We start from the raw sequence: 59,746 nt of genomic DNA on the forward strand, positions 1-59,746 counted from the left end.
TGAGAAACTATCTCTTGGTGATTAGTAGTCATAACTTCAGATCTTTCTTTACACATGTGTAGATACACTTTACACTCTTATCACATGTCTTATTTGTTATCAGTGCTAGGATTGTGCCTTCGATAGCTAGATTGACATCTCCATTTTGCTGTGAGCTTAACTGTTTTGCACATGTCACATTTGATGGAATCTGAGCTTATTTTGTCCTTAGGTTTTGTAGGCACACCTCTGGTAAACCTTCACGAGACTTCAACTCGTCCACTAGGGACACTTAGTGGTTTAAAAGGCTTAGTGCATACGCTAAATGCATTCGAGAGACCAGCGACAGTGGTATAGTAGGATTTCCTTAGTTTTTTTTACTTGAGGACAAGTAAAATTCAGGTTTGGGGGTATTTGATGAGTGCCAAATATTGATATTTATATCCCTTTTTGTTGGCATTTAACTCATCTTTTGTGCATTAATTCTACATTTTATCCCATATTCTGTATTTTCATTGTTTTCAAGAATAAATAAAATTTTAATAATTATTTTTCTTACTTAACTTTGCATTTTTAGGTAACAAATAAAATCTGGATGAAGTGCGGAGCAAAAAGAGCAGAAAAGTAGTGAAAAGCCGGGAGGAATTACGCAAGGAAGCCGCGAAGAATGTTGCGCACAAGACCAAAAAGCTAGGAATGGGCTCAAGAAGGAAGAATTGTTCTTAAAGAAGATATGGGCTTGGCATACCCAAGGCCCAAAACCCTTACCCAAATCCATTTCCTTTATCCATACCCATTTCCATGAGAGCCGTCAGATTGGATCCATCTTGTCATCCAACGGTCACCTCATCATTGTGCATCAAATCCCGATGATTCCGCCCAACACTACAGCACCTAACCTAATCTAGCACCGTTGACTTCGTTGTGTTCCACATCCAACGGTCGCTACAAACTGCTTCTCTCTTAGCCGTCCGATCTACCTACCATCTCCATATCCAGCGGCTCAGCTCGCCAAACATCGAACCAGATGCTCCCGCTTCACACCCTAGCACCGCATCCTATTATCCACCCAAACAACCCATCGCCCCAAAACTTCATCTCCTTCACCCGACAGTTGCAGAGCTCTGCAACTCCACCACCTCCCCTCTCTGCCGCTGTCACTTCCGTCACCACCACCAGTTCCATCACTGCCACTACTATCTCTTCACCGACAACACCCCCATATCCCTAGCCTAGTTATTTTCTTCATCTCACAACCTCTGAAACCCTAGGTTTTGGGGTGAGTAAAATAACTCGAAATTAGGGGACAATAGGAGCAGAGGAAGAGCATCAAGGACTAGAGGAGGCATGGGTCGAGCAGATTTTGGGAGTTTGTAAGTTAAATTTTGTTTAATTTAAGAAAACCCTAATTTGTAATTTGGGGGAAACCCTAATTTTATTGTCTGGGTATAAATTGAGGGTTGGGTATCACTGTTAAAACTTGTTCTTGGACTAGCCAAGTTTCCACCCAATTTGGGTTAGGTTAATTCCAATGTTAAATTGCACTGTTAGTTTTTGATGCTCCTGTTAACTTTCATTGCCCCTGTTAGTTGCATTTTCACTCTTAATTGCATTTGTTGTTATGTTAGTTTGCAATGTTATGTTAGTTTACTCACTGTTAATCACTGTTATGCTCAATGTTAGTTTGCCTTGTTACTCACTGTTACTCACTGTTATGCTGTTTGTCATGTTCTAAACTATCATGCTAGGGACTTGATGAATCTCTAATGTCTTATTGTGTAGTATATTGATCACACTGCTCTAGAAGGCTAAACAAGTTTAGGAAAAACTTGAACTTAGCTCATCATCACCTCACTTTCACAATGTATGCCAAGTATGCTTTGTAGTTAGGTTCATGAGCTGCTGATAAGCTGCAACTCAAGCTGAATTCATAATCCCTTGACTAGTTGTGCTGTAGAAAGACAATTAGTGCTTTGGAAATAATACCATAGTTGTGTTTAACTTTCTATAGGAGAATACACAGTAAAAATTAGAGTGAATTCAACCCCTAGTTCCCTGTCATCCACAATTCCATCATCAACTGTTAGCTTTGTTCTTGCTTTGTTTTGCTTTTGCCTTGATTGTTTCTTCCATGCCCTGCAACTCTGTTGCTTTTCTGCATTTTCTATTGCTGCATTTCTGCTTCCCCTGCTGCCAAGCTGCAGCTTCTACTGCATTCCTGCTTCCCCTGCTGCCACTTCTGCTGCACTGTTGCTGTAGCTGCTGAACTGCTTGTGCAGTCTTGCTGTTGCTGCTTGTTTTGTGTGCTGCAGACTTCTTTCTTTGCACTGCTTGTGCAGCTGCCCTGCCAAGCTGCTGCCACTCCTTGCCCTGTAGCTGCTGTTGGTGCCTGCTGCTCTGCCAAGTTGCTGCTGCTGCCCCTTCTTCTCCTGCAGCCAAGCCAATTCTCCTGCATCTGAGCCTCTGCAGCTGCTGCTGCCAATTCACTTCTGTGGCTCTCGCACTCCTGCTGCTTGCTTTGCTCTCCATTTACTAAGCCCAACCATCTGAGCCCAACTCACAGTTCACTTCCAAAAGCCCAGAGCACAATTTGAGCCCAACTGTAAGACCAAGGCCAAAGCCTAGTGAAATGTTAAGCCCAATTCATAGTGAACTGTTGAGCCCAAAGCTCAAATCAGTTTACTGAAACCAAAGCCCATATTCCACATTTCTGAGCCCAAGCTCAGTTCATTTTATTGTGAACAAACCCAATAGTACATTAAGCCCAACAATTCCAAAAGGCTTCTAAGCCCAAAGCAAAAAACTAGAAACCCAATTAGCTAAAACACTTCCGAAACACACCCGATCTCTGTGGATCGACCCGTACTTGCACGAGCTACAACTGACGACCGTGCACTTGCGGTATTACTGTAGGCCCGTTTCCATCGCATCAAATTTATATACACATTTCCGGGTCCACCAGTCGGCGGCGCCAAAAAATTGATGTGATTTGTAGATAGTGGTAAAAGTGGTTCGATTCTCAGACTTGTGAAGGATATTAATTAGACTTAAATTCTAATATTATAATAGAAAACTCACTAAAAATTACAGCAAACTCAATCAAAGATGATATCAATACTAAAAGAAACACTGAGGCTAAGATTCCACTATTTTCCAAGTTCAAAGTGATTAAACCAATACTTATATTTATGCAATTTTCTCGTTTAATTTGATTCTAAAATATTGCAACAAGTAGATTTTCAAAAGTAGTAATTGTAAATACCAAGTATGAAGCATCAAAAGTCTTAAAACTAAGCATACTCCATCAAAATAGATCACAATCACTCAAATAAAAATCATATTTAACAATAGTTCAAAGCAAATAATCATATAATTATTGCAAATAAAAAGATAAAATAGAATTTACCACTTTTTGTTGGAAAAATACCTTCCTCTATCGCCTCAGCAATGGGGTTTAGCTCCTCATATTAATCATGATCTCAAAATATGTGTTTGTTGCTCAAAAGATGATTAAAAGAGTGAAAAGTAATAACACAGACTGTTTGCAACAGTGTATTGGTGTTGCAAAACAGCTGTTACAATGGAACTGTTACAGAAAACTGTTGTAATTACTGTTGCTTTGTCGCTGATTTTAAGACCCTAGAATACGACTGCCCTGCCCAACTTAATGTTCTTCAGCTGTTAAACAATGACACTGTTCTGCGACTGTTTCCCGTGCGTCAATGTTCTTCGCGTTCTTCCTCTTCAGCAGCAGCAGCAGCAGAAACAGAGTTTGGTAAAGCTCTTATTTATTCTTCTCTGGCTCTCCTTAGGTTCCCAAACTCTCGACACCTCTTCTATATAACCCAAGACATCTACTTATATCAAAAACACCGATTAAATCTCTCCCAAATCTTCCAAAATCTCTTTCCTTCTCTTCACGGCCAAGTTGCGGCAATTTCTTGTTTTAGAATTTCTACGTGTTTCTGAGCTTTCCTTTTTATTCTAAACCCTTCCTTAGATAGATACAAATCTTTGGGAAAGTTTACAGCACTTTAATCTCTCAAAAATTCCCTAAAACAGGTCACACACGTGACTTTCCATATTTTCTGTTGTGAGAAAAATCTGTCGATTGAGCCCAGTCTAATCGATTTAAACACCCATATCAGATTCCTAGACCCATAAGGAGTCTATCCTATGAAAATCAGAGGTTTAATCGACCTCAAACTCCTCCAAATCACGATTGCCAAAACTGTTCTTCAGTGCACCTATTTTCCCGCCAAAACCTGGTTTTTGAAATGTTGAAGATGGTTGCCCCTTATCCAGGGTAGGGGTGCGATTAGCAACTACCTGGAAATGGGATTCCCCTTAGTAATTAGGTTACCCCTTATCCAAAGTGAGAGTCCGAATAGCAAATGTCCTCCGGGTGCTTTCCGACAACTTTTCGAGCCAACTTTTTCCAAAAATGTTTATTAGCCAAAAATACCTACAAATAAATAAAACACCATAATAAGTACAAAAATGAGCCCTAACAATATATAGAATCGGGACAAATCGGACACAAAAATGTGTCTATCAGCTGCGTGTAAAACCAATGACCATAGGGTTGTGATTGAGTTCTTGAGAAATAATATACTCCGCGAGCTATAATTAGTGATGGTGGGTCGCACTTTTGTAATGGACCTTTTAGGATTTTGATGAAGAAATATGGTATTACACATAAGGTAGCTACCCCGTATCATCCACAGACTAGTGGTCAGGTAGAAGTTTCCAATAGGGAGATAAAACGTATATTAGAGAAAACAGTTATTCCTAATCGGAAATACTGGTCGTCTAGGCTTACTGATGCCTTATGGGCTTACCGTACTGCGTTTAAGACCCCATTGGAATGTCACCTTATCGACTCGTGTATGGCAAGGCATGTCACTTACCTGTTGAGTTAGAACATAGAGTTTATTGGGCTGTTAAGCAGCTAAATTTTTCACTTGAAAAGGCAGGAGCCCATAGGAAACTCCATCTCAATGAGTTGGAAGAGATTCATAGGATGCATACGATAGTGCTAAGGAGTATAAGAACAAAATGAAACTTGTGCATGATATAAATATCTTAAAAAAGTCATTTTCTCCAGGTCAAAAAGTTCTTCTGTATGATACCCGCTTGCATCTTTTCCCTGGGAAGTTACGTTCTCGGTGGACGGGTCCTTTTATTGTTCATACTGTCTTTCCTCATGGAGCTGTTGAGATCGAGACACCGGATGGTAGTAGTTCTTCGAAGGTTAACGGTCAGATATTGAAACCCTTTTTAGAGCCCTTTCCTACAGGTGATATTGAGGAGGTCCCTCTGGAGGACCCTGTTTATCCTTGATTGACCATCGAGGCGATTGTATGTTGTTGTATATTAGTTTTTGATTTCTCTCTTCACCCAGGTACTATCTTTCCGACTTCTCTCTTTACTAATTCCTCATGTTACTTTACTGTTTAGTATTGGTCTTTCATTAGAAACATTGAGGACAATGTTAGATTTAAGTTTGGGGGTGGGGAAGAAACTTTTTGTTAGCTTTTAGTTGCAATAAATAAACTCCAGAACCTAGAAATTTATGCTTATTAAGGTTGACACTAACCAATCTAAGTGGATGGGAACATCTTGGTTATAGGAGTTGAAGAACCAATATGATTAGATGGAAACATCTAAAGAGTCTATTCATAAAAGCACAAAGCTCAGGTGTTAGAATTAAAACAAACATGGTAGTTTCGCCATATCTCGTTGAATCCTAATCCTTCTGTTTTTATTTTTTTAAGTGATTTGGTACGACACACGATTCAAGTTGTTTCCTTTGCTAGGGTGGAATAGAGTGATTGAGATACCAAAAAAAAATAAAAATAAAAAAATAAATAAAATGAGACCAGACCATTAGACCAACCAGAATAAATTCAATAAAGTCGACCACTGGTACCCTTGTATATGCCAGTTGTGTTGACCTAGAGTTAGGTTTATCGACCACTGGTCCCTTTGTATATGCTACTTGTGTTGATATTAGTCAGACCAATATCTCATTCCATTAGGATAGGTTCACCTTGGCAGAGGCCTTCAGACAGATATGGGAAACACCGTTCACTTTTAACCATCTCTTTATCCATCTTCTTAATCTTTCCATGTGATTGGTTGACTCCGGTTATGATGTACAGAAACTATTTGAGTAGAGCTCTGTCACTTATATATGAATTTTAGTATGCTGAGTGCAAACTCGTGTACAACAATTGGAATTTCGCATCAGGGTACTTCCTCCTGTAGTCAATGAGAGTATGCCAACCAAGGAGATTCTTTAGTGCTTTCAAAGGTTCTGCGTAGATAGCTAGGGTCTGGAGTAAAGGTTTTGTGGGTACACCTCTGGTAAACTCTCCGGAGACAACACTCCGCCACTAGGGCCACCTAGTGGTTTAACGACTTGCTGCACGTGCTAAGTGTAGTCATTTTTTTTTCTAGATTAGATTTGCTCGAGGACTAGCAAATAATAAGTTTGGGGGTATTGATAGACGCATTTTTGTGTCTAATTTGTCCTTAATGTTCCGTATTGTTAGTACTCGATTTCGTACTTATTATGGTGTTTTGTGTGTTTGTAGGTATTTTTTTGGAAATAAATATTGTTGGAAAATTCGGCTCTAACAGAAAAGAACTTATATTTTTTCAAAAATTCTTTGAAATTTAGTTGGTGTGCAAAATGAGGGTTATCTGTTAGCAAATTTAGTAAATTTTAATATCTCATAAAGCTGTAATTTCGTCATGAAATGTTTAGGGTTCTCCGGCAGTGAACTAAAGTTGTATGTGGTGATATTTTCATGTTGCATGCTTGGAATTCTTCCTGAACCCCCAACCTTTTCAATCAACTTTGAGGACTTCGAAATCACACTTCTTAACAGGTTTCCTGAGCAAACACAAGTTGTCAATATCATGGAGAATACCTCAATGTTAAGAGAGCTTATACCCTACAATGACTGCATTCAAGTTCAAAATGGTTTCAACTACATGAGAATAATACTCAGAATTAATCTTTCTCATCTTTTGAGATTTGGTACCCATGTCCCTAAAAACTCTTATGGTGCTAATTAGATTGAACTCCAATTTTTTGATGTTAGAGCAATGCATGGTTGAACCCTCAAGTTTTTCTATCTCAGGCTTGTTGTCAATGTTAGATGATCAAAACTATATCTTGATTTCTAGTCTACTAAGTCAACTCTAGGACTAGGTTAGCATTTGGTAGTTGAGTATCAGATATCACCCTTGAAGACTGAAAATCGACAAAGACATTTGGAAAAATTCAGTATAAAGTGTGTGAAGACTGAACCTTTCTGTTTTACTCACTGCCATTCTATCTTCTTGAGACGATGTCCTTTGACTTCTGGCAGATTTACAAAGAAGAGGTTTTGATTCAATCATGTCTTGTTAAAATTTTCATAATATGATTTTAGCAAAGATGTTCAACGATCCTTAAAAATTTTAGTTCTAAACAACTTATTGTGTGAAATAATTTGTGGATCAATTGAAAATTTTCCATGAAAATAATGTTATCACATCGGAATGTTTCAAACATCATAAGAGATAAATATAGAACTATCTGATATTTATGCTCAAGGTAGGTTGGCGAACCAGTTCGCAAACCATAGATATCCGAGTTTCAGAAATACATGAGGGTTGGCGAACCAGTTCGCAAACCATAAGTTCAGATGGGAACAATTCACGAACCGTTGTGAACGGATTTATTAAAATTTGTATTATAGGTTAGCAGTTGGTGAATCGAGTTCACGAACAGTAGCCAACTGAGTTCAGTAGTCTGGTAGGGTTTGCGTACCCGGTTCATGAACCGTTGCACCCTGACTCATGAACAAGCCTAACGGTTCACGAACCGTTGTACCAACTTTCCCAGTTTAAGATTTTAGCATAAGCTCAAAGACTTATTTTTTAAAATATCTTTAGCATTTCTAGAACTCTCTCAAACACTTCTAAGACTTCATTGATCACTCAAACACTTATGTGCGTGCATTATGATTAAATTCTTAGGTATTTTAGTGAACATCAAATTGCTTTAGTTCTTTTGCGTACTTGCGAAACCAAACAATCATTATACACGGTTCCAGAACCGGTTCATATCGTATATTATTTAATTATATTTTCAAGACCTAAAAGTGTTTGCTTTATTTCCAAGTTATCTTATATTGAATACTAAGCAACCTCTGATCTTTGAAAACTATAAATAGAGATGCTCTTTGGGAAAATCAATCCTGACATTTTTTGTCTCTATAGACCTAGTTTTCCTCTAAGAAATATAATTAGATCTACGACTAAACGATTTCGCTTTAGAAATTCGTGAAGCCAGGTCCAACTATTTTTACCTTGATAGTTCGTGTATCCTAATCTTGCTTTTCTGTATTTGAGGTTTTTGCAATGTCTTTCAGGCAAAATAGATAGTAATCGTAAAGTTCTCTTCATCTCAGACTTTGTGATTCCTCAAGATAGATATCTGAAAACTGATCTTAGTTGATCTTTTGAAGATTGTTCTTGAGAGGTGGTTAAGAATCTAGGATGCTCTTTGGGAGTCTTCAGTTATGGGTTTGTGAGGTTTGTTATCTTTGTCTATTGTAAAAACATGTCCTCACCTTGATCTTTGATCTAAATGGAAATCAAATAGGCTTATATGTTAAAGGAAGATTGGTATAAAAAGTCTTCACCTAGGTTGAAGCAACTCTTAGGATGTAAATGAAGTTATCTAAGGGAATAAATAGCGTAGAGCCATGCGAGGTTCAGTAGACGTAAGGAGCGTTGACTATAACTGAATCGCTTGGAGGATGGACTCGGTCTCAACTGCATTCCAGTCCGAAGTCTGATAGTAGGCTAGTGTCTGTAGTGGCTTAATACGGTTTGGTGTTCAAATTTGGACAAGGTCCCGGGGTTTCTCTGTAGTTGCGGTTTCCGCGTTAACAAAACTTCTGGTGTCTTGTGTTTTTATTTTTTCGCATTATATTTTTTATTATTATAATTGGATTTACGTAAGTTGTACATATTCAATCTTAGTAGATACCTCCATCTAATTGTGAACGATTACGAGACTCGGTCTTGTAGATTTCGTATCTTGAAAGATAGATAACAAGTTTAATTACTTGGCAGAATTCCGATTGAATTATTTGTCTATATATATACTGATTGAGAAGAGGTTAGAGATATAAACTCTATATACGTATTTCCAAGGATCATTCAGTTGGTCTACTTGCAATTGCATTAGGTTATGTCCTTACAGGTTGCCGAACGAAAAAACTGGTGGAATACTTGGTACCCCTGCATTTTCAATTGGTATTAGAGAAGACAAACACTGTTAGACCTAATAAGTGTATGTTTGAAGCGATCTATATTATGGAAGGAGTGCAATCTCTATTAACGTACCACCACCGTTTGATGACAAAAATTATTTGTGGTGGAAAACTGCTATGTGTTCCTTCTTACAAGCTCGTGACTTTCATACATAGGTTCTTGTTGTAAGAGGATACAATACTCCAACGGTCGGAGAAGGAGATAATATTGTTCCTAAAGGCATGAAAACATATAACGAGATTGAAAACAGTGCTGCTAAATACAACTCTGATGGATTGAATTTTATTATCCACGCCATAAGCCCAGATCTTCAACATCATGTGTCTACGTGCATTAGATAAAAATATACTTGGGATATCTTAAAAATCGTATTTGAAGGGCAGAAAAGGAAGCACGACTTCAAAACCTAACTTATGACTGGGAAACCTTCGTATGGATGTTGAAGATTTGTTTGAGGGATTTAATTACAAATAGTCGGAATTAGTGAACGCTTTTCATTCATTAGGAAAGATTATTCCTCTACGGGATATTGTGATGAAAATCCCGAGATCCTTACGAGCTCGATATGAGTATAAGAACATGCCATCACTGAAGGAAATGATCTTGTTACTCTTTCCAGAAGGATCCTGGTTGGGAAGTTAAAGATCTTTGATTTTGAACAGAGTAGACGAGTTATCCATCTTAGTTCAAACAATTATGCTCTTACTGTAGATGATGAATCCGTTACCCTTTGTCCTGAACTAATTGTCAAAGAAGATGAGTATATCTGAAATTCAATTCTGTCACTATTTGCTCAACAGATTAAGAAAACTTTTAGACGGGGAAAAAGAAGATCTCTTAATATTCTTCTCAAACAAGGAGTTTTATTGACAGTAAGGTTCGAAATAACAATGACACCACTCTCTGTGCTAGGTATCTTGGTCGAGGACATCACCTTTATGTATGTCCTAACAAGGGGTACTGTAGGAAATCCAAAGCCTTTATGGATACTCTAGACTATTGTCTTGAAGACGACTTATCTCTTAAAGATGAGTATCTTACTTGTTTTGTTGACGATCATGTTCCAAATATCAATAGTTCCGAATGATCCATGCAGAGCAACCTTCTTTCTCTTGAAAAAAAAATCGGTCTCTTGATTGAAGAAATTATTTCATTAAAGACTAAATTTCAACTAGAAAAAGAACTTATCTTAGAAAAGGTTGATGTCATGGAACATAAAATTGAAAAAATGGGAAAGGAACAAATAAGACTTAATGAACTTATTTATGATCTTATTATTCACAAAAAGAAAAAGTATCGATCTAGGTCGAGAAATTATAATAATAACAGTCAACGAGTCTCCTCAAAACACATTTACTGGTCAAATTCCTTCACCAAAAGTCATGAAGAATACCCGTTCATCTGCAAGGATATGAAACCCTTATCTCAGTATTCCTTTTCAAGGATTGAAATCATTCAGATGATCAGTGTGTTTTTAAAATCAGAAATCAAAAGAAAATCCTTGTTCTCAAACTTCTCAATCTTGGAAGAAGAAGAAAATTCATAAACTGAACGAGACGTCTCTGTCAAATTAAAATGGACTCGATCATTTGTGAACTTTGGACTTCAATCAAAGGATTAATAAATAAATTTCGAAACAAGAAGATCTCAAAGTCTTCAGGTAATTCAAATCTTATCAATCCCTTGATTATTCAAAAAAAAAAAGAGAGTAAGAATTCCTATAATTCAAGAAACTTTCTTTTCATATTGAAAAACCTCATAGTCTATTATACAATAGAAGGGACTGTTCCCCATATAGATCTTCTGGTTTGTTCTCATTTTTCCCTTGGGTGAGAACTACAACCTAAAGAGGGTAGGATTATCTGAATAAATTCTCTGAAAACTTGCTTGTGAAAAATATCCTGGTAAAAATTTAGAATACCTCTAAAAATTGAACCCCGTTCCTGGAAAGGTTTCTCACAGTACCGTACACCATTGTGTATTTCTGTGTTGTGAATTATATTTCAATAAAAGATATATTTGTAGAGTTCATTTTAGATAATTAATTCTACGAGTTTAAATACCCTTTAAAACTCTAGGGTAAGGTTACTTGGATGAAAAGAAATTCACGGACCTCTGAAGGTTATAAATAGAGAAATTTCTTCTTATTCCTTCGTATAATTTCTTACTTGAGATAATTCTTGAATTATCTCTTGTTCGTCTAGTCTAACCTCTAATAAAGAAGGTAATATTTGGACTTTTATGTTTCATTCCAGGAGAATTCGTTGTGGTTCCTATGATAATGATTCAAGTCAAGATAAAGGTGTTTCTTAATATAATTCTGATCTATCAAGCCCTCAACTTAATGACTATAACCTTAAGATGAATCTTGTGCTTAACAAGTTTCAATCTTTGAGTGAAGAAATGTAATCCTTTCCAAGAGAATTGAAGAAAGGATTGAGAACATTAAATCCAAATTGTCTTTGATTGAGGAAGAACTTGAATCACACAAAGTTGATGAAGACTACACCCCCTCGTCAGTGTAAGTGTTTTCCTCTGTTCCCGTTTCTTTTTAATAGCTAACTCCTTGTAGGAATTTATTCTTATTGTTTAAGGAGGAACACTAGATGTTAAAGTAGTGCTAATGTGTTACACATCTTGCATGTTTAAATTTTGTTTTGGAAGATGACTGGCAATACCTAGTATTCATGGATTATATACATGTATTGCTTATTTTGTGAGATTTGTTCTTTGCTATCAGATTCTGGCGATTAGAACATATCTCTCATAATTTCTCGTAGGTTAATCTCTTAACTCTTGCAAAATGGGGGTAAACTATTTTGAGAATGATAGTATTGATCTCTCCATGATTACACTTTTATGAATATACTACTACATGATTCCGTAAGATGTTCTCTAGGAATCTACTTACTTCCTTGAATGCATAACCACCAGGGAATAAGTGGTGAACTTTAATATCTACGTTCGTACATGGCTAGAGAATTCTTATGTTGATTCATATCTCACTAATGGTTCTCTTGTTCGTATCTAGCGTAGATAATATTTTTTTTCGATGATTATTTTTCTCACGAAAATCGTGTATCTTAGTGCCTCTAACATTAAGATCGTTATTTTTAAATTCTTTACTCGTAACTGGCGAGAAGAGAGAGAAATATTGGGATACTTATTTACTTTGTTCGTAACGGGCGAGTAAATTTGTATGTACAAGAAAAATCCTTCACTTATGATTAGAGTTAAAATCGCTCATGTTATTCTTTCGGAAATGACGTCAAATGGGGGAGAGTTCTTTTGAACTTGTGCTTAATGGTAATATCTTTGTGGAAAGTGCGGATGTGGAATTTTAGGAGATTCTTATACCTCTATATCTCCTTGACGCGAACCGAGGTTTCTTGGTGAAATCATCTAAACTAAATGTTGGTATGTGTATTGTAGTCTTGAATACTCTTTTGTTTAATTCATCTTGATCCTTATTTTTCTCCTTTGCCAATTTTGTTGACAAAAAGGGGGAGAATTATTAAGTAGTATCGTACTATATTACATATGGCTTTTCAGAACATCATGTAAGGGGGAGTGGATTATTATCAATAGGTTTTACCTATTTTGCAAAAAAAAAAGTATTGACTAAGGGGGAGAACATATCACCATAGTATTGCTTCGAAGTTGTGGTGAAATTGAACTTTGAGGAAGGTAACAATACTATGTTTTTGTATAACAACCGACAAGTAGAGTGTGAATATCTCATTGTAACAAAGCTCTTTTTGAGTATTCTCATAAGTTGTTATCGCTACGGATCTTCAACAATAAAGGTCCTAAACGAACACAGGCGGAAGCATAGAATAACTTGAAGTACGAAGAATTCAAAATGTTTGTTGAAGAACCAAGGAAATCAAGCATAGTGGATTGAGTTGAAAAGTTTATTTATTTTGAATGCATATGTATTGAATATGTTTGTCACTAAAATTGACAAAGGAGGGGATTGTTAGATCAATACTTGGTTGAACCCACAAGTTTTGCTATCTCAACCGTTTCAATGTTAGATGATCAAAAATATATCTTGATTTCTAGGTTGGTAGCCGAGTATCAGACATCACACTTGAAGACTGAAGATCGACGAAAACAATTGGAGAACTTCTGTATCAGGTACTAGACCAGTCTATTTTACTCACTATCTTACTAATTTAACTTCTTGAGACGATGTCATATGACTTTTAGTAGATTTATATGAAAGAAGTTTCAAGTCAAGCTTGTCTAGCTAAAAATCTCGAAATATGATTTTAGCAATGTTGATCAACGATCCTTGACAACATTAGTTTTAAATAATTTATTGTGTGAATTAATTCGTGGGTTTATTGAAAATTTCCCATGCAAATGATTTTATCACGTGGGAATGTTTCAAATATCATAAGAGAAAAATATTGAACTATATGATATTTCTGCTCAGGGAGGTTGGCGAATTAGTTCGCAAACCATAGATATATGAGTTTCAGAATAGGCTAGCAGTTGGAAAACTCGGCTCAAGAACCGTAGTCAACTGCGTTCGGTAGTCTTGTAGGGTTGGCCAACCCGGTTCACTAAACGTTGCACCCTGACTCATGAACAAGCCTAACAGTACACGAACCATTGTACCAGCTGTCCTAGTTTAAGATTTTAGCATATGCTCAGATACTTATTTTTTTTAATATTTTTAACATTGTTAGAACCCTCTCAAACACTTCTAAGACTTCATTGATCACTCAAACACTTATGTGTGTGCATCTTGATTAAATTCTTAGGTGTTTAAATAAACATCAAATTGCTTTAGTTCTTTGGTATACTTTCCAAACCGAACAATCATTATACACGGTTCCAGAACCAGTTCCTAATGTATATTTTTCAATTTTATTTTCAAGACCTGAAAGTGTTTGCTTGATTCCCAAGTTATCTTAGCTATAATTCTAAGCAACGCCTGGTCTTTGGAAACTATAAATGGAGATGCTCTTTCAATTAGGAAAATTAATCTCTGACACTTTGTGTCCTAGTTGATTCGAAAGTCGTCCTCTATATACCTAGGTTTCCTCTGAGAAACATAATTAGCTCCACGACTAAAAGATTTCGCTTTGGGGATTGGTGAAGCCAGGTCCGACTATCTTTACCTTGATAGTTCGTGTATCCTGATCTTGCTTTTCTGTCATCGAGGGATTCGTAATCTATTCCATGCAATATAGATACTAATTGCAAAATTCTCTTCGTCTCAGAATTTGTGATTCCTCAAGATAGATATCTACCTTAATTCGCTGATGGATAGATCCCAAAATTAATGCAGCCTTGAAAAACGTCGAAGAGATGGAATACAGGGGTTTCGAATGTCAGGAACCCCCAAAACCAGATATCATCCTACATGATATCTTCACTAGACTACTGCGTTAGCCACCGACAATATTAAGCCTGATACTCATGTCCGAAAAATACAGGGAAGGCCATAACACTTGCTTCCTTCCCTTTTTTTGGTGACTCATGATATACGGATTTCCATATTCCTACCTCATTTCAATGCTTGCTCTAAGCATTGTTATTTATTCCACGACTAATAGTGCCTTTAGGCAAGCAATTGGAATCACTATGAATTTATTCGCATCACATAACTATGTACAGTTGGTATGTTCATAGTTATTAGAATTGATAATTCCACATTGACCAGCCTCCTAGACCAGATCCTCTATATAAGCATGAGGACCACTCCACTCATAACTAGTTGGTTTTGCATTGGATGCCCAAGTACTAACATGGTATTAGCGGGCCTTGTATGTGACATAAGACCTTAACACCCACCCATTAAGGAAAAGGCGTGCGACCATACGCCGGTCCACATGTAAAGGTGAGAGAGCATGTTGGATATAATAATCCCATGATTGGCCAACCTCCTAGACTAGCTTATAAGGGCCACTACGCTCATAACCAATTGGTTTCGAGCATAGGTGAGAGGGCATGTTGGAAATAATAATCCCATAATTGGCCAACCTCCTTGACTTAGCTTATAAGGGCCACTACACTCATAACGGATTGGTTTCGAGTCGGAGGCTCAAGTGCTTATAATAGTGCTGGAAGTTGGACTCCACATTCCCAATAAAATCTTATCTGGCGAACTCAGACAATAAAATCAAGCTTGAACATGTAAACCAAAGAGAGTTAAAACATGAGTTTTCTACTATAGTTTTTAAGAACACATCAGATATATAGAGTGAAGCGTAGATACTATACCAGAAATTTTATGAACTAGTTAAAATGGAGCAAGTACAACAGATATACACGGTATAGAAGGTTTTCTTCAGAAAGAACTTCAGGGCAAAGAATTGTTCATTATGGCTTCTGGGAGAAATAATAGGTGATTTCAAGGTGTTGATATTTCCAATGGCTCGCCAGGGGTTGCTTCTAATACCTTAGCGTTCGGTAACTCTTTTGATAGAAGTTCCTGCAAAATGACATTTAAAATATTATCATTTTCAATAAAGGAAGAGGTGAAGACATTCATTGACATGCTTAACAAACCAAATTGAAACGACAAATATTGACAGTAACCAAATAAGGAGGTGCATATATTTAGGTTCACCAGTCACTGCTTGTAACCTAACAAGTTATTGATTCACACTAGTGACGTGATCAGTGAATCGATAAACCATGGAGGGACTAGTATTGGAGATTTCTTAAAAGACATTGATCCATGGACAGTTAATCAAACACCTTCTATTAATTTTGCAAACTTTTAATAATGCTCCCTTTAATTAACTGCTTAAAGAAAGAGAGAGCCTAGGTGAAGCTAAAGAATTTATCCCATTTCAATGCAATTGGGATGCCCTGCATGGACTGTCTTTGGCGGAAGTTAGGTGAAGCTAACAGATACAGGCAGGACAAATGGTTGGCTCAGCAAGACAAGTCTGACACCACGGAAGAAAAATAAATCAGTGAAAGATCAAACCTTGAATGATTCCATTGTTCCTTCAGACTGAATGATACTAGATAGAAATCCTTTGCTGTCAAGTTCCCCATTTCTCATTGGTACAATGAACCTGTGAAGAAAACAAGATCTTCATAAATATCAGTTTAATAACTTTATCTGACGTATTAAAACGTTAAAATCGAGGTTAGATACTTGGATTGCAGAAGCTTTGCGAGCTGAACTGCATCTTCTTGTCCAGAAACAAGTGTAAAACCTGGCAGCAACTGCTTTATAACTGGTGAGATGAGAATGTCAGCCCGCCCCTTCTGTAAAAGCTCTTTGTTGTATACACAGTGAGGTTCGTAATACAGAGTCAGCTGCCCTTGCTGAGAAGTTACAAGATACCTAGAACAGTAGCAAGGGTATGTGGCCGGATATAAAATTTAAAAAGACTTAAAACTGTTGTTTCTCAAAATTGGAGTTGGAATTTCCAATCTAAGTGATAGAAAAGGCAGATGATTTCATTTTTACTGAGTAAAAAGGCACATAATTCTAATTTACAGATGACAGCTTAATAAGACTAAAGATATACCCATTCTCCGGTCGTTGCCAAGGAGGGCCTAGAACAGGTCCTGCTGTAGCTTGTATTTTGGCTTTAGACCCATTTCTCCCCATAATTTCAGAACTTTGCCCAGGTTCTAAATATGTCACCTAAACCAGTTGAAGCTTTTGAAGTTTAGAGCATGTTTGACTCAAGTAGGTTGATCCAATTCCTAGTACTTGAATCGCATTAATTAATCCAATTACACTTACGAATTAGAGCATGTTTGACTCAAGTAGGTTGATCCAACTCCTAGTACTTGAATCACATTAATTAATCCAATTACACTTACGAATGTAATGGTTTTACTTGGGAATTCAGCCACTTGCTTTACATTCAATTATACAAGATTCAGTTACTTGATTGAAACATGTGTATCAGGTCTAATCTTAATATTGACATAAGTATAATATCCACCTAACAAAGCTGGCGCGCAAAACTTTGAGCTGTCAGATCTTCTTCATGTGAAAGAAGAACAACGAAAAATGATTTGCAGAAATAACCAAGGACTAATAAATTCTCTATTAGTATGAGGTAGGTATGCTAAGACACCACTCATAAAGCTTCGTAGTACCTGTATTACTTTTTTTTAGCTTTTCCTCTATTTGCTTCTTTTCTCATGTGCTCTAAATTCTAATTTGACATGACAAGAAAGAAATTCTCTTAGGTGCATAAAGTGAGTAAAACTGTTTCAGATTGCATTCGAAATTACCAGGTAAGTGATAGGTTGCAAGAGCCACACATGAGAAAAATTTTCGAAGAAAGGGAGCTGCCTAATTTTTATTGAGCAAAATTTGGAGGTTAAAGGATCATCCTAAGGAACTAATACACATTTCACCCCCTAGCTGTGAACAAGTAGAACACGCTACCCCATAAATTAGTAAAGGTGCTTCCAGAAGAAGTGTAGACACTCCTATATGTTTGGTAGGTAGCAAATAACTTACAGAGCTGAAAAGGGGGCTTAATAATGTCTCTGCATTTGGAGTTGCTATAACTGGCAGATCTGGTAGCATTTGTGAAAGCGGCTTCAGCGTCTTCAAATGGCAGTGATCATCAAGACTTTGGGTAATCAACAAGCAGTCAAGTTCAGGAAGATCACTTAGCTGCTCTAGAATAAGAAAATCAATTGCAGGCATAACTTATTTATTCACAGACCAACACAAGTAACAAAAATCTTATAGTATTTCCTTTACTAACTACCTGAAAATTCTTCACATATTTCTTGGCTGCATCATAAAGCCAAGGGATTCCAAAATCCAAATTACCTACCAAGATTGGATCCACCAAAATTTTCAACCCATTCACATCCCATATCCAGCTATTCCCCTAGTTACAAACCAATTTTCATTTTAAGAAATTTAACACAAGAAGAGAGCTACAAATATCAAGTCCAAAAACAAAATCCCACCTCCAAATACGTAAGCTTGAACCAATCTTTGCTAGAAAAACTCGACTCGAGTGGTTTTCCCTTAGACATCACAGCAGAAGCAGACCACCTGAAAAAGAGAAGACTTCTGTTTCATTTAATCATAGTTGTTCAAAAAAAATTAAACGGAGAGAAAGAGAGAGAGGGACCTGTTTTTTGGGAGCTTCAATTTCTTGGGAGAGAAAGAGGTGCCTGGAGTATGAGAAGTTGGATTGAGAATGGAAGTTGTGAATGGCAAGAGGAAGGGTTTATTTCTGCAGAGTCTGGAAAAACAAAAGAGAGAATCAGCCATTAGAAAATTTACTGTTCTTCTCAGTCTGAGAGAGAGAGACTGAAAAAGGGTCAATTTCTACCGAGTTTCAGTTGCTTTCCCGCGTAAGTGATATGTGTCATGGGTGGTCGGTTATGAACCAACCATTTTTTAGGATGGGCTCACAGCTTGAGAACCTCTTGCTTTGCCAAGTGGCAGTTAAACTGGGAGGTAAAATCTTGGAGTGTTTGATCTCAACTTGAGAATTTACCTCCGTCGACCTGTTGTTGGAGGAGGGGTCCGAGGGGATCCACTTTTTCAATGCCGTGAATAAATTCAAAAAGAGGAACAATTGTTTTGAAGACCAAATTGGGGGTCCTGGAAAAATAATTGGGGAACCTAGATACAGGACAAAAAAAGGTCATAAAATAGTAATTGGGAGTTATCCCTTATCCCCAACTTTTTTAAATTGCTAAACTATCCCAAATCATTAGTGGTAATTAAGTTAATTAATTGCTAATTAGTTTAATTAGATTCAAATCATATTTAGGGATAAAATTTTGATAAAAGAAAATTTGTGTTTTTGTGTTGTGGAGAGGAAGAGTTGAGTTTTTGGGGATTCCAGTAGAGGAATCATATTGCTCAAAATGAAGGAACCAATCCTCAAAATGAAGAACACGAAGCTCAAAACAATCAGGTAAATTTCCTATACTCTTCAAATTGTATGAATGATGCCCCAAGTGGTCGATTCATGTACACTATGCAACTATTCAGAGTGAGGGTCGTTAAGTCGAGAGGGTAATAAACGAACGACTCTAAGGAGTCGGCAATTACTTGACACAACCTTTAACGACTCAAACCTGCAACTTTTGCAGGTTATGAAAAATCATCAACCAAGTGTGATATAATTGAAGACTCTAGCTAGTTAGGTCATATAGAGTCGTTAACCTAATACGTTTAGAACCCAACGACTCTAAAACTTTTTACTCTCTGAAGATGTTACTTTTAGGGTCGTTAATTAGGCATTCCTATATACTGACGACCCTAACGAGCCATTTCATAGATCAAGGGTCGGCAAGCAAAAATTATAAAACCAAACGACCCTTCAACATCGTTAACGACTTCAAATGACGACCCTTCAACATAGTTAACGGCTACAACCATTTGACATGACGACCCTTCCTATTGTTTGAACAGGGAACAAATTTTGTATCATATAGAGTCGTTAGCGATTTAGAAATCCCTAGACGATACTATTCTAGGGCAGAAAACCAGGTTTAGGGTCGTTATCTACTACACCCTAATGGTTAACGATTTTTTATCAATTCAACATGCATATCAAAAATCGTTAAGTAATAAAAAACCATGGTTAACGACCGTGGATCTGTAACTGCAATTTTGCAGTTGAAAACCTAATTTTTTTAGTTCACTTACGACAATGAATCGGTGAACTTTTTTTTTTCTCAGCAGTCGTTAATGGAATGGGAAACAGTGGGAGAGAGGGAGCGGAGGAGAAGAAGTTATTAGAGAAGGATAAAATAGTTATTTCACCATCATTTTGGAAGCCCCACATATCTTTTGGTTTGGGTATAAAATGTGTCCCGACCCCCAATTAGTTTCCTTGGCCCCCAATTCAGCCTAGTTGTTTAGATGCCTAGTTTCACACTTCTACTCAGCAGTCAGCACATGACAACAATGCAACACAAAATAATCTTTGCACCAAAATAAAAATAAAACATACACATTGCAGACAATCTTTTTTACATGGTCTGAGATTTACTCAAACGAGGCTTGACAATCTTTTTAAAGACAAGTTTGGTTTCCGGTCTCTTAGAGCAACTGCAATGGACGACTAAACCCAAATTTTCAGTCGAGTGGGCTGGCGTAGTGGGACGGACCATCGATCAAAATTTGATCAAAGAGTAAAATCCAGACCAAATTTGGTCTGCGATCAGGACCAAATCCAAATATAGTCGGGCGTTGATATAATCTCCGCTACACATCGGGCGTTGATATAATCTCCGCCATTCATCGGGCGTTGATATAATGTACGCATGAAACGGGGCGTTGATATAATGTACGCCTGAAACGGGGCGTTGATATAATGTACGCCCGATGGGGCGTTGATATAATGTACGCATGAAACGGGCGTTGATATACTTAACGCCCCACTTTCACAAATTTTCAAAACTTATATGGGGCGTTGATATACTTAACGCCCCATTTTTTTTCTTTTTTCAAAACTTACATGGGGCGTTGATATACTTAACGCCCCATTTTTTTCTTTTTTTTTTTTTTTTTGTTTGTGAAGCGTAGAACAATACCAACGCCCCACTCGCGCGTTATCTTTACCAACGCCCCACTCGCGCGTTATCTTTACCAACGCCTGATCCCAGGCGTAATGTTTATCAACGCACGACCAAATATACTCTTTTCCCACTACTTTTCCCACTACGCCACATGACGGACTAAACCCAAATTTGGTCTTTTTTTTTAGTCTTTGGTCTTTGGTTATACTCGCACCACTGTGGACGCTCTTAGGATCATATGGTGCCGCTTTAACTATTATCCTACTTTCAGGTGAGGGAAATTGGTCAACATCAATGGGTACCCTTTCATGATACACAAAGCCATTCTCTTGCTCAAGCTTCCTTAATATCTCGTGAACAATCTTAATTTCCTTCTTGAACACCAACTGCCATGATTCTTTTTTTGGAGTTTTTCCTTTTATATTTTCTAGCGCTATACGAAGAACACCAATCGCTAAGCCTACATTCCCTTTCTTCAAACCATTCTTCATACTATCAGCCAAGTACCTTTTGCTCCTTAACTCATGCAAAGATCTTGAGAAGCATATAAACTCCTGCAAAACAACCAGAACATCTAATGAATACCACTACAAATTAATAAAAATATTAGAAACTTCCGATGCGGGAATAGGATGATTTGTACAAGAGATGAGACTGAGAAGAAGAATCAGATGTTCACTCTGAGATCAGCAGAAAAACAGTTAAGAGGCATTAATGATTAGTCAAATTCGCAAAGTCTGCCATTTTGGAGCTGGGGTCTAGAAGTATGTGAATAGAATAAACTACAACTAAACAGACTTAGGAATCTCAATATCAACTCACGTGCAGATAACTATGCGGCCATCTCTCCCGTGAAGCCGGACCTTGTCTCAGATGTGATTCAATCAGAAATTTGCTTCATTGATGTCCTAGAAGCAGTTGTTACTCATCATAATGTAAGAGCAAGATTTGACTGAGTGCCAATTGCAGTTGCTAAAGAGAAAATCTTTGAATTGTATCTTGAAATGGAATATTACCAGATAGGAAAGAAGACAAACATGGGATCTGATACCTAACATAATATAAGCTTTGTTATATGAGTCCACTAGTTGACTGAGGGAATCTGGGATACGCATTAGTCGTGTATTATTCACTGATGTGGATAGTTTGTCCAATCAAGTATATTGTTGTCTGGGTACTTAGCCGATAAGCTTATAAAGGCGTTAAAAATAACATGAAGCGTTGCGCATCAACCTCTATATTCAATATAATCAGAAGAAACGATATTAAACGGACAAAATCAGTTAATGGTGCACTATTTCACATACAAATAAAGATAGCATACAAATAAAGCTTACCTCAAGCTTCGCTGAAATTATTTCGCATTTCCCGTTAAATGAATTTAAAATACTATAAGCCTGATCAAGTAGCTCTTTGATTCCACAATCAAGCTTTGATAAAAGTCCTACACTCATCCCCTTCTCCACGGCTTTTCTAAGAGCTGCACCCTAACCACAAAACTACATATGATAAGAAACATGTTTGTATTTCACACAACAGAGTTACAAAAGTTCTTCAGACCAATAAGTTCGAGGAAACATAACAAGAAGTTCCAAACGAGAAAACCCTCTTGAACATGATGTAATCAATTCAACAATTAGTTGAAAAATACTAAAAGAGCATTACCTGTGCCTCGGCCAAGCAAATGAGGTTCATAACATTGGAAAGGGAAGGGTTGGTCTCTGGTGGTGGCCTTTCCGGACCTACTGCAGGTTTTAAACTAGGGAGTACCTGCTGAAACAGATGATGGTAAACACCGGCTGCTTTCCTGTAGAGATCGCCAGATTGTGCTAGATCTGCATTTATGCAATTAGAACCAAAATAAGCCCAGTATACAATGCGAGTTTATTTTTGCCCCTACGAAAAAGAGGGTGCAAATTTAAATTTGCAGTTCCGAACTATTTTAGGTTTTAAGGTTGATATAAATGATTTACCTCATCTCAATAAAACTTCTTGGGCTCTCTCTCTCAAGATTGCACCATAAAGGAAAAGAGCCATCCCAAGCTCAAAACACAACTCATCATTGTGAAGGAACTTGCAACCACCAATGAAGCGAGTGGGACTTAAAGCACTAGACCAACTTATCTTCAGTTCCACACCAGAACCACCATTTCCAGACGAGGTAGCATGGAATATTAAGTTTTCCAACAATGGCAGATACAATTCCAGCTTCAGCAGGTCCTAATGCACCAAATAAGCAAAGATTAAACACAACAAAGATAAACTTGCCAAGTATTGCTAGAAACAGATGAGAGATGGGTAGAATAGTTACTTGTTCAAGCCTAGAAGTCAATCCTCCAGCTATTTCTCTTGCAGTGGCCTTTGCAGTAACACTGGTCTCATTAATGGACTCCTCGATTGCTCTGCGCCTAGCACTTAATTCTTTCAACTCCATTAGAGTGGACGGATCACCCGCACCGTAGATTTCTTCAAATATAATCTTATGAAGATGCACATTGTGATATTCATTAACACTACTCTCAAAATTATCAGAATAAACACATACACAAGATTCCAACTGACGTCAAAATAAATAATCAAAAGGGTATTACAGTACGATGACAATACCTTCTGAATAAAAATCAAGAAAATAAAATTCAATATATCACGAGTAAAAAAAAAAATCAGATATCATCAAAGCAAGCAGCATCTATTTATACCAATTAAAAAACAAGAACATTATGGTCAATTGATTATTGAGAGACGAAAGGTCAACACATAGATACCTAAGAACCGCTAAAGTAACACAAGAATGAGATTAAAAAAGAGATTGAATAGTTACCCTTTTGGTTTTCAATTTTGCAGGATTGCTGAAGTGTAGCATCATCGTTACAAATTTTTTCCTCAAAATCCTTAATCAAAACAATAAGTCTTTCTAACTAAATAAAAAGAAGAACAAAAAAACGGTGAAGCTTTGAAGAAGCTAAGAAAGGTCTGATTCCGCAAACTCGGATTCCAAATCGCCTTTAAGAATCATCCTCTTTTCCTTTTCCTTCTCGTACTCGATCAACCTCTTTTTCATTTTCTCCTGTAATTATAACACGCAAATAAATAAACAGACTTGGTCTTAAACTATGAATACAAAATAGAGTACAACAACAATTCCTCAAACCCTAGTTACCGAAAAACTTATTAAAAACAGAGATCGTCGGAGAGAAATGAAATATCGTACCTTGTGAGATACTTCCAACCGGTGCATAACGTAAAATCCGAGTGCCCCTCCGAGAATCGTTCCCGTGATGATCCTAACATAACCCCACCTCTGAGATTCAGTGTAAGGTACTCCCACCATTTTTAACGAAGTAATGAACCTTTCGGTTCCCAAAGACTCTTTTGAGTTGGCCTTCCGGATTAAAACTCCACGTCTCCTGAGTCTTAATGATACCGAGTTTTCGGCAGGGACGCTATTCGATATCCGGCTGGTATTCTGGCCCCTGCGTTGTTGTGAATTACAGAGAGAATTTTTCAGCCTCCTTGATTATTCTCGGCCGCACACGCACTACAGTGATGTGTTCAATGAGTATATAGTCTTCGGCGACAGGTTCGGATAATCTTCGAAAATTCTATCATGATGATGGGACAGATCATTGTGTCCATTTGGAATGATCTGTCTCGGGAGCTCGTGTCTCTCTTGTCATCACTGATATGAGTTGCTAGTTCTTTCCGAGACTGTTGTTGCTGGATGGACAATACGTGCTGGTGTATGAGTGGCGTTTGTTTCTTGGATGTTTGTTGGCTTTCCGCCCCTAGCGGCGAACGACAAGCCCGATTACCTCTTCATGCCTGTATCGTGTCCCCTTTTGGTTCCTGCGTTGCCTATTTTGACAAAGTATCAATGGTGGGTATGCTACTCTAACGGTCGTGAATGCATAAACCCTACTAGAATAATGTGCCCACTTCATGTTCCGCACGCGGCACGGAATGTGCCAAGGATTGAATACTGTCCCCCGTCAGGTTTCCCAGGCTGGCGAGCCGGCGTAGAAACTTAGAAATACTTTTATGAGATAGGATATTCATGATATATTATCTCTGCCCTACCCCGACTTGCTCGAGACTAAAGGGCTTTGGTTCTTGGTTCTTGGGGATAGATCATTGTGTTTTCACGCACATCGTGTTTGCTTGGTCTCCGGTGCTCGTCCAAGATTGGCTTGCCTTAAATGGATTGGATTGCTAGTTCTACTGGAAACGATTGTTTCTTGATGGAAAATACGTGTTGGCGTTTGAGTGGTGATGGGTTCTTTGTGCTGGTTGGCTCTCCAACTCCGCGCGGCGAATGACAAGCCCGATTACCTCTTCAGTCCCGTCTTATGTTTTCCTTCGGTAAACGCCCGTTTGGTTCATGTGTTGTACCTATCGAGAAGGTATCGATTTTGTCCCTCGCTTCTATTGCCTATCGCCTGCTCTTGGGTGGTGCGAGATGGTACTCGACAAGGGTTTCATGTTCCCATTGTTCGGTGATATTATTATCCCGTTTTCATGGCACATGAGATCTTTTTGTTCCCTTGGATGCCGATGATTCCATTGGGAGCTCGAAGTATTTTCTGAGCCCCAGAAAAACGATTTTCAAAATCAATTGCTATCTTCTTCTGCCTGATGCACGGTGAAATTCCGACGATGGTATGGGCCACAAGATTGCATCATTGAGGAATACTACCTTGTTGATCCTGCCAGTAGTCATATGCTTGTCTCAAAGATTAAGCCATGAATGTGTAAGTATGAACTAATTCATACTGTGAAACTGCGAATGGCTCATTAAATCAGTTATAGTTTGTTTGATGGTACTTGCTACTAGGATAACCGTAATAATTCTAGAGCTAATACGTGCAACAAACCCGACTTCTGGAAGGGATGCATTTATTAGATAAAAGGTCGACGCGGGCATTGCTCGTTGCTCAGATGATTCATGATAACTTGATGGATCGCACGACCTTTGTGCTGGCGATGCATCATTCAAATTTATGCCCTATCAACTTTCGATGGTAGGATAGTGGCCTACTATGGTGGTGACGGGTGACGGAGAATTAGGGTTCGATTCCATAGAGGGAGCCTGAGAAACAGCTACCACATCCAAGGAAGGCAGCAGGTGCGCAAATTACCCAATCCTAACACGGGGAGGTAGTGACAATAAATCCTTTAACGATGATCCATTGGAGGGCAAGTCTGGTGCCAGCATCCGCGGTAATTCCAGCTCCAATTGCTTATATTTAAGTTGTTGTAGTTAAAAAGCTCGTAGTTGGACTTTGGGTTGGGTCGTTTAGTCCTCCCTTTTGGTGTGCACCGGTCTTCTCGTCCCTTCTACCGGCGATGCGTTCCTAGCCTTAATTGGCTTGTGCCTCCGGTGCTGTTACTTTGAAGAAATTTGGTTGATCAAAACAAGCCCAAGCTCTAGATACATTAGCATGGGATAACATCATAGGATTTCGGTCATATTATGTTGGCATTCGGTATCGGAGTAATGATTAACAAGGACAGTCGGGGGAATTCGTATTTCGTAGTCAGAGGTGAAATTCTTGGATTTGTGAAAGACGAACAATTGTGAAAGCAATTTCCAAGGATGTTTTCATTAATCAAGAACGAAATTTTGGGACTCGAAGACGATCAGATACCGTCCTAGTCTCAACCATAAACGATGCCGACCAGGGTCGGCGGATGTTTCTTTTAGGACTCCGCCGGCACCTTATAAGAAATCAAAGTTTTTGGGTTACGGGGGAGTATGGTTGCAAGGATGAAACTTAAAGGAATTAATGGAATGGCACCACCAGGAATGGAGCATGCGACTTAATTTGACTCAACACAGGGAAACTTACCAGGTCCACACATAGTAAGGATTGACAGACTGGGAGCTCTTTCTTGATTCTATAGGTGGTGGTGCATGGCCGTTCTTATTTGGTAGAGCGATTTGTCTGGTTAATTCCGTTAACGAACGAGACCTCGGCCTGCTAACTATCTATACGGAGGATTCCCTCCGCGACCAGCTTCTTAGACGATTCGTGTTTTACGAAGTATGATGCATATGTCGCTCGAAAGGCCTCTCCGGAGCGTTCGACACCGGGAATTTCATCATAGCCTCTATATAGAATAACGTAATTGGGCGGTTCTCCGTAAGATTGAGAGCTTAACGCCTTCAGGATACCGGTGACACTCACTGTTCCCTGACTACATAGAGGAATTTGCCTCTACATAGAAGAACAATTGGGCGGTTCTCCGTAAGATTGAGAGCAATAACGTCTTCAGGACGGTGATACTCACTGTTCCAGACTATGTAGAGAGACCCGTGTATAGACTCATGCGGTCCTCCATACATGAAATGTTGAGAGGGCAAAACGTCTTCGGGACATTAGCAACACTCGCTGATTTACTGACTATACACAAGACATTAAATTCTAGGTCATATTCACCACTAAATTACTAGAAGATAATCTATCTTATCTCATTACTCCTATTTCATGATCGAAATGGTAATAGATAAATGTATTACTACGATTTCATGATCGAATCCACGGCTGATCTCATGAAATGGTAATAAATGTTACTCCGGTTTCATGGTCGAATCCACGGTTGATCTCATGAAATGGTAATATCACAACTTATTTCATTACTCCGATTTTATGGTCAAATCTGCGATTCCATGAGATGGTGATGAAATTATCATTTTATTATTCTGAATCCATAGTCCAATCCGCTGCTGATTTTATGGATTGATAATAAAATAACTACTCATCTTATTACTCAGTTTCATGAATTATTCTCCACTGAATTTCATAAATCAGTAATAAATACCCACCAACCGGGCATCTGGACTATCACTGAGTAAGCCCCACAAAAATGATGCGAGTGTACTCGACAATGATGCACGACCGAGCACCCGGATGCACAAACGAGTTTCCAAAAAATATGAAATAATGAGGAATCCTTCACAAAACAGGAGAAAGCAATGAATATTAATAAAATAATAAGAGGCGCCCAAGGCCGGGCCCACTAGTCGGCCGGCCGGCCATGCCCTAACCATGGTCGGTCCGTGCCTCTCCCGTTATTTTCTTTATTTTTTGTTATTTCGTGAACTCACGAAAACTCCTTGGTTTTAGCAACTTTCCTTGTTTTTGCAAAACTCGTGAATTCTCCATAACTTGGTGGATTCACGAAATAATATTATTATAAAATAAGGAGAGGTGTGTGGGACCGGGCAACCTAACCGGCCGGCCATACTTAATCCGTGACCGGTCCCACACCTCACAATCCTTAGACTTTTATAATTATCATCAATCATCGATTATCATCATTATCCATCAACAACTCGATATAAACTTATTCACAGAACTCAACTTCAGTAGTTCAGCAATATTGCAAAAACTTTCAACACACCCACAATCCTTGATCATCACTGATCCCACACAACTCTCAGCTTCCCTCCTACAGATCAACCCATCTTCCTCTTTGCGACCGAATTGATTCTGGAACGGCCATTGTCTTGGTTTAGGCTGGAGTCATACATATTGATTTCCCGAATCTAAGCACCCCCTTTTCAGCGGTGCATCTGTGTGAGGATTAACATTTTGCCCGGCTGAGGAGTCTCGACAACACGCTCGACTCTCCACTTTCCAAAAAAACCGGCGAATCATTTTTCCTCATCTACAGATTGGCGACCACAGTGGGAGACTAATCTCTCGGTTGCAATCTTTCATTTTCGCAAGATGGTTGGTCTTAGATATAATTCAGTTTCTCAAAACTCCAGTCAGAGTCTTTCAAATGGTGACGCTTCTCTAACTCACCCGAATGATTCTGGTAACATTCATCATCTGTACTTTACTACTCCATTTTCATCTATTGGTGCATTTGATGGAGAAATTCCGTCACTAGATGAACTGGCACGAAGGCAAGATATTTTGGAAAGGAACATAAATCGATTGAAAAGAGCAATTGATAATTTGTTCAACTGTATGGTGGACCTGACATGAATCTTAGGAGCTCAAGTTGTGGAACGCTCATCTCTTGACACCACTGACGCTAACCCTCAAGCCAACAGATTCACCACTTATGAAAAGCCGGTGGAACAAGAGGTCACCCATCTAATCGAGAATCTATGTGAACTTCTGCATTTCTCCATAGATCAGCGCACAGACACGTTTGTCGCTCTCAACAAAATATCATCCGATGTGCGAATAGTTCCATTATCTCTGGTGGTTGAACAAGTGTCCATGGTATCTGAACTCTCAATCAACAACATCACCTTCACTGAGGAAGACCGAATGGCGGAGGAAGGGCATAACCGGGCCTTGTTCATTACTGCTTCCATTAAGGACTCTGAATTCAGGAGAGTTCTCATCGATACAGGTGCTTCCACGAATATTATCACTATGAAGACTCTCAAGGAGGCCAAAGTTCCACAAAGCAAGACCGTTCATCATCCCATATTGATGACGGGTTTTGAAGGAAGCCAGAGTCACACATACGGGTATGTCTATGTGGATCTGAAAGTAGGGCCGATTCAATCCACTGTCAAATTTCACGTGATCGAGAAAGACCCTGACTATCACATGATACTCGGAAGGCCATGGATTCATGACAATAAAGTTGTTCCTTCGACGTACCATCAATGTATGAAAGCTTTGTTCAACAACAAAATTGTCTATATCCCAGCCTCAGTGTCTCCTATGCTCCGGTTTACGATGCTGAGTTCCTGGAACATCCAGAGAGCATCCCCGAACCTCCAAGCAAGATCTGAAGTATTCCACTCCAAAGTTGGAAATCTATTGAGAAAGTCGACAAACCATCATCAACAGATGCTAAATCTATCAATTTGTCCACCGCACCACTCAAGCGTCGTCAAGGTCAAGGTACGACTCAGAACAAGTCCAACTTTATTACTGATTATGATGCAGAGGGGAGAGTCATTTATCTCCGTCGTAAGGATTAGCAATTAACAGGGGAGGTCGATGAAAAGTCTCCCCGCCCTGAAGAATCATGCCAGAGTGAGCAATCGCCCGATGAAGAAATTCGAGATGCACCACGACAGCTGCAAGATGGCACAGATTCCACAACCGACGACCTTGAGACTATCAACATTGGAACGGATGAAAACCCAAGGCCAATTCTAATCAGTTCCGCTCTCTCAGCTGAGGAACGAGACGGATTGATACGCCTGTTGAAAGAGTATCAAGATATCTTCGCCTGGACGTACGAAGAGATGCCTGGCCTAGACGACAAATTGGTTACTCATCATCTGCACATCACTCCCGGTTCCAAACCCGTCAAACAGCCGCCCAGGCAATTCAGACACGAAGTTTGAGGAACAAATCAAGGTGGAGATCCAGAAACTACTAACAACAGGGTTCATCAAACCCATTCAACATCCAACATGGCTGGCGAACATTGCCCCGGTTAGGAGGAAAAATGGACAGATCCTGTGTTGTGTAGATTTCAGGAACCTGAACAAGTGCTGCCCAAAGGATGACTTTCCATTGCCAAACATTGATATGCTCGTCGATGCAACCAGTGGCCATGACATGTTCTCGTTCGTGGATGGTTACATTGGATATAACCAAATCAAGATGTACGAACATGATGCTAACAAGACTGCATTCAGAACCCCCGTTGGAAACTTCCACTATACAGTGATGCCTTTCGGCTTGAAGAATGCATGAGCCAGTTATCAGCGGGCCATGACTGCAATATTTTATGACATGATGCACAAGCAAGTAGAAGACTATGTCGACGATGTGGTGGTGAAATCAAAGACCCGGGCGTCCCACCTAGACATTCTGAGACAAGTCTTCGAAAGATGCAGAGAATACAATCTGAAGATGAATCCCCTGAAATGTGCTTTTGGTGTTTCTTCCGGAAAGTTTCTTGGATTCTTGGTCACTGCAGAAGGAATCAAGGTCGATCCAGACAAAACAAAAGCCATTACTACCATGCCGCCTCCACGAACTATGAAAGAGCTCCAGAGTTTCATGGGAAAAGTCAATTACATCCGGCGTTTCATTCCTGGTCTCAACTTATTGCTTCATTCACTCCTCCGTTGAAGAAAGGAGCAAATTTTGCATGGACAGCCGTTCAACAAGAAGCATTCCAGAAAATACAGCATATATTATTATTGCCTACTGTCAAATGAAAAACAATAACTTTCAAAGCATGAGCCTGAAATCTCCAGTGCAAGGACGACCTCTGATACTTTACACAGCTTCTAGTGATGTAGCTATTGGAGCACTCCTCGCTCAAGAGGATGAAGAAGGTATCGAACACCCAATCTATTACTTCAGTCGCACAATGAAGGATGCTCAACTCCGGTACCCAAAGGCTGAAATGGCTTGCCTGGCATTGGTTCACGCAATTCAGAGGTTCAGACATTATCTACTATCAAACAAGGTCGTGCTGATGGCCAAAGCTGATCCTATAAAGTTCTTACTGCCGAAACCTGCTCTGTTCGGAAGACCGGCGAAATGGCTACTTCAAATGTCAGAATTTGACATAGCGTGTGTCCCTTCAAAAGTAATCAAAGGACAAGCAGTTGCAGACTTACTTGTCGCTTTTCCTGGAGAAGACATCACGATGTTGCATGAAGAAGTGCCCGGTGAGTTTCAGAAATTTCAATCATTCAGGAAGAAACGTGGCTATTATATTTTGATGGGTCCGCCACTCCGAGCAATGATATCGGTGGGGCGGGTATTGTGCTGGTATCTCCATCCGGTGAAGTCTTCTCACATTCATTCAAGCTGGATTTCGATTGCACCAATAATTCAGCAGAATATGAAGCTTTTCTCCTAGGGCTATCTTTGGCCAAGAAAGCAGGAGCGAAACATCTAGAGATCAGGGGAGACTCAAAGTTGCTGGACAATCAAATGAATGGCGTATACTCTCTCAAAAAAATAATACTTGCTCCATTCAGGACTGAGGCACAATGACTATTAGCTCATTTTTCCGATGCAACAATTGTCCATACCGGACGCACCAACAATAGACATGCTGATTGTCTAGCGACCCTAGCATCCAAACTGCAATTTGAGGGGTCTGAGAAATCCATCACTGTGACGCGCTATGTCATCCACCTAGCTTACTCAAGTCGAAGATGCTCAGTCAAGCGACTGGCGAGCGCCCATTATTCATGAATTGAGAAATTCTCTTACGGAGGGGAAAATTAGCCTCAAGAAGTTGAAAAAAAATTTCTTGCTGCACGGAGCGTTATATTATCGCAATCCTGATGGATCCTTGTCTCGATGCCTCGGAGATGAAGAAGCCGGTGAACAAATCAAACGTATACATGAAGAAGTATGTGGCAAAACTCTAGTGGTCACACTTTACAAAAGGCTTCAAAGGCTCGGATACTATTGTCCTTCCATGGAAGCTCAGTCGAGGATGCTGCAAGGATCATGTCCCAATTGTCAGACACCACCTCATCATTTGGAGGTTATAATACTTCATCACACTGGGGACTGGAGAGAACCTTACATAAAATATCTTCGTGACAACGATCTTCTGTCAGAGAAGAGAGATGCAATCAAACTCATTCAGAGAGCCAAACGTTTTGTCTAATTGGAAGGGATTTTGTATCGCAAAATCTTCGGTGGGAATCTCCTGAGATGCTTGGCCGTGCATGAAATTGCCATAATTTTGAAAGAAATGCATGAAGGTGAACACCAAGGGAAGAAGAAATTGTTTCTCCAAATCCATGAGAAATATTACTGGCCAACCATGGAAGATGACGCAGCTGTCTACGTTCGGAGATGTCATCAATGCCAAGTTCATGGTAACCTCATCCACACTCCTTGTCTTCTATTACATTCTGTGAGCAGTCCGTGGCCCTTCTATAGCTGGGGACTGGATACCATAGGAAAGATCAATCCGGCATCTTCAAAGCAGCATGAATACATCATCACATCAACAGAGTATTTCACCAAATGGGTCGAGGCTATTCCTCTTCGAAGCACCACTGGAGTCACAATTGCATCTTTCATCAAAGAGTTCATCATATGCAGATTCGGCGTTCCTAAACATATCATCACGGATAATGGAACTCCTTTCTCCAACAAAAATGTTGCAGAATTGCTCGAAGAATACGGAATCAAACAAATTTTCTCCACACCATACTATCCCCAAGGAAACGGACAGGCGGAGAGTACCAACAAAACCTTGATCCGGATTCTCAGTCGAACAGTTCATGATAATCCACGGACGTGGCATGAGGAATTTCCTATAGCTTTGTGGGCCTACCGAACCGCACCAAGAAGCTCAATTGGGAATTCACCATACTCTCTCGTTTATGGCACCGATGCAATTCTCCCAGCCGAAATCAAGGTTCACTCTGCAAGAATCGCAGCAGCTAGTGGAGTACAATGGGATGAAGCAGAAGTCTCAGATTCAAAAATTGCTGAATTGGACATGCTTGATTCAAGAAGAGCCAAGGTGGAAAAATATGTAGAAACCTACAAACAAAGGGTTTCCAAGGCCTACAACAAACTGGTAAGACCTCGAACATTTCAAGTAGGAGATTTGGTTTTGAAAACAGCAAATCATATCCAACGAGACATGTCCGCTCCCAAGTTCTCTCCGAATTATGGGAAGGACCTTATGTGATCATCAAGGCAGTGTCCAGCGGATATTACAAAATCTTAGCTATTAATGGAGGAGTTGAAGGAAACATCATCAACGGAAAGTGGCTCAAGGCGTATTATGCTTGAACAATCATTGGAAGTATTAAATTTCTAAATGTAATTTCTGTTTTCTCCAAAAGAGCAATATGCTCATTCACTCAAAATTCAAAATATCCTATGAATCTCATAAAAATCTTTCAATCACCTAATTTATTCAAAGCAAAATCTCAAACCTACATAAAATCTTCCTCTCACTCAGAACAAACCATCCAACATAGGATAATCTCTATAGAAAACCCTGTCAAGCTTCTTCTGGAAATTTTTGGTTTTCACCTTCAAGTCCTGAACTGCCTTCTCAACTCGTGCTGACTCCAAGGCGAGTGTCTTTTCCTCCTCCAATATAGCAGTGGACGCGGAAATTTCATCAGCAGCGGCCGCCACCTTATGAATTTTGATCATCTCGAGTCGATGACGAAGCCAACCTATATTAAACTGCAGGGTTTCACAGTTTGAAATCATCTCATCCCATTTGTGCCGTTCATGATTCTTGACATCTCGCAGATGCGTTCGGTTCATCTCTTCAATGATCGTTAACAACCCTGAAACTGTAGTTAGGAGGGTTGGTAGAAAGCCTTTCCATACTTCGGTCGTAGCAATATTCTCGTACCTTCTCCAAATTTTGGTGTACATGGGAGCGTGGCATTTGGGAATGACGAATCCCCCAACCACTTCATTATTCGAGCAATTGTTGATCATGGGAGCCTCAAATGGGAGTCCAGCTGTTGGATACTCAGGAGCACGAGATCTAACCTCAGTATCCAAAGAATCAGTGGAGTTCTCGTCTACACGGTTGTTGCTATCATCAATCACAACCGCGGATTTCCCGTTTTTCCCTTTTCTAGCATCGACGACGACATGAACATCAACCTGCGATGAAATGATGGAGTATTTAATGGTATTGACCATTGAGCATGGTAAAAATCTCAGTCGAGAAGTTATGAAATTACTTACAAACGTTCCGACATCAACAGGAGCCTACCTATACCGGTCAGGAGCTTTAATCGTATGTTTAGGTCTCAAGATACGAGAGGAATGCTGATTCTTTTCATTATCCTGCAATAAATTCTTTTCTTTTGATCAATCATCATGATCAAGCAAAAGACAAGAGAAGAAATGTAACTCACCGAGACGGATACTACCACAACATGTTCGGCATGGGATTCACTTCTAGAAGAAACACTGCTTCTGGACATGGTGACGAGATGTAGGATTGTGATCAAAATTTCTTTTGATGATACACAAAGGCAGCAGATGGTCGACTGTTTAAATAAAACCCTAAGTCCAATGTGGATGCTTATCCCCTAACGGATAAACAAGTTTGTTGCGGTTTCTACAGAAACCCTATATCTCGAATCAGATGTGTGGCAGATGGGAGAAGAGTAACAATGCTGGGGACTGACGGTTCGGATGTAATCAACATTACAACTACGGATTGATTGATCGTCTGGTAGGCCACTTGTTTTCTAGACATCTCATGTGATTGCATTTTGTGGGTAATTATTGTCTATGTGGACATTGGTACATCTACTGGATATGTGAGGAAGATTCAAAAAGGGGATACTACAAGGAATTACAGTTCCAAAAATAATAATCTATAAAGAAACATCTCTACATTCAAGCTGCTTAAACCAGAGAACATCTACTTCAACGGAAAATAAATAATCTCAGAGAGAATCCTCTTCGAGTTCTTCATCAGAATCACTATCACGGCCATTGATGAAGTCTGGGTGGATATTAGGATCATCTGAGTCCGAGTCATCCTCTGCTTCGTACTCAGCTTCGAGTTCAGCTTCAACCTTCTTCGCAATCTTTTGAAGTTCCCTGGTACGCCGGTCTGGCTTAATCTCGTAATTCCGTACCACCCACATAGTTTCCTCGAAGTATTAGCGTCAGAGTCGGAGGGTACACCATCAACGAATCGACGCCTCTCTTCATCCGCCTGTATCCTACGCCGGATTCAATCCTTTCTACGTCGACGATCCTCCATCTCATCATCCTGGGACTTTCTCTTCATGAGCTCTTCATAAGAGATCCTTCGGTCATTAAGGGAAGAGCTGGAGGAGTAATCGCTGCTGCTGCTGGTGGAAACCATCATTGTCTGGAATCAAATCAGAAGCACAGAATTACAGACGACCTAATGAGATCAGTTTCAACAAAGAAAATGGTAATCCCCAACTCTTACCTATTTTATGATTTCACTAGACTTTAGTGGTGACGCGAAACTTCGAAAACTTGCTCACTCCTTCAAACCTGCGAAGACGAGCAAAACTTATCATTCGAGAGTCAACACTGACTTTTCATGAAACTATGAATAATTCACATAACCTTTCATGTGAACATTCGCTGATTTTCTACATGTGTGCATATACTATAAAATCGCCAAACTCATACATACATTATGTCATCACGAATACAATTGTTTTCTTTCAGCAATTGCTCAAAAATCATAAATTGATTTTCATAAAACCGTGAACAACCCACGTGAATTTTTACTGAGTGAACATCCACTGGTTTTTCGAAAATTGGACAGACGTCCATTCTACAATTGAGAAAACTTGCATACAAATATTATTTCACCGTGAATAATTGTCTACTTTCAATAGTTGTTCAAAATCAAAATATTGATTTTACAAAAATATATAATGTGAAACTCATGTAACTTTGAAAATATGTATTTTCTTGGTCCTTCTCGTGAGCATCCTTCTTTGAAATGAGAGTATATTTTCAAAAACAAACTTTTTCATGAAAGATCATAGACAAAATTTTATTACTAACAAACGCACGTCTATTAAAAAAAAAACTTTTCTCTCGTACGAGCATCCACCTTTGAAATGAGGGTTTATACACTTTGTGAAATCTCACATATTTAAAAAATAAAATTTTGGTTTTCATGAAAGCTCATAGACAAAATTTTATGTAGACTCAGGTCTATTTTGTTTGTTTCTTAAACTAACGAACGAACATTTGTTCCTAAAACAAGGATTTCCTTTTTTGGGTCGAGCCCAAAAACGCTGAACTGACCAAAATTGAACTTTCAACCGACCAAATCAGCAGTGACTTATCTCTCCATGCTCACGGGATGACACTCTATCTTACTATCATGGTTAACATCTGTGTATTTGCTCGTACATGTCATCATTGGGGTAAATCGAGGATTCTGAAACTACCTTTGTAGACTGAGTTCAACCACTGATCTCGTCGACTAAAAATCAGCATTTAATGCTTACTGCGGAACATGACTATTCCTCACTAAGCAGGGGACTTAATGTAGATGGTGAATTTTCAACAAAGGTCAAAACCGTAAAATCATGATACTGCATGTTTCTGACATGGCTTCAGAGATCCATGTGACGATTCGTGTTTTACGAAGTATGATGCATATGTCGCTCGAAAGGCCTCTCCGAAGCATTCGACACCGGGCATTTCATCATAGCCTCTATGTAGAATAATGTAATTGGGCGGTTCTCCGTAAGATTGAGAGCTTAATGCCTTCAGGATACCGGTGACACTCACTGTTCTCTGACTACATAGAGGAATTTGCCTCTACATAGAAGAACAATTGGGCGGTTTTCCGTAAGATTGAGAGCAATAACGTCTTCAGGACGGTGATACTCACTGTTCCTGACTATGTAGAGAGACCCGTCTGTAGACTCAGGCGGTCCTCTATACATGAAATGTTGAGAGGGAAAAAAGTCTTCGGGACATTAGCAACACTCGCTGATTTACTGACTATAGGCAAGAGATTAAATTCTAGGTCATATTAACCACTGAATTCCTAGAAGATAATCTATCTTATCTCATTACTCCTATTTCATGATCGCAATGGTAATAGATAAATGTATTACTCCGATTTCTTGATCGAATCCATGGCTGATCTCATGAAATGATAATAGATGTTACTCCGATTTCATGGTCGAATCCACGGCTGATCTCATGAAATGTTAATATCACCACTTATTTCATTACTCCTATTTTATGGTCAAATCTGCGATTCCATGAGATGGTGATGAAATTATCATTTTATTATTCTGAATCCATAGTCCAATTCGCTGCTGATTTTATGGATTGATAATAAAATAACTACTCATCTTATTACTCAGTTTCATGAATTATTCTCCACTGAATTTCATAAATCAGTAATAAATACCCAACAACTGGGCATCTGGACCATCACTGAGTAAGCCCCACAAAAATGGTGCGAGTGTACTCGACAATGATGCACGACTGAGCACCCGGATGCACGAACGAGTGTCCAAAAAATATGAAATAATGAGGAATCCTTCGCAAAACAGGAGAAAACAATGAATATTAATAAAATAATAAGAGGCGCCCAAGGCCGGGCCCACTATCCGGCCGACCATGCCCTAGCCATGGTCGGTCCGTGCCTCTCCCGGTATTTTCCTTATTTTTTATTATTTCGTGAACTCACGAAAACTCCTTGGTTTTAGCAACTTTACTTGTTTTTGCAAAAATCTTGAATTCTCCATAACTTGGTGGATTCACGAAATAATATTATTATAAAATAAGGAGAGGTGTGCGGGACCGGGCAACCTAACCGGCCGGCCATACTTAAGCCGTGACCGGTCCCACACCTCACAATCCTTAGACTTTTATAATTATTATTCCCTAATCTCACGAAACTCCTCCGTTTCAACAAAAACTCGTGGATTCTCCATAACTTCAAGGATTCTCCATAACTTCAAGGATTCATGAAAAATAATAAAATAGAGAAATGTGTGCGGGATCGGGCAACCTAGCCGGCCGGCCATGCCCTATCCATGGTCGGTCCCACACCTTGCAATCCCTAATCTTGCATAATTATTATTTTCCTCAATTCATGAAACTCCTGGGTTTGAGCAAAATTCATGATTTCTCCATATTTTCTCAAATGTTGCTCAAATCACGAAAACCAAAAACCAACATAGTCGCACGACTGGCTAGCCTCTCACGGAAATTTTAAATATTAAAATACTTTTATTTTAATATTTTCAAAATATTGATGAATTGAGCAAACATGCTCATTCCAACAAAAATCGAGAATTCTCAGTCAAGAGGAAACTCTTCTGAAAATTCACTATGTTGCTCGAACGCGCATCAGAAAATACTAAAACTCTCAGTATGGAAACATGGACACCACGACAACACGTGCATGCCTCCATGACGGACCAGAGTCATTCCCAGGGCTTGCACAAAGCCGGTCCCACATGTTTTCATAATTCTGACCTAATTTGTTCAATTGCTCATACTGGGCCCGAACTCTCTCCAACCAACTGGAGAACCCTTCAAATGACCAACAACTGGTCCCGCGATCACCAAGAGCCGGTCCCATGCTCTCTTGGTCGGTCCTCATCTCTCATACCTAGGTTTGTCACCTAACGCTAAATCCAGCAATATTTCAATAAATGATGAAACCTGCATTTAATCATCGTTCTTTCACCAACTCTCAAACTGAGAACCCTGGTGCGTTCTCACTCGAGCACTGGGCATCACATGGACGCTCATCATCCCATGTGGTCGGTCCCTCTTCACTCATGACCAATTTTCAGCAATTCACCAATTGTTGAAGGATTAATCAAAAAATTAGGGTTTCGAACAAACGCTCCACGAATCACCATTCTGAGCAAGTTCAAACATCAAATTATGTTGATTCAGCAATCAACATCCAAATTAATAATATTCGGTAATTCACCAATATTTTTGATTAATATTTTATTGGGTCATGGCACCAGTAAATAATTCTTTGAATTGAGCAATACTTGCTCAGTTGCTCGAATATTGATCCAACCATCAATATTCGGTAATTCATCAGTAGTTTGTCGAATTGAGCAACACTTGCCCAATTGCACGTCAAATTATCAATATTCAGTGTTTTGGTGAATTGAGCAACACTTGGTCAGTTGCACACCAAAATTATCAAATTCGTTGAATTGAGCAATACTTGCTCAGTTGCTCGACAAACTCTCAATATTCGGCAATTCGTCGAGTTGAGCAATACTTGCTCAGTCTCTAGTCAGTAATTCATTGACATCTCAGAGAACTACATGTTCATGAATCGCCGAGCATTCACCACTTATGCTCGATTCAACAAAATTAGACTCACAGTCTAAATCAGTCAACAACTGACCAACTAATACACGTCTGCCTTGCAGACTCCACGATTCGTGAAATATCAATCACGTCACCAATGGGGGATATCACTCAGGGTTTTGGTCTGGCGATCTACGGCACGTGGATTCATCCACAATGAGAAATGTGCGTAAGTCGTGTAAAAGGTGGAAGGAGTTAGCAAAGTAGTGGGTGCACGATCAGTCAAGTCTCCGCACGACATGGAACTGACTTTACCACGATCTCCCACTTTCCCACTCTTTCACTCAAGAAACCGTCACACTTACATGGATCAGTGGTACATTATTCTTGCAATATAAATAAGTCTAAATCGAGGACATCAGGGAGGATCAATCGAATATCATCAATCATAGATTATCATCATTATCCGTCAACAACTCGATATAAAATTATTCACAGAACTCAACTTCAGTAGTTCAGCAATATTGCAGAAACCTTCAACACACCCACAATCCTTGATCATCACTGATCCCACACAACTCTCAGTTTCCCTCCTACAGATCAATCCATCTCCCTCTTTGCGACCGAATTGACTCTGTAACGGCCATTGTCTTGATTTAGGCCGGAGTCATACAGATTGATTTCCCGAATCTAAGCACCCCCTTTGCAGCGGTGCATCTGTGTGAGGATTAGCATTTTGCCCGGCTGAGGAGTCTGGACAGCACGCTCGACTCTCCACTTTCCCAAAAAACCGGCGGCTCGTTTTTTCCCCATCTACAAAATGATATTGTGATTATGTATGGGTCTGGGTGAAGATTTCGTTCTAGAAAGCAATGTTTTACATTCGTTTAAAGGAACTAAATTCATAAACTTGTTTTGTGAATCGAAAGGGAAATCGCTAGGCTTATTGGTGTTGTTATTCATTGCAAATCTTTTGAATTACCAATATGTGTTTTTAGTATAACCGCTCATAACTTGTTTCTATCTTGGTAAAACTATTCAGAAGGCCTGACTTTTGTATTGGTATGACTTTTATTAGTGAAACCAATCTTAAGTAATCACCTAATATGGTAAGATCGATATCTTGAATTTGGTGTGACTAAATATTATGTATTGGGAAACCGATCCTAGTAAGAGGTGTGACCGATCACAAGAGAGAGTGTAATCGATCCTTGTAAGAGGTTTAACAAGTTTTAGTAAGTTGGTGTAACCGATCATATAACTTGGTCAACCGATCACAAGTTTTACCATAAGAAGTGGTAACCGATCCTAGTACTTAGTTAGCCATTTTATGGTAACTAGTGTAACCGATCCTAGTACCCACTTGGAGGTAAAACCGAAACTTTATGTTGAGGTAGAAACGTGAAACCCATTAATGGTGATTTGATAGGATAATCAATCACATAGTTCTTGGAAGTCAGATGAACCAATTCTAAACTTGTTTGGAAGTGTGGCAAATCGGTTCCAAGATTGTAAATATGAAAAAGGATTTACAAAGTAAAGATGTCGACATACTTTGAACATGTGCAGTAGCTCTTATCTTTTATTGTTCAAAGATATTCCTTAATAGCTAAAGGAGAATCCCGAATCAAAATAAATTGAGAATCTTTTAATTAAGGTTTTAAGTTTTTATATGCTTTTAATTTCCAGCAATTAAAATGCATATCTTTAGAAAATAAAAATTAGTAATGTGCATTTACTAATTGGATATTTTCTACTGAGATTTCAGTCATTAATTGGACAGAGTTTTTTCCAGGAATTATGAAATCCGTATTTGAGTTTATTGTATATCTTTGAGAATATTCGGTTTTGGAAATTCCTTGGTGTCCAAACTTCCTTGTTTATAAATACTGAAGTTTGCATTTCGAGCAAACTAATCCTCAGAGCCAGCAAAACTACCTAGTTGTGTTGTTACTGGTGGAGCCGCCTATTCGGGGAGGAAAGTAACCTAATTAGGCGAAATCTCTTACGGCCTCTCAGTTTAAAGACTTCTTTGGGATTGAGAATCTCTATTAGTACCGTTGGTGGGAAATTAGATAATTGCAGTTTATTATTAGTTTTCGATTGATTTGATTGACTAACGGTGGTTGAACATTGATTGCACCTAGTTTGTTTATGCTTGAGAATATTCTCTTATGATATAATATAAGATTCGCTCAAACTAGATCGAAGTTTCGACGGGGATCTTTATACATTCTTTAGATCTAAAGACGTCTTGTGATAATCCATTGTTAACAGACTCCATTCTGTGTGTGATTGATTATGAAAGATTCAAGTTGTTTGTGTGCAGGTGTTTATCAAAGATCAAAGAAGATTGAAGACAAAGAATATATTTGGGTTCATAATATTTGGTGTGCACAAAACTTGTTTCGGCTAGAAAAGGTTCCAACTATAATCGGTTTATCTTTGTGATATATTGATTGATTAGTTGAGTAGATCGGCATCAATACGTTTCTTTGTGATCAAAAGTATTGATTGAATAATCTTAACAATTACTTTGGTAGTTTTTGAAAAGGTAGATCTAAGGACCTAACAAAGGAGTTTATTGGGATAAACGGAAGAGCCTTTTGTCAAACTCATATCACCTGGTTGAAAATAGTTGTTACCAAACAGATTTGTTGTTCCTTTACTGTTTGGAATACGAACCAAAGGAATTGTTCCAAGTGCGTGACTTATTGCAAGTTGGAGGCGCAGGGATGTAGACAGAACTAGGTGAACTATAGATTTAGTTGCTTGGTATCAACTATACGAAGTTGGTTTAGATTTTGTATAGCGGCTTAATCCTGAGAGTATTCAATTCTGGACAATGTCCTGGGATTTTTCTGCATTTGCGGTTTCCTCGTTAACAAAATCTTGTTGTGCCATTTACTTTTAAATTACACATTATAATTAAAGTAAACTCCACTTTGTGCGTTAACAGGGCACTTGATATTGATCCCATTGGTTTCAGTTATTTTCATACCTTTTATCAAGTGATCATTTTGTTGTTGTATTGTCTCGATTCCATATCCATAGAAAATCACACAAAGTGTATTGGTTTTCTCCACTTGCCTTTGATATTTAATTCACAAGTTAGACCAGTTCGGACTAACCCTATATCAAGTGGATAATGTGTTGAATTATTCCTTGAGTGATTGTATCTCCAAGAGGTTTATACACGGTGAGTCTTGTATAGGTTGTGATCAAAATAAAAGATTGTGGTGTATTTGGGTACCCTCATCTTTTCAATAAGGATATGTCATAGAAAGTGGTCGAAGTGCGAAGGCAAGGTGACACGGTCATCTTCGTGAGACTCTTATTAGGAAAGGTGTCCATGAGCGTTATCAGCGTGTATGCACCCCATGAACTCACTAGTAAGGATGAAAATACGAGCTTTTGGGACTTCCTGGACGGAATGGTAAGTGGTGTCCGTCAAAACAAAAAATTATTCATTAGAGGAGACTTCAGTGGTCATGTTGGCTCAAGCGGTAGGGGATTATAGAGGGTCCACAGTGGATTTGGTTCGGTGCTTTGAACCAAGGAGGGGAAGATTTTCTGAAATTTGCAGGGGCATGCGATCTCTTCATCGTAAATACCCTTTTTCCGAAGAGGAAATCGCATTTGGTCACCTATAAGTGCGGTCAACACGAGACTCAAATTGACTATATCCTTGCAAGGAAGGAGGATAGGCCGGAATGCTTTGATTGCAAGGTATTAACAGGAGAATGCGTTGTTGTCCATCATAAACTTCTAGTAATGAACTTCTTTATCAAGACTCGCTACCAGCGGAGAAGAACTGCGAATCCACCGAGAACTAAGTGGTGGAACCTCAAGGAAGATACTGCGAAGACCTTCAAATAAAATGTGCTTTCGGAAGGTGTGCTCTGTGAGGATGGGGAACCAGATCACAGGTGGAAAGAAACTGTTGGTCAGATTCGACAACTAGCAGTGGAAGTACTGGGACAAGCAAGAGGAAGTGGAAAGCGCGACCATAAAGAATCCTTGTGGTGGTCGGGGGAAGTGCAACAAGCCATCATACACAATAAAGATTGCTTCCAGAAGCTCCAGACCTTTGAGAGCGATGAAAATCGTCAGAATTATAAGATAGAAAAAAGTCGGCTGAGACGAACGGTAAGCGTGGCTAAAGGTCGTGCATTTGAGGATTTCTAAAGCAATCTATACACTAGAAAAGGAGAGCAGGACATCCCCGGATATGCGAGATGAAGACATGTGACCCTGTCTAAGTCAAATGCATTAAGACATCAGACGACCGAGTCTTGGTGGAGGATGCAGAGATTAAGGCACGTTGGAAGGAGTATTTCGACAACCTTTTCAATGCAGGAAGTGAAACCCCCTACCCCCCCCCCCCCCCTCCCCCCCCACAAACACACACCACCACCACCACCATCCTTGGGGAAGCTTTCGAACTTGTGGAAAAATTCGAGGACGATACTGTCTATAGCACCCACGAGAGTGAAGTCAATGAGGCCTTAAAAGGGACTAAAAAAGGGAAGGCTTTGGTTCCGGATGCCATCCCGATTGAGGTGTGGAAGTGTCTGGGAGATGATGGGATAACTTGGTTGAGCAAGATATTCAATAATATCTCCCGGTAAAACCGAATGCCGGACAAGTGGTGTCGAAGTGTGATTGTACTGATCTTTAAAAATAAAGTCGATATCCAGAGTTGCTTGAACTATAGGGGAATCAAACTGATGAGTCATACACTCAAGATGTTGTTAGAGCACTGCTCGGTCGAACTCGCAAGAGTTGCTATCTCAAGCTTGTTTGTCAAGTTTAGTTGCCAAAACTATAAGTCTTGATTTCTAGTGTACTTATATATAAGTCTCGGATTAGGATAGAAAGTGTAGTTGAGCTTAGACTCACGGAGTTCATCTATTGAAGACGAAGAAATACTAAGGGGAGCTTGTGGAACTTCATCAACAAAAGGTATGTGGAGACTTGAACTCATCTATCACTCAAAATTCTATCTACTCTATCTCCTATTTGAGACAAAAGTCGTATATCTATATAGACTTTAATTATGCACATTTGATATTTCGAGCTGAGTTTAACTCGCTTACATATTTCTCGAAATATGTGTTGGTAAGCTTTCGCTTTAACCAAGTTCATCTTATATTGTTGACGAAAGTCAAAAGATGATCATGTGGAAATCGCCTGGTAACATCTTACATGTTTTGTGTGAGACAGTCATTTGATGTAGACTCGGAATGTTTCGTATTGATCATTCGATCACTTGAAAATTGCTTTGAAGCTAATAGTTTGTGTGAGACAGCTATTCCCATCTTCCGAGAATGTTTCAATGGTTTAAATGAGAGTTTAGAACAATTTGATTTAAGCATAGTATGCGTACTTTCATATATGTAATCCATGTCCGGGAAACATTGTATGCATACCCGTACGCTTACTGGTTAGTTTAAGAAAGTCTGAGAACCTTGTACATATACCGGTACGCGTACTAGCATAAGGTTCGGGTCCGGGAATTTCTGCTGAGTTTGGAGGTATGCGTACCCGTTCGCATACTGGTGAACCTAAACTTAGTCCGACCACTAAGGTATGCGTACCCATTTGCATACCTGAGTGGATAATGTTCTAAAATCGGTTTGTTCATGAACTAATACATTTATATGATAAGGAATGCAATCTTTTGCAAACCGTGGCTATAATGTTCATGACTTGATTCGAGTGAATCAAAATCAATTTTGCTTCAATTGTGTCTTGTGCACTTCTATGAGAATATAAACTATTAAACAACTTTAGAACTAGTTTCATTTGAGTCATTTGAACTAGTTATGGTTAAGATGAATTTGGTTGATATGAAAGTGTTCATATGGATAACTTCGGTAAACTATTGTTTAGCCAACCAAGTACACGTTTAGGTACGGTTACCCATATCTAAATGAAGGTACATGTATAACAATCTAAGCTAAGTTCGATCTAATGGTTGAAAGATATTAGCTTGAGTATAATCAGGTATTTATCTAACAATGAATATTGAATGCATTTTTACCAAGGTAACATTTATTGAAAACCCTGATTTGAAGACTATATAAAGGAGGACTCTAGAAACTGGGAAACCTAATCCCCACACCTCATGTGTGATACTAGTTGCGACTAGAGTCGATTCTCCTTTAACCTTAGGTTTTTCACGAAACCCTGTAGGTTAACGACTTGAAGACTTCATTGGGATTGTGAAGCCAGAGCCAACTATTTTTTCTGTAGTTCCGTGATCTAATCTTGTTGTTTTCTATCGTGATTGAGTATTATCTTCTCTAAGATTGGCTCGAGATTTAATCTCCGATAGGCAAGATAAAAAGTAGTTACAAACATCTTCGTCGCAGCGTTTGTGATTCCACAATATCTTGTTTTGCTACCATGTGATTAAGATTATTGTGAGGTGGTTGATATTTCTAAGCTGTTCTTTGGGCATATAAGTCAGGTATATCAATTGGTTCCTGTTCACCTTGATTTATCAAAAGACGGAACAAAACTCATAGTTTTATCTGTGGGAGACAGATTTATCTATTCAATAGACTTTTCTGTGTGAGACAGATTTGTATATCAAGTCTTCGACTTTAGGTCGTAACAACTCTTAGTTGTGGGTGAGATCAGCTAAGGGAATAAAGTGCGTAGAATCCTGCTGGGATTCAGAGATATAAGGAGCGCAACTGTAACTTGATCAGTGTGAGATTGGTTAGGGCTCAACTACATTACAATATGAAGTTAACTTTGAGTAAGCTAGTGTCTGTAGCGGGGTTTTTCTGCATTTGCGGTTTCCTCGTTAACAAAATTTCTGGTGTCTGTGTTATTTCTTTTCCGCAATATATTTGTTTATATAATTGAAATATCACAGGTTGTGCGTAAGTTCAATCAATTGTGAATCCAACCTTTGGTTGTTTATTAAATTGATTGACACTTGGATATTGGTTTTTGATACCGTTCAAGTTAATTTCTCCTGTGTTCAATTAGACTCGCAAATTTCTATTTGCTTGAGTAAGTATTGAATCGAGAAATTGAGATATAACTCTTGGATATACTTTTTATAAGATTGAGTCTGACTGTCTAGTTGATTCTCTTAAAAGTATATTGGAGTTTGTCCATACAGATTGCTAAGCGAAATATTGGGTGTGGTTGTTAGACCCCCGCCTTTTCAATTGGTATCAGAGCGGGAAAACATGTTTAAGACCTTATAAGTCTGTGTTTGTAGCGATATGACTCTATGGACGACAATAATCTCTCTGATAATGCAACACCAGATCAGAGTTCCTATGAGATGTTTCAAAATCCTGAGATATCTAAGAAGCCTTCTGTACCTGCCTCTGTGTCCTGAATCTGCCTTCAACTGGGAAAAATGTCCTGATGACCAGTTGGATGATCTTTCAGATGAGAGCGATTCAGAAGAAGAACAAAATATTGATGAGGAATTCTCTCAATATATCAAGCTCTTTGACCATGCCTTGAAAGAAAACAAGTCAATAGATTGCTCGAGAAAATATTTGGCACCTCTCTGTCAAGAAAACAGATAGATGAGAAAACTCTTTAAAGGTTATGATTGTGGATATAAACTTTTACGATCTACTGTTAAAGATCTAGAAGAAGACCTACGCTCAAAAGGGTCCGAATGTGATAATCTCCTTCGAAATCTCTTTGTGTTGAAAGAAAGACTTGCGGAATCTGAAGCAAGATATGACTCTCAACAAAAATGTTCTAATGACAGAGAACTCAGTCTCCTCGCCAGAGAAAAATCTTTGGAGACCGATCTCGCTGCTTCCCTTATTAAGGTAAAATCACCAGAGGAGAATCTTAAAAGATTCAATTCGAGCTCTACAAAATTATCTTCTGTGCTTGGAGCATGTAAAGAACATCGCGATACACGTGGTCTGGGCTATAAGGGAATAGACACTCCAAGTACTGATAAGATCAATTTTATTCAAGCTAATGTCAACTCTTCATGTAAAAAAACCTTACCAGCAGCTGACGGGTTTGGAAACAAGGATTGTACTCCTTCAAATTTAAATCGTATGAGAACAGTCAAGAACAGATCCTTTAACTGCTATTATTGTGGAAATAAAGGGCATCTTGAATGAAGATGTCGTTTTTGACTGAGGAATGAGAAACTTCACAACATTCTTGCATGGATGTCTAAAAGAGTAATTAAACATGTCTCTCATATTGCTGGAGTAAAAGGCAGTGTCTGCAATCAAGAGAAATATTGTGATGAGTTATTTCTAGATTATGATTTTGAGACAAAAAATGCCTACAATTGTAGAAGGAAGAATGTCAGGTGGACAACTGACTCTTTAAATTACTCTGAGAAGAGAAAAAGGCATGGGAGAAAGAAAGAAAAGCTAAGTTCCTTATCTCCTTCTAAAGAAGACAGTGAACCCGAGGTGTCTGCTCCAGATTTCATTCATATCAATAATCGAGTCTCAGAGATCAAGATCAGCATAAACAGACTCAAACGGAGTATCAAAAAGGCAAGGAAAGCATCAGGTTCAGGTATTCCTTGTCCCCCTCCGGTTAAATCTCTTTCAAATAATCTTAATGATTTTTCTGAAAATCTTCAAGAAGGAAAGAGAGAAGAAGTCAATATTCTTGATGAGCAAAAAGCTCATCAAAATACAACATGATTGCTCAATGTAGCATCCTTCTTCTAATGTGGAAGGATGCTCATAATTCTCAAGAAGCCTTTGTGTCTTGAGAAAGTAGTTGTTGTTATATTTTATATTTTTTGTCCTTTACGAAACAATGATCATAAAACTGTTGAGCCTTTCTCTAGTACTTTACATGATGTAATGTTTTTTGATCGTTCACTCTTGAGGATAATTTCTTGTTGATTACCTTGATTTTCAACAATTCTCTTATGTTCCCTTGAACTAAGAATGGCATCCTTTGTTTAGAATGATTCCTGAGTTTTTCAAAACTTCTTCTAAATTTAGCTCCATTATTCTTTTGGTCTCGTACCAAGGTTGTAACCATAAGTGCACGTACACCTGACCCACACGGAACGTATGCGAGTATCCCTAGGGTTTCCTGAGAAACAATCATATTTTTATATATATATATATATATATATCATGCTCCGTTTTGGTAGATACATGTTCCGTAACGTCAAAAGGTTCACCTGATTTCTGTGTGCACAATGGATGGATGCAACAAGGAAGACAATGTTGAGAAGGGAAAGACTATCGAGTTTCACGAGAACCCTGTTTTCATAACCTGCTATCATGTTGTTGATCATGAAAACAAACTACCAATTCAGATGCCATCACAACTGGTAGGAAATATTCTTCGATATTTTGAGGCCGTACGTGAACAACTTGGAATCGCAACAAGGAATCTTGAATTTCTGAAAAACGAATTGAAGAAAGCAACTGATGAGCTCGTCCATGTTCAATCTCTGGTTGCTGGCTATGTTTAATTATTTTTTTTTTCAAAATCATGATTCTCTAAGAGTTGTTTTGATTTTGTCTAGGAAATATTCTTATGAGAATTTTATTCTTGTGTTTTAGGAAGAATAACTAGAGTTTGGAATAGCCATTATTGTGATTACACATAGCTATGTCCAACGATTTTCATCTTCAATGTTTTTAGATTTATTTGCTTAAATTCGAAAGTTTGTTTAGAAGATGATTTTTGCAGTATTAATCTTTATGGTTTTATATATTGCAATTTGTTATGGGATATGTGTGTTTGCGTCCGTGAACTATGATTGTCCCATACGTGGTCAAAAGTTATCTCTATTATGTCGATATGAATGTATTGATAAAAGATAGAATGAACTTTTGACAAACAAAAGTTAAGCCTTTTATGTCATTATGCAAATATTGATGGAAGAAAGGATGAGCTTTTGTTTACAAGGATTATGTCTATTGTATGTCATTGTGCAAATAGTGATGGAAAATAGAATGAATCGTTGTCTATTCCACAGTATTGATCTTCCCTGATCCATATTTCTTATGTATGTACTGTGCGGCTCCGTAAGTTTTCTTATGTTGAGCATTTGTGATTAAAAATTAATCATGGGTTTTCTTGAGGTTAATTTAATTGAGTTTTTGGATACAAATTCATATTCTTATGAGATTTATTGTCCAAAGAATACCTTCTTTTCTTGTGAAAGTAAAGTCGCTCTTGTTGTTCTTTCGAGAATGACATTTTATGGGGGAGAGTTCTTAATTGAACTTGTGCTTAATTTCCAAATCTTTGTGGGGAGTGCGGATGTGGAATATTATAGGGGTTATCTTATATTTTTATAAACTCCTTGATGAATGCATTTAGCTTCGGCAATATGATTGCATCTAAAAAGTTGATATGTACTTTCTTTTGGTCATGAAGTGTCTCTATGGAAATTTCATGAGGATCCCACTAGTTTTCGTACCTTTGCCAATTTTATTGACAAAAAGGGGGAGAATTAATGTGTAGTTCGCACTACAAATACATATGGTTTTCGGATCATTATGTAAGGGGGAGCAGTTTTCATGTGAGATGAAGTATTGACTAAGGGGGAGTGATACATATCACCATAGTATTGTTGTCGAAGTTGTGATGCAATTGAACTTTGATGCTATGTAATAATACTACGACACTGTGCAACAATGATTGAGAGCTTTTGTTTTCTCATTGTTATGGCTACGGATATTCAACAACGGTGATGCTGCATTGAATATCTTTGGAATCATTGGAGTGCTTGGAAGTGACGAAGATTTCAAGTAATGTTGAAGAACGAAGAGGACCATGCATGCGGAAGAGAAGCTACAAAGTTTATTTATTGTATTCCATATGTATTGATAGTTTTGTCACTAAAATTGACAAAGGGTGAGATTGTTAGAGCACTGCTCGATCGAACTCACAAGCGTTGCTATCTCAAGCTTGTTTGTCAAGTTTAATTGCCAAAACTATAAGTCTTGATTTCTATTCTACTAATAGCTAAGTCTCGGACTAGGATAGAAAGTGTAGTTGAGCTCTAGACTCCACAGTATCCATCATGCAAAGACGAAGAACTACTCAAGGAACTGGTGTAACTTCATCGGCAATAAGGTATGTGGAGACTTGAACTTATCTATCACTCAAAAGTTTACTTTATCTCATATCTTGAGACAAAAGTCGTATTGTTATATGGACTATGATTATACACATGTACTATTTCGAGCCGAGTTTATCTCGCTTATCTATTTATCTAAATATGTTTTGGTAAGCTTTCGCTTTGGACAAGTTCATCTTTACTAGTGACGAAAATCATATTAGTTTTAATTACTTGAAAATCGCTTTGACGAAAAATAGTTTGTGAACAACAACTATATAACGTCCTCTAAGAATGTTTCAATGATTGAAATGAGAGTTTAAAATACATAACCATGGTTGGATATAAACATTGTGAGACAACTCATATGTGTGTAAGTCCAATATCCTTGAACCAAAGTATGCGTACTATGCTGCTCACGATAACCGGAACTAAAGTCCGCGTACTGCCGGAAGTTCACATCCCGTGAATTTCTGCTGGAGTTTGTGAACTGAAAAGAAACTTAATCCGGGTACTTAAGTCCGCGTACCAGTATGCGTATTTAAGTAGGTTATTTTCAAAAAACAGTTTAATTTGTGAACTAAGACATTTATATTTTAAGGAATGCAATCTTTGCAAACGGTGGCTATAATGTTCATGAATCAAAACTATTTTTGTTTAGATTGTGTCTTGTATACTTCTATGAGATCTAAGCAATTGAACAACTCTCTAACTAGTTCATTTGAGTCATTTGAACTAGTTGTGGTAAAAAAGAATAAGGTTGATATGAAAGTGCTCATATGGATAACCTATGGTTAACTACCGATGAACCAACGAGTTGTACACGTTTATGTACGGTTACTCAAACCTAAATGAAGTTACATTTCATGTATGTATAACAATCTAACATTCGATCTAACGGTTGAAAGATATTAGCTTCAATGTAATCAGATTTTCATCTAACGGTGAATATTGAATGCTTTGTTACCAAGGTAGCATTGATTGCAAACCCTGATTTGAAGACTATATAAAGGAGAACTCTAGTAACTGGGAAACCTAATCCCCACACCTCATGTGTGATACTAGTTGTAAGCTAGAGTTATTTCTCCTTTAAACTTAGGTTTCTATCTAGACCCGGTAGGTTAACGACTTGAAGACTTCATCGGGATTGTGAAGCTAGACCCAATTATTTTCTCTGTAATTGTGTGATACGATATTTCCATTTCTATCGTATTTGAGTACAATCGTAAGATTGGCTTGAGATTAATTTCTCTGATTGACAAGATAGAAAAGTAGTTACAAACATCTTCGTCTCATCGTTTGTGATTCCGCAATATCTTGTTTCGCTAGTCGATTAAGATTATTGTGAGGTGATTGATAATTCTAGGCTGTTCTTCGGGAATATAATTTCGGGTTATCGATTGGTTTCTGTTCACCTTGATTTATCAAAAGACGGAACAAAACTCGTAGGTATTTATATAGGAGACAGATTTATCTATTCCTGTAGACTTTTATGTGTGATATAGATTTGTTTATTAAAGTCTTTGACTTTGGGTCGTAGCAACTCTTAGTTTTGGGTGAGATTATCTAAGGAAATCAAGTGCGTAGTATCCTGCTGGGATCAAAAACGTAAGGAGCGCAACTGTACCTTGGATCAGTGTGAGATTGATTGGGGTTCAACTAAAGTCCAGACCGAAGTTAGTTTGTAATAGGTAGTGTCTGTAGCGGCTTAGTATAGTGTGTGTTCAATCTGGACCAGGTCTCGGGGTTTTTCTGCATTTGCGGTTTCCTCGTTAACAAAACTTCTGGTGTTTGTGTTATTTCTTTTCCGCATTATATTTTGTTATATAATTGAAATATCACAGGTTGTGCGTTGAATCGATCAATTGGTAAATCCAACCTTTGGTTGTTAGTTGAAATTGATTGATACTTGAACATTGGTCTTTGGTACCGTTCAAGTAAATTTATCTTTTGTTCAATTAGACTCGCGAATTTATATTTGCTTGAGTAAGTATTGAATCGAGAAATTGAGATAAAACTCTTGGATATACTTTTTATAAGCTTGAGTCCGACTGCCTAGTTGATTCTCTTAAAAGTATATTGGAGTTTGTCCATACAGATTGCTAAGAAAAATATTGGGTGTGGTAGTTAGATCCCCGCTTTTTCATAAACTTGATCAAGGATATGTACGAGGCGCAGTTACCGGTGTCCGGACGAGCGGCGGAGTCTCGAGCGATTTCTCGATCAAGATAGGGCTACATCAGGGATCAGCCTTGAGCCCCTATATTTTTTACCTTGTGATAGATCAAGTTACGAGGGACATCCAGGGTGAGATCCCCTGGTGTATGATCTTCGCAGACGATGTGGCGCTTATCGGCGAGTCAAAGAAAGAGGTAGATGAAAACCTAGAGTTGTGCCGCCAGACTCTAGAATCGAAGGGCTTCAAACTTAGTAGGTCCAAGACTGAGTATCTGAGGTGCGATTTCGGGGCAAATGAGGGGGACATTATGCTAGATGGACAACTTGTACCAAGGAAAGATTCCTTTCGCTACCTGGGATCGATGATCCAAAGCGATGGAGGAATCGAGGAGGATATTCGACATCGGGCTCTGACTGGATGGGAAAAATGGCGTCTGGCATCTGGCGTCCTTTGTGATCGCAAATTTCCTCTAAAGCTTAAAGGTAAGTTTTACAAATCGGCGATTGTATGGTGCGGAATGTTAAGCGACGAATATTCGGGACATATTGAAGTTGTACGGTACCAAGATGCGGATGCTGAGGTGGCATGCGGGCATACGAGGCATGATCAGATCAGGAATGAGTACGTACGTAAAAAACTTGTGATAGCACCAATGAAGGAGATGCTCACCCAGCATTGGTTGCGCTGATTTGGGCATCTCCAGCGAAGACCGCCTGATGCACCAGTTCGAGTAGGTCGCATCAGGCGCGCTGAAGGAAGGATGAAATGCAGAGGCCGAACGAAGCTGATATGGAATGAGTCCGTAAAGTGGGACATGAGCAAGTGAAACTTATCACAGAAGCAGGCGTTCGACAAACATACATGGAGAGCGGCGATCCACGTGGAAGAGGTAGGATTTCAGTATGTAGGATAACGACCCCTCTTATCTTCCTGTTAAATTTAATATCCCCCAATCAGCAAACACGTAAATGCAACCCTGCAGTTTGTGAATGGGGGAATCCCCCTGTAGCTCTGCAGTTGGCAGGATTGTGAAGGAGGGAATCCCCCGTAGCTTCTGCAACCTGGATATGGCGTGGGTATATCCGCATTAATGGTTGAGAATTCGTAATCCCATTAAAACGATGATTACCTCTTCATCTGGCCCCAAAATAAAAACAAACGCGACGCGGGTAGCGTCAAGTATTTGCATGCCATAGTGGGGGTTGTGCGAGGCTTGAAAGGCTGGCGTAAAAACTATGTTATACAATTATGAGATAATCTCTGGCCTACCCGGTACTTGTAACTGGAAAAAGGCTTTGGTTTTATTTTTGGTTTGGGGATAAGTCATTGTATACTGGGATACACATTTATGATCCCTTGGTGTATGCTCCTCTCAGATGATGTGGCGCTTATTAGGAAATCAAAGAAAGAGGTAGACGACAAACTAGAGTAGTGGCGGTAAACTTTGGAATCTAAGGGCTTCGAACTCAATGAAACCAAGATGGAGTATCTGAGGTGTGATTTCGACGACACCAGGACTGATGCTGGAGAAGTATTGCTGGACGGGCAGATTGTACCAAGGAAAGAATCCTTCTGTTATCTGGGCTTTATAATCAAAAGTGATGAGGATATCGGCAAGGACATTCGACATAGAACCCAGGTAGGGTGAGAAAAATGGAGATTGGTGACGGGAGTCCTGTGTGACCGTAAGGTCCCAGCTAAACTAAAAGGAAGTTCTACAAAACAGCGATCCAACCTGCGATGTTGTATGGAGCAGAATGTTGGGAGACTAGAAACCCGCACATCATAGAAATCCATACAACAGAGATGAGGATGCTGAGGTAGGCCTGTGGACATACAAGGTATGGAAAAATCGGAAATGATTTTGTTCGCAACAAACTTTGGGTAGCGCCAATCGAGGATATGCTCACCCAACATCGACTACGTTGGTTTGGGAATCTCCAACGAAGACCACCAGATGCTCTGGTTCGCTTAAGACGCATCATACGTGCAAAAATAAGGATGAAGCATAGAGGGCGGCCGAAATTGACATGGGATGAACTGATTATATGGGATCTGACCCGGCGGGGCTTGGAGAATGAGTTGGTGTTCGACAGGAGTGCTTGGAGAGCAGTGATCCATGTGAATGAGGTATGTGCACGAGGTATGTGAACTGACCCTATTATTTCCGACTATCTCTTTAACAGGATGACGTAGAATCACGAAGTTGGTCAAATGGGACCTCAGTTGGCAGAGCCTAGATAAAGAGTTGACATTTGACAAAAATGCATGAAGAGCTGCGACCCATAGGAATTAGGTATGTGCATGAAGTACGTGTACTGGCCATATTATTTTCTACTGTCTCTTTAGTAGGCCTACGTAAACCATGAACATGTAAAACACCATGGAATAACTGTGAAGGGGGGGGGGGGACTCCCCCGTATCTTTGCAGCTTGTGAAGGGGGAATCACCCTCGTAGCTCTGCAGCCGGGACATGGAGTAAGTAGATACATTACTCTAATGGTCGTGAATATATAATCATATTGAAGTGTTGACTACTGCAGTTTCTGTACCGAAAACGAACGAGGCACGGCATGTTCCAAGGATTTTATCTTGTCTCTGTGCAAGTTGCTTCTAGGCAGGCAAGCCGGCGTAAAAACAATTTCCACACTTTTATGAGATAATTTTTACGAGATAGTTTCTATCCTACCCTGGACTTGTTCCTGGACAAAAGGCTCTAGTTTTGGTTTTGGGGATAGATCATTGCGTAAACCTGACGCTCGATAGAAGTGCGTGGAGAGCAGCGATCCATGTGAAAGGTATGTGAACTGATTTTCTTATTTTTGATTGTCATTTTTTGCAGGATTGTGTAAACTGGGAACTTGTAAACCGTCATGGCAGAATTGTGAAGGGTGCCATGCACCCGAGATAAGGATTAAGTAGAGATACCACTCTAATGGTCGCGAATGCGAAATCTCATTAAAGTGGTGACTACTTCACCCTATATACCAAAATGAAAACGAAACGAAATGTGTCAAGGATTTTCTCCTTCCTTTGTGTGAGTTGTGTCTAGGCAGGCAATCCATCTTAAAAACTTTGCCACACTTTTATGAGATAAAATCTCAATCCTACCCGGGACTTGGTCGGAACAAAAGGCTTCCGGGGATGTATGTGACCCACGATACGACTCAGTATCAACTCTACCTTTATTTTATGTAATATGAACTCTTCTGGTCTAATATATTATATAGTTCTAATGGTTTACATCATTAACAATTCTAGTTGATGAAAGTTATTTTGGGAACAAAAAAAGTAAAGTAAAATTTATTTGGGTTATTCTCCCAATTCCGGTAAAATGAAACTGGATTTAAATAAAATTCAACAGGATTATTCTCTCAGAATGTATATGGATAGAATTTATAACGGGGTGTGGAAGAACAAGTAATTTCCGGTAGGCTTGTATCCTTATTTTAGGTTCACTAGGGTCCTTATTGGTTGGAACTTCTAGTTATCTTGGTAGGAATCTGATATCCTTATTCCTGTATCAGGAAATCCTATCTTTTTCACAAGGCATTGTTATTTCTTTCTATGGGATCCCGGGTCTATTCATTAGCTCCTATTTATGGTGTACAATTTCGTGGAATGTAGGTAGAGGTTATGACCAATTCGATTGAAAATAAGGAATAATGTGTATTTTTCTTTGAGGATTTCCTGGAATAAATCGTCGTATCTTCCATCGATTCCTTATGAGAGATGTCTAGTCGATTAAAATCGAAATTAAAAAAGGTATTTCTCCTCGTCATGTCCTTTATATGGAAATCAGATGTCAAGGATTCATTCCCTTGGCTTGTACTGATGAGAATCTGACTCCACGAGAAATTGAACAAAAGGGGCCGTAATTGGCTTATTTCTTGCTTATACCAATTAAAGTATTTTGAAATGAGATGCGAGGAATTGATGTTTTTTTAGCATGAGGGAAAGAACATAACTAAGGAAAAAAATATTGTTCAATTTGGATATTTCACCCAGGAAAAAAATACAAAAAAATACGTTTTACCTAAAATATCCCTAAAGATCTTTTTTAGAATCAAAGTCTTTTTTTCTCGTTAACAGAAGACGAGCTATGGTTTTGAGTTTTTGTTCTGAAGAAAACAAGGTTCAATTTTTTTATATGTTCGACGTTCGAGTGATTTGCGTACAATTCGATTATTCTCCGATCTTTCTTCTATTACAGTAAATTTTATTCTACTGTTTAGTTGTTGATTTTCTAGTCTAGCGTTTTACAAATGGATTTTGAAACTAAAAACTCATAAGTTTTTAAATTTGAATCATGAAAATCATGGAGTTGGTGATGCTGAAATGGGTAGTTTTCGGTTTGAAGGCTTTGAAAATACAGGGGAAGGTTATGAAGATGATGAGTTGATACTGTTATTGGCTTGAGGAACTGAGCAGCATGTACAAATTGATGTTGAAGTAGAGGTTTGAGATAATGGGTTGTGGTAGTTGCAAGCAAGACTGAATGTGGGGATATGATGCTGAGAAAGATTAAGAGATTGGCTTGCAGTCAGATTTGGTTTTGGTCCGAGTATGGAGATGCAGAATTGCAAGAATTGGTTGAAGCATGAAAGAGATTGAATCTGACCCTGAGTTGTGTTGGATTTTGGTTGTTCCGGTAGTTCATACTGAATGAATGGATTGGTGATTGAGTTGCAGTTCAGGTGCAGATTCAGTTAGGCAGTGATGTAGATGTGTGTTGTTGTTGTCCAAAAGGAACTGAGTTACTGGGATGAATGAGGTGTCCTGAGCAAGTAATGGAACTGATTTTGTTGCTTGTTGGTGCTTTAAATGATAAATGGAGTAATGGATGCAACTGAATTGGGTTCTTGAAGGTGGTATTTTCCAGTGATATTGGTTACAATTCAGTAATGGTGTTGAGAAGTTCAGAAACAGGTAGTGTTGTTGTTGGTGGAATAAGAAGCTGGTGGTACTGGTCTTGCAATTGACTGAGAATTGATGATGAGTAAAGTAGATTCAAAGAGGAGATGACATAGCTGCTGGAGTTGGTTTGATGGCAGAGAAGCTGGTACTGTTAATGTTGTTGTCCTGAGGTGGTGGTAGTAGAATGGTGGAGTTACATGAGTCAAGGTGGAAGTGTTGGTACTTACTGGTAGATGGAGGAAATATTTTAGAGCTGCATAAAATGAGATTGCAATGGTGTTGTGTGTGTGTGTGAATTGCAGGAGATGACTGAGTAGAAGAGTGTGTTTGCAGTTGCAAGTGGATAATGTGCCAATGGCTGCGATCTAATGGATAACTAGTGGTGATTTGGTTATGAGAAAGAATTACAGGGAAAGAATGGGATTGAAGCTGATTTCGTGATGTTGTTGTTGTTGTTTATGAGCAAGTGCAATGCAGGCTAATAGAGGAAGCTGACATGATGTGGTTGTGACTGTTGCCAGGAAGAGAAAAAAGGTGTCATGTGCTGTTGCAGATGGGAAGATTTTGGTTGCGGTGATTTCTTTTGAACTGAAATGTGGCCTGAGTGTATGAACAACAGGTAGATGGAGACAATGAATGGGTACTATTGAGTTGCAGCTGTGCAAGGAGAAGGTTACAGGTTATGATGTTTGTGCTTGATGGAGCAAATAGGTTGAGGTGCAGGTGATGATTGAACGTGAAATGAAAATATGTTTTGAATGTTTTTATTATTGAAAAGTTGTACTGAAGTTGTAAGCGTCGGCATGTGGATCAGTTTCCTTATGATCACGCTATTGTTGTATGGATTCAACGAACCTTAATGTTTATGAATACATTTATCTGTATTTCAGTATTGCAACAAGTATTTGTTTTGACACATTCAAAAAAGGTGTATCTTAATGAATTTCGTTGGTTGTTTAATTGTACGTAGATTATTTTCAATTTTTATGGTAAAAACTTGAATAAATTCAGATTATAACAAAGATTAGACTTGGATGAAACCATTTTCATCATGTACATTCTGGAAATTAAATATTTTTGGCCAGGGTGAAACTGGTTTCATCCTTCATATTCTGAAGAAAAAAGAATTCATCATGCACAAAGTCACAAAAACATTTTTGCCAGGATGAAACCAGTATCATCATGTATATTCTGCAAATGTACCCGGTTTCATCCTGCATATTCTGAGACAAGATTATGTGAAATTATTGACAACTCGAAGTATATGATAATTTAAGTAAAAAAATTGCATATTTAATTGATTTGCAATTATAATACATGCATTCATTATTAAATTCAACGAAAGTTTTACAAACAAAAAACTTAAGTTTAAATTACATCAATAGGATTTGTAGTAACCTATTTTCTAAACAACCTATTTTCTAAACAACCTACTGATGTCAACGGTTTTAGTTATCGTTCAATTTCAAGCAACTGCATATGTTATAAACTTCATTTAGTTTCTTTTTTTCTCCAACTTTTTCATTTATTTTTCCAACCACGTTAACATCGTGCATACTCCTTATGCTTGATTCACAATCCACGTTCACCTCATGCCTATTATTGGCTCTTACTTCAGCATTCTTCTTGCTTTTTCAACCTGCAACAATTTATATAGAAACTAGTTACCACCTTTTTTAAAGCTTTATAAAAACCACTTACATCGTATATTAAAGCTAGATGAAAACCAGTTACATCTTATGATATCACTGGATGAAAACTAGTTACATCCAGGGTGAAACTGGTTTCATTCTGCATATTCTGAAGAAAAAAAAACAACAGATTTTTGGCCAGGGTGAAACTGGTTTCATTCTGCATATTCTGAAGAAGAAAAAAACAACAGATTTTTGTCCAGGGTGAAACTGGTTTCATTCTGCATATTCTGAAGAAAAAACAACAACAGATTTTTGGCCAGGGTGAAACTGGTTTCATTTTGCATATTATGACAAAAAAAAAATATCCACAAGAAAACACTCTAACGAAACTAATTTTGGATTGGATGAAACCAGTAACATCTTCTACTTT

At 38.7% G+C, this 59,746-nt stretch overlaps 3 protein-coding genes across 4 annotated transcripts; all 3 read right to left on the reverse strand.

The window, feature by feature from the left end:
* Nucleotides 1-15,449: 15,449 nt before the first annotated feature.
* Nucleotides 15,450-18,614, reverse strand: LOC113303055. Of its 2 annotated transcripts, none has more exons than XM_026552043.1 (8): nucleotides 18,408-18,614; nucleotides 18,241-18,328; nucleotides 18,102-18,158; nucleotides 17,777-17,935; nucleotides 16,824-16,942; nucleotides 16,445-16,636; nucleotides 16,271-16,361; nucleotides 15,450-15,766 (listed from the first exon to the last, which is right to left on the reverse strand). In XM_026552043.1, the coding sequence occupies exons 1-8, from the start codon at nucleotides 18,548-18,550 to the stop codon at nucleotides 15,686-15,688; spliced, it is 930 nt and encodes a 309-aa protein (XP_026407828.1). In that variant the 5' UTR covers nucleotides 18,551-18,614; the 3' UTR covers nucleotides 15,450-15,685. The 2 variants fall into 2 exon arrangements, with proteins under 2 accessions (XP_026407828.1, XP_026407827.1); XM_026552042.1 differs by having other exon boundaries at nucleotides 18,033-18,158; nucleotides 18,408-18,613.
* A 2,313-nt stretch (nucleotides 18,615-20,927) lies between these two features.
* LOC113303056 (BRO1 domain-containing protein BROX-like) lies at nucleotides 20,928-23,768 on the reverse strand (the record flags this gene model as incomplete). Its single annotated transcript, XM_026552044.1, has 6 exons — nucleotides 23,639-23,768; nucleotides 23,129-23,296; nucleotides 22,791-23,037; nucleotides 22,483-22,652; nucleotides 22,155-22,304; nucleotides 20,928-21,371 (listed from the first exon to the last, which is right to left on the reverse strand). Coding segments are annotated over exons 4-6 (624 nt in total), but the record flags the coding sequence as incomplete, so codon positions are not given.
* LOC113303057 lies at nucleotides 23,488-24,344 on the reverse strand. Its single transcript, XM_026552045.1, has 2 exons — nucleotides 24,029-24,344; nucleotides 23,488-23,884 (listed from the first exon to the last, which is right to left on the reverse strand). Exons 1-2 carry the CDS (start codon nucleotides 24,146-24,148, stop codon nucleotides 23,780-23,782), a joined length of 225 nt encoding a protein of 74 aa, XP_026407830.1. The 5' UTR covers nucleotides 24,149-24,344; the 3' UTR covers nucleotides 23,488-23,779.
* Nucleotides 24,345-59,746: the final 35,402 nt, after the last annotated feature.

This window comes from Papaver somniferum, chromosome 8, assembly GCF_003573695.1.
Source record: "Papaver somniferum cultivar HN1 chromosome 8, ASM357369v1, whole genome shotgun sequence".
Classification (NCBI taxonomy): domain Eukaryota; kingdom Viridiplantae; phylum Streptophyta; class Magnoliopsida; order Ranunculales; family Papaveraceae; genus Papaver; species Papaver somniferum.

Excerpts from the sequence above, each read along its gene's own strand:
- LOC113303057 (XM_026552045.1), bottom strand. The coding sequence starts at position 24,148 with ATGGTGGGAGTACCTTACACTGAATCTCAGAGGTGGGGTTATGTTAGG. Across the intron at positions 23,885-24,028 it reads GGTTGGAAGTATCTCACAAG|GAGAAAATGAAAAAGAGGTT; the intron begins GTACGATATTTC and ends TTATAATTACAG.
- LOC113303055 (XM_026552042.1), bottom strand. The coding sequence starts at position 18,550 with ATGGCTGATTCTCTCTTTTGTTTTTCCAGACTCTGCAGAAATAAACCC. Across the intron at positions 16,637-16,823 it reads TGGCAACGACCGGAGAATGG|GTATCTTGTAACTTCTCAGC; the intron begins GTATATCTTTAG and ends CTACTGTTCTAG. Across the intron at positions 15,767-16,270 it reads GAACAATGGAATCATTCAAG|GAACTTCTATCAAAAGAGTT; the intron begins GTTTGATCTTTC and ends GTCATTTTGCAG.